The sequence below is a fragment of the Hordeum vulgare genome, chromosome 7H (genome assembly GCF_904849725.1).
Source record: "Hordeum vulgare subsp. vulgare chromosome 7H, MorexV3_pseudomolecules_assembly, whole genome shotgun sequence".
NCBI classification, from domain to species: domain Eukaryota; kingdom Viridiplantae; phylum Streptophyta; class Magnoliopsida; order Poales; family Poaceae; genus Hordeum; species Hordeum vulgare.
In genome coordinates, this window is record NC_058524.1 from 445,342,736 (window position 1) to 445,414,824 (window position 72,089).

The 72,089-nt window shown below is 43.4% G+C and overlaps 1 protein-coding gene across 1 annotated transcript; it reads right to left on the reverse strand.

Moving 5' to 3' along the window:
* Positions 1–33,658: 33,658 nt before the first annotated feature.
* LOC123408694 (probable serine/threonine-protein kinase BSK3) lies at positions 33,659–40,631 on the reverse strand. Its single transcript, XM_045101751.1, has 11 exons — positions 40,260–40,631; positions 39,962–40,185; positions 39,457–39,592; positions 38,866–38,999; positions 38,662–38,767; positions 36,102–36,187; positions 35,584–35,772; positions 35,302–35,466; positions 34,988–35,101; positions 34,468–34,731; positions 33,659–34,272 (listed from the first exon to the last, which is right to left on the reverse strand). Exons 1-10 carry the CDS (start codon positions 40,354–40,356, stop codon positions 34,489–34,491), a joined length of 1,494 nt encoding a protein of 497 aa, XP_044957686.1. The 5' UTR covers positions 40,357–40,631; the 3' UTR covers positions 33,659–34,272; positions 34,468–34,488.
* Positions 40,632–72,089: the final 31,458 nt, after the last annotated feature.

Genomic DNA, 72,089 nt, shown 5'->3' on the forward strand with positions numbered 1-72,089 from the left:
GGATGTTCCGAGAACTTTCATTTCTGCACAAAAACAACACTGTGGCAATTCTGCTGAAAACAGCGTCACTCCGGGTTAGTTCCATTCAAATCATGCAAATTAGAGTCCAAAACAAGGGCAAAAGAGTTTGGAAAAGTAGATACGATGGAGACGTATCAATCCTCATGTGTGCTTGTTTGCTTTATCATTAAGTAATTTTTACTTTCTATTCTAATTTGTTTTCTATCTTTAGTTATGGGTAGTAAACGCAAAATACCAAAAAAATGTACTTGCTAACCTAGTGGTTGAGGAACCACCCAAAATGTATCGTATTATTGAAGCTTATTACTTGGATCATCTTTGATCCCTTTGTGCTTCTTGCTAAAAACCTAACTAGCTTAGTTGAGGGAAAACCATTAAATGAGCATGATTATTATGTGAGACATCGCTCATCTGAAAAAGGGAAACTTTCGTGGCATCAAATTAATATTTTGTGATGCTATGCTTGGAATTTATGAGAAATACATGATTTTACTTGTTGATATGAAGAAAAAAAAAACTTCCCTACCAATGGGTGTTTAATGATAATTAAATATTATCTTCTTATGCCAAGGAGGCATGTTGTTATTATGATGTTGAACAAATTGAAGACTTTGTTGCTTTTAAAGGTGCTTATGAAATTGCTACTTTGGTTGAAATGTATGATGCTACTCTTTACAAATCTGAAATTTTTCCTGTACTTAAATATTGCTATGAAAACTACGCTTCTAATGATTATTTTAAAGAATTTATTGAAAGAATGACTTCTTCCTTGCAAGAGATTAATATTTTACAGGAATCTATGGAAGAAGAAATTGTTGAAACTGTGAGATCGTTAGATGAAAAAGATGAGGAGGAGAGAGAAGAACAAAACAAGGAAGAGCGGATTAGCTACCCGTGCCCACCTTATAATGAGAGTAACTCTTCAACTCATACATTGTTTAATTTCCCTTCGCACATACCGAAGGATGAATGATATGATGAATGCTATGATCCCTTGGATTCGTTTGAAATATTCCTTTTTGATGAAGTTGATGCTTGTGGCCATGATGCCAATATGAATTATGATTATGGATATTAACTTGCTATAGTTTCTTATGCTAAGCATGAAATTGTTGCTATTGCACCCACATATGATAGTACCATTATCTTTTTGAATTTTCCCAACTACACCATATCGAAGAAGTTTGCACTTATTAAGGATTATATTAACAGGTTGCGTTTTACCACTACACATGATGATTTTTATGAATATAATATGCATGTGCTTCCTGCTCCTACTTGCAATTATTATGAGAGAGGAACCAAATCTTCACCTCTCTATGTTTCTTGTACGATAAAATTCAAGAAACTACTTATGCTACGTATTGGCCTTCACTTTGTGTGAATGAATTTCTTTTATGACATGCCAATGCATAGGAAGAGAGATAGACTTCATTGCTACATGATATATATCACTTTGTGCTCACTACTAAATTACAAATCATTGTTATTTTAAATTGGCTTTGATATACCATGGGATCCGGGTGGATCCATTACTTGAGCACTATATGTCTAGCTTAATGGCTTTAAAGAAAGCGCTACCAAGGAGACAACCCAGAAGTTTTAGGGGTTCATTTTATTATGTTGTGTTCTTTTAAAATAATTAAAAACAAAAAAATAAAGTGGGGAACCTAAAACTTTTAAAAAAACAAAAGTGAAAGTGAGAAGCACGAGCACCGTTGAAGTGGGGGCTAGCATTGAACTTTGTTCATGCCCATGAAAACTTTATGAATCTTGATTATAGAATTTTTTTAACAAAAATAATTATCCCCTTGTAAAATCCATTGTATTATAAAAATAATGTGCCAAGATTGATCTTTAGGATGTTTAAATTGCTTGTTTGCTTTGTGCTGTGCAAAAACAGAACCTTTGGTTGTAGTGCTTGATTTTTCATATTTTACTGGAACGTAAAAAAATCCTAAATTTTTACATGGTACTTTTATAAAAATGTTTTACCACGTCCTATTTTTTTGGAATTTTCTAAGGTACAGAAGTATACGTTCCATTTGCATTTTTTCAGGCTGTCGTGTTTTTCACAAATTGTTGTTGTAGTTGATTTTTGTGCTTATGTTTGAATTCTTGTTGAGCCCCCATTGACTTGGTAGCCATAGAATTATGATATAATATAGTAGGTAATATCGGGTTATAATTATAAAATAATGTGATGGCAGGACATGATGAGATTTGATCCTATATGAACTAACCTCTCTAATGAAAGTTATGTTAAGTTTTGTGTGGATGAAGTGTTTGAAGATCGAGGAGGTATCGATATGTGAAGAATAAGGAGAGACAAGAGTTCAAGCTTCGAGATGCCCAATGCTCCCCAAGTAAATATTCAAGGAGACTCAAGCGTCTAAGCTTGGCGATGCCTCGGAAGACATCCCATCTTTCTTCTTCAACAATTATCAGTATGTCTCGGTTTTTGTTTTGTTCACATGATATGCGTAAATTCTTTGAGCGTCATGTGCCTTTTATTTTCCTTTTAGATATGCACCATGCTGTTATGGGAAATTCCATGGTTGATTTACAGAATGCTCTTTGCACTTCACTTATATCTTTCGAGTATGGCTTTATACAATGCTCCATGTGCTTCACTTATATCATTTGAAGTTGGATGTTTGTTTCTCTACATATAGAAAAACTGTTATTTGTGGAATTCTCTTTTGCTTCACTTATATGTATCAGAGCATGGACTTTTATAGAAATAATTAAACCCTCATGCTCCAATTATACCTATTTAGAGAGTCAACGGGAATTGGTCATTTACATGGTTAGTCATAAAATCCTACATAAAACTTGTAGATCACAGAATGTGATATGTTTGACTCCTTGCAATAGTTTTGAGATATTAAGATAGTAATATGCGGTGAACTAGTGGATGATTGTGGATTAGTAAGAATATTGATGTTAAGGTTTGTGATTCCCGAAGCATGCACTTATAGTCTCTGGTTATGCGATGACATTGGAGCATAATTTATCCTTGATTGAAATCCTTTGTGTTATTATAATCGGGGGGCGTGATCGTTAACTCCTACCAACCTCCTCCCTAGGGGCATGCGAGTAGTGCTTTGCTTCAATAGAGCTAATAAAATCTTGCAATAAGTTGTTGGGGGTAACGTAGCATAAATTCAAAATTTTCCTACGCTGTATTCAGATCTTCCTATGGAGAGACCAGCAACGAGAGAGGGGTGAGTGCATCTTCATACCTTTGAACATCGCTAAGCGGAAGCGTTGCTAGAACGCGGTTGATGGAGTCGTACTCGCGGCGATTCAGATCGCGGTGTGAATCCGATCTAGTGCTGAACCACGGCACCTCCGCGTTCAACACACGTGCAGCCCGGTGACGTCTCCCGCACCTTGATCCAGCAAGGAGGAGGGAGAGATTGGGGAAGATCTCCGGCAGCACGACGACATGGTGTCGATGGAGAGACGAGGTCTCCCGGCAGGACTTCGCCAAGCACCGTGGGAGAGGAGGAAGAAGAAGAGGAGGGCTGCGCCGAGAGAGAGATGGAAAACCGTATCTCCAAAGGCCAAAAACCCCACTATATATAGGGGGAAGGGAGGGGTGGCGCCCCCTTTAGGGTTTCCCCCTTGGGGGCTGATACGTCCATTTTGCATCATGTTTTCATGTTGATATTTATCGCTTCTTTGCCTGTTATTTCAGTTCACGGTACAATTCTTATGCCTTTTCTCTGTTATTTTGCAAGGTTTACATGAAGAGGGAGAATGTCGGTAACTGGAATTCTGGCCTGAAAGTGGAGCAAAGTTGAGAGACCTATTCTGCGCAACTCCAAACAACGTAAAAATCAACGAGGATTTTTTTCTGGATTTATAAAAAATACTGGGCCGAAGAAGTGCCAAAGGGGCGCGTGTAGGTGGCCACAAGCCTGCACGGCGCGGCCACCCCCCAGGTCGCGCCATGAGGGCTTGTGGGCAGCCTGCTGGCCCACTGGCCCCCCTCTTCTACTATATGAAGGGTTTCGTCTAGAAAAAAATCAGGGAGGAGCTTTTTCGTGGTTTCGCCGCCGCCACGAGGCGGAACTTGAGCAGAACCAATCTAGAGCTTCGGCAGGACGATCCTGCCGGGGAAACTTCTCTCCCGGAGGGGGAAATCATCGCCATCGTCAACACCAACACTCCTCTCATCGGAGGGGACTCGTCACCATCAACATCTTCATCAGCACCATCTCATCTCCAAACCCTAGTTCATCACTTGTAACCAATCTCCGTCTCGCGACTCCGATTGGTACTTGTAAGGTTGCTAGTAGTGTTGATTACTCTTTGTAGTTGATGCTAGTTGGATTATTTGGTGGAAGAATTTATGTTCAGATCCTTGATGTTACTCATTACCTCTCTGGTCATGAATATGATTATGCTTTGTGAGTAGTTACTTTTGTTCCTGAGGACATGGGATAAGTCATGCTAATAGTAGTCATGTGAATTTGGTATTCGTTCGGTAATTTGATGTGTTGTATGTTGTTTTTCCTCTAGTGGTGTTATGTGAACGTCGACTACATAACACTTCACCATTATTTGGGCCTAGAGGAAGGCATTGGGAAGTAGTAAGTAGATGATGGGTTGCTAGAGTGACAGAACCTTAAACCCTAGTTTATGCGTTGCTTCGTAAGGGGATTATTTGGATCCACTAGTTTAATGCTATGGTTAGACTTTGTCTTAATTCTTCTTTCGTAGTTGCGAATGCTTTCGAGAGGGGTTAATAATAAGTGGGATGCTTGTCCAAGTAAGGGCAGTACCAAAGCCCGGTCCACCCACATATCAAACTATCAAAGTAACGAATATGAACATGATGAAACTAGCATGACAGAAATTCACGTGTGTCCTCGGGAGTGCTTTTCCTCCTATAAGACTTTGTCCAGGCTTGTCCCTTGCTACAAAATGGATTGGGCCACTTTGCTGCACCATTGCTACTTTTTTTACTTGTTGCTTGCTACGAATCATCTCACCACACAATCACTTGTTACCGACAATTTCAGTGCCTGCAAATTTTTCCTTGTTGAAAACCACTTGTCAGATCCTTCTGCTCCTCGTTGGGTTCGACACTCTTACTTATCGAAAGGACTAAGATTGATCCCCTACACTTGTGGGTCATCAAGACTCTTTTCTGGCGCCTTTGCCGAGGAGTGAAGCGCCTTTGGTAAGTGGAACTTGGTAAGGAAACATTCATATAGTGTGCTGAAATTTATTGTCACTTGTCACTATGGATACTAATCCTTTGAGGGGCTTGTTCGGGGTATCTTCACCTCGAACGGAAGCACAAAGAGTTGCTCCTCAACCTGCTGCACCTACTGAAAATATTTTCTTTGAATTTCCTTCGGGTATGCTTGAGAAACTGTTGGCTAATCCTTTTACACGAAATGGAACATCGCATCCAGACTTGCATCTAATCTATGTAGATGAAGTTTGTGGTTTATTTAAGCTTGCAGGTTTGCCCGAGGATGAGGTCAAGAAGAAGGTCTTTCCTTTATCTTTGAAGGATAAGGCGTTGACATGGTATAGGCTATGTGATGATACTGGATCATGGGACTACAATCGGTTGAAATTGGAATTTCATCAAAAGTTTTATCCTATGCATTTAGTACAGCGTGATCGGAATTATATTTACAATTTTTGGCCTCGTGATGGAGAAAGCATCGCTCAAGCTTGGGGGAGGCTTAAATCAATGTTATATTCATGCCCCAATCATGAGCTCTCGAGAGAAATTATCATTCAGAACTTCTATGCTCGGCTTTCTCATGATGATCGCACCATGCTTGACACTTGTACTGGTTCTTTTATGAAGAGAGATATTGACTTCAAGTGGAATTTATTGCAGAGAATTAAACGCAACTCTGAATATTGGGAGCTTGAAGAAGGTAAGGAGTCAGGTATGAATTTCACGTTTGATTGCGTTAAATCCTTTGTTGAGACAAATACCTTTAGTGATTTTAGCACTAAGTATGGACTTGACTCTGAGATAGTAGCTTCATTTTGTGAATCATTTGCTGCTCATATTGATCTCCCCAAAGAGAAGTGGTTTAAATATCCTCCTCCTTTAGAAGGCAATGTAGTTAAACCCACTCCAGTTGAAGAGAAAGTCATTGCATATAATGATCCTGTTGTTCCTAGTGCTTACATTGAGAAACCACCTTTCCCTCTTAGGATAAACGATCATTCTAAAGCTTCAACTGTGATATGTAGAGGCTATATTAGAACACCTACACCCCCTGAGCAAATTAGAGTTGAACCTAGCATTGCTATTATCAAAGATCTTCTATCTGACGATGTTGAGGGACATAATATTCACTTCAGTGAAGATGTTGCTAGAATTGCTAAACTTCACGTTAGAGACAAACATAGGCCTGTTGTTGGCATGCCTGTGGTTTCTGTTAAGATAGGAGATCATTGTTATGATGGCCTATGTGACGTGGGTTCTAGTCTTAGTGCAATACCTCAATCCTTATATGATGAAATCAAAGATGAGATTGCACCTGTTGAGATAGAGCCTATTGATGTCACTATTCATCTTGCCAATAGAGATACTATCTTCCCTGTGGGAATTGTTAGGGATGCTGAAGTCTTGTGTGGTAAAACGAAGTATCCTGCTGATTTCCTCGTTCTTGCTACCGCACAAGATAGCTTTTGTCCCATCATATTTGGTAGACCCTTTCTCAATACCGTCAATGCTCATATTGATTGTGAGAAGCAAACTGTCACTATTGGCTTTGAAGGTGTGTCACACGAGTTCAATTTCTCTAAGTTTGGTAGACAACCTCATGAAAAGGAGTTGCCTAGTAGGGATGAAACTATTGCCTTAGCCTCTATTGTCGTGCCTCCTACTGATCCCTTAGAGCAATACTTGCTTGAGCATGAAAATGATATGCATATGGATGAAAGGGATGAGATAGATAGAGTTGTCTTAGAACAATATCCTATCCTTAAGAATAACTTGCATGTTGAACTGCTTGGGGATCCACCCCCACCGAAGGGTGATCCTGTGTTCGAGCTTGAACAGTTGCCTGATACTCTTAAGTATGCCTATCTTGATGAAAAAGAGATATATCATGTTATAATTAGTGCTAGCCTCTCAGAGCATGAAGAAAAGAAGTTACTAAAAACTCTAAGGAAGCACCGTATTGCTATTGGATATACTCTTGATGATCTTAAGGGCATCAGTCCTACCCTATGCCAGCACAAGATTAAAACTGATCCTAACTTCAAACCAGTTGTTGATCATCAAAGGAGATTGAATCCTAAGATGAAAGAGGTAGTAAGAAAAGAAATACTAAAGCTCCTGGAAGCAGGTATTATCTATCATGTTGCTCATAGCGATTGGGTGAGTCCGGTGCATTGCGTCCCTAAGAAGGGATGCATTGCCGTTGTCCCTAATGATAAGGATGAATTGATTCCACAGAGGATTATTACTGGCTATAGGATAGTGATCGATTTTAGGAAATTGAATAAAGCCACTAGGAAAGATCATTACCCTTTGCCTTTTATCGACCAAATGCTAGAAAGGTTGTCTAAACACACACACTTTTGCTTTCTAGACGGTTATTCTGGTTTCTCCCAAATACTAGTTGCACAATCTGATCAGGAGAAAACCACTTTCACCTGCCCTTTCGGTACCTTTGCTTATAGACGTATGCCTTTTGGCTTATGTAATGCACCTGCCACCTTTCAAAGATGTATGATGGCTATATTCTCTGACTTTTGTGAAAAGATTGTTGAGTTTTCATGGATGACTTCTCCGTTTATGGGTCTTCCTTTGATGATTGCCTCAGCAACCTTGATCGAGTCTTGCAGAGATGTAAAGACACCGATCTTGTCTTGAATTGGGAAAAGTGCCACTTTGTGGTTAATGAAGGCATCGTCCTAGGACATAAAATTTCCGAAAGAGGTATTGAAGTCGATAAGGCTAAGGTTGATGCAATCGAGAAAATGCCATACCCCATAGATATCAAAGGTATAAGAAGTTTCCTTGGTCATGCTGGTTTCTATAGAAGGTTCATTAAAGACTTCTCTAAGATTTCTAGGCCTCTTAACAATCTCTTGCAAAAGGATATTCCTTTTTTCTTTGATGATGATTGTGAGGAAGCCTTCGAAATACTTAAGAGGGCTTTGATAACTGCACCTATTGTTCAACCACCTGATTGGAACTTACCTTTTGAGATCATGTGTGACGCTAGTGATTATGCCGTTGGTGCTGTTCTAGGGCAACGAGTCGATAAGAAGTTGAATGTTATTCACTAAGCTAGTAAAACTCTAGACAGTGCCCAGAGAAACTATGCTACTACGGAGAAGGAGTTTTTAGCAGTCGTGTTTGCATGTGAAAAGTTCAGGTCTTACATAGTTGATTCTAAAGTCACTATTCACACTGATCATGCTGCTATTAAGTACCTCATGGAGAAGAAAGACGCTAAACCTAGACTTATCTGATGGGTTCTCTTGCTACAAGAATTTGATTTGCACGTTGTCGATAGAAAGGGTGCTGATAACCCCGTAGCAGATAACTTGTCTAGGTTGGAGAACGTTCTTGATGACCCACAACCTATTGATGATAGCTTTACCGTTGAGAAATTGAAAGTCATCAATGCTTCACGTAGTGCACCGTGGTATGCTAATTATGCAAACTATATCATTGCCAAATACATACCACCTAGTTTCACGTACCAGCAAAAGAAGAAGTTCTTCTTTGACTTGAGGCATTACTTTTGGGATGATCCTCACCTTTATAAGGAAGGAGTAGATGGTGTTATTAAACGTTGTGTACCTGAACATGAACAGGGACATATCCTATAGAAGTGTCACTCCGAGGCCTACGGAGGACACCATGCGGGAGATAGAACTGCACACAAGGTATTGCAATCAAGTTTCTATTGGCCCACTCTCTTCAAGGATGTCCGTAAGTTTGTCTTGTCTTGTGATGTATGTCAAAGAATAGGTAATATTAGCAAACGTCGGGAAATGCCTATGAACTATTCACTTGTCATTGAACCATTTGATGTCTGGGGCTTTGATTATATGGGACCTTTTCCAAAATCCAACGGGTATACTCATATCCTAGTTGCTGTTGATTACGTCACTAAGTGGGTAGAAGCTATCCCCACTAGTAGTGTTGATCACAACACCTCTATCAGGATGCTGAAAGAAGTTATCTTCCCTAGATTTGGAGTCCCTAGATATCTAATGACCGACGGTGGTTCACACTTTATTCATGGTGCTTTCCGTAAAACGCTTGCTAAGTACGATCTCAACCATAGAATTGTGTCTCCCTATCACCCTCAGTCAAGTGGTCAAGTAGAGCTAAGTAATAGAGAGATTAAACTGATTCTTTAAAAGACTTTCAATAGGTCTAGAAAGAATTGGTCTAAGAAGCTCGATGATGCACTGTGGGCTTATAGAATTGCCTATAAGAATCCCATGGGCATGTCTCCGTACAAAATGGTGTACGGTAAAGCATGTCATTTACCTCTTGAGCTAGAGCATAAAGCTTATTGGGTAATAAAAGAGCTCAACTTTGATATCAAATTTTCCGGTGAGAAGAGGTTATTTGATATTAGCTCGCTTGATGAATGGAGAACTCGGGCATATGAGAATGCCAAGCTGTTCAAAGAGAAGGTTAAGAGGTGGCATGATCAGAGGATACAAAAGCGTGAGTTCAATGTAGGTGATTATGTCTTGCTATATAACTCTCATTTAAGATTCTTTGCAGGCAAGCTTCTCTCTAAATGGGAAGGTCCCTATGTTATTCCGGAACTATACCGTTCCGGTGCTATCAAGATCAACTACACGGAAGGTAATTGTCCGAGAGTTGTAAATGGGCAGAGAATCAAGCATTATATCTCAGGTACTCCCATAAATGTTGAAAGCAATATTATCAATACCATAACTCCGGAAGAATACCTAAGGGATATTTATCAGCCTGTTTCAGACTCCGAAAACAAAGAGGTATGTGATTCGGTAAGAAAACAGAGTCCAAAACTTTTCCAGTAGGAAATTTTCTCCGTTTTGGAATATTTGAAAAAATACAAAAATTGGAAGTAGTCTGGAAAGTGCGCGAGGAGGCGACAAGCCTGCACGACACGGGCCCACCCCCTGGTCGCGCCGTGAGGGCTTGTGGCCACCTCGTGCGCCTCCCGGACTCCCTTTTCATGCAGGGTACTCCTTATGGTGTGAAAAAATCATTATATATACTCTCGTTTGGTCTGACCCCTGCATCATGCAGATTACCTCTATTTTTCGTTTCGAGCTTGTTTTCTGCCGCAGATCTAGGTCAAGATGTCGTCCCAGGAATCTGTGGGGGAGAACAATCTCCATCAAATCTATGGAGAAGTTCATGCTGATCTAAAAAGGATGGAGGTCATGGAGGCTAAGGAAAGGCTACCTAAAGAAACCAAGGGCAAAGCTAAGGAGAAGGATCAGGCATGGGACGAAGTGCAATCTGTGCTCAACAAGAAAGAAGTTGAAGAAGTGGATTTCCTCCAACCCTACCTCCACCTACTGTCTCCATCTTTGATTGAACTCTTGAGGTTTTGTGAAACAGCTCGTGCTCGCAGTACTTGTCTCACTCGTGAAGTTGTTTTGCTGGAAAAACATATCGCAGATATCCAAGGTATAAATCAAAGATTAATGTCCCTCTTGGAGTCAAAGATTGCAACAGCTCCACCACCTTCACCACCAAAGGAAGACAACTAAGCATTGGTATGGGCAATCCCCTTGGCTTGTGCCAAGCTTGGGGGAGTTGCCCCGGTATCGTATCACCGTCACATCTTTTGCCTTTACCTTTGTTCTAGTTTTCCTTTTCAGTTTTCTCTTTCTCTAATAGATTATAATTATTAGTGTTTTAGTCTTGAGTTTTGCTTTGTGTCACCCCCGATGTATTCGAGCTCGTGAGCCATACAATAAAGAGTGTCTTAGTTGAAGGGCTTTGCCTCTTGCCATGATCAAAAGAGTGAGAAAAGAACAAAAGCATGAAAGATCATGTAATGATCTTATGGGAAGTGATGGCTTCACATATAAAAATAGTGTTGATTGAAACTTGTTGAGGGTAGACAAACGTAGACCTTAGTCATTGTTGCAATTAATAGGAAGTGATAAGGAAGAAGAGGTTCACATATAAATATATCATCTCTGACACCATCTATGATAGTGAACACTCACTAAACTATTGCATGCCTAGAAGTAGATGTTGGACAAGGAAGACAACATAATGAATTGTGTTTGCTTGGTTCCGAACAATGTTATATGACTAGAGATCCCTTAGCATGTGACGATTGCTTCCACCTCATATTAGCCAAACCTCCCGCACCAAGTAGAGATACTACTTGTGCATCCATAAACCTTCAACCCAGTTTTGCCTTGTGAGTCCACCATACCTACCTATGTATTGAATAAGATCCCTCAAGTAAGTTGTCATTGATGCAAGCAATAAAAATTGCTCTCTAATATGTATGATCTATTAGTGTGTGGAAAATAAGCTTTGTACAAACCTATGATGAGGAAGACATAAAAGTGACAGACTGCATAATAAAGTTCTTTGTCACAGGAGGCAATATAAAGTGACGTTTCTCCGCACTAAGAGGACACGCATCCAAACCTCAAAAGCGCATGACAACCTTTGCTTCCCTCTGCGAAGGGCCTATCTTGTACCTTTACTTTTTGCCCTTGAAAGAGTCATGGTGATCTTCACCAATTCCTTATTTCGCCTTTATCTTGGCTAACGTCATATGCTTGGGAAAGATCTATATTCATATGTCAACTTGGAGGTAGGCATTCATGAATTATTATTGTTGACATTACCCTTGAGGTAAGCAGTTGGGAGGCAAAACTGTAAGCCCCTATCTTTCTCTGTGTCCAGTTGAAACTTTGATCTCATGAGTACCACGTGAGTTGTAGCAATTGTAGAGAACGAAAGAATGATTGAGTATATGGATTTGCTTTACAAGCTCTTATTTGACTCTTTCTGATGTTGTGATGAATTGCAATTTCTTCAATGACTAAAGGCTATCGGTTGTTACTTCTCGGTAAGGTTCTTGATCCATGCTTTACTTTGTGAAGGAATTATCACTTTAGCATGAGAGATTATATGTTGGTATTGTTGTTCTGATCTTGATCATGATGCATGCATGTTCGTATCTTGTTTTGTCGACACCTCTCTCCCTAAACATGTGGACATATTTATTGAGCTAGGCTTTCGCTTGAGGACAAGCGAGGTCTACGCTTGGGGGAGTTGATACGTCCATTTTGCATCATGTTTTCATGTTGATATTTATCGCTTCTTTGGCTGTTATTTCACTTCATGGTACAATTCTTATGCCGTTTTTCTCTTATTTTGCAAGGTTTACATGAAGAGGGAGAATGCCGGTAACTAATTCTGGCCTGAAAGTGGAGCAAATTTGAGATACCTATTCTGCGCAACTCCAAACGCCGTAAAAAGCAACGAGGATTTTTTTCCGGATTTATAAAAAATACTGGGCCGAAGAAGTGCCAAAGGGGCGCGTGCAGGTGGCCACAAGCCTGCATGGCACAGCCACCCCCCATGTCGCGCCATGAGGGCTTGTGGGCAGCCTGCTGGCCCACTGCCCCCCCCCCCTCTTCTGCTATATGAAGGGTTTCGTCCAGAAAAAAATTAGGGCGAAGCTTTTTCGTGGTTTTGCCACCAGCACGAGGCGGAACTTGAGCAGAACCAATCTAGAGCTCCGGCAGGACGATCCTGCCGGGGAAACTTCACTCCCGGAGGGGGAAATCGACGCCATCGTCAACACCAACACTCCTCTCATCGGAGGGGACTCTTCACCATCAACATCTTCATCAGCACCATCTCATCTCCAAACCCTAGTTCATCACTTGTAACCAATCTCCGTCTCTTGACTCCGATTGGTACTTGTAAGGTTGCTAGTAGTGTTGATTACTCTTTGTAGTTGATGCTAGTTGGATTATTTGGTGGAGAAGTTTATGTTCATATCCTTGATGCTACTCATTACCTCTCTGGTCATGAATATGATTATGCTTTGTGAGTAGTTACTTTTGTTCCTGAGGACATGGGATAAGTCATGCTAATAGTAGTCATGTGAATTTGGTATTCGTTCGGTAATTTGATGTGTTGTATGTTGCTTTTCCTCTAGTGGTGTTATGTGAACGTCGACTACATAACACTTCACCATTATTTGGGCCTAGAGGAAGGCATTGGGAAGTAGTAAGTAGATGATGGGTTGCTAGACTGACAGAAGCTTAAACCCTAGTTTATGTGTTGCTTCGTAAGGGGCTGAGTTGGATCCACTAGTTTAATGCTATGGTTAGACTTTGTCTTAATTCTTCTTTCGTAGTTGTGGATGCTTGCGAGAGGGGTTAATCATAAGTGGGATGCTTGTCCAAGTAAGGGCAGTACCCAAGCGCCGGTCCACCCACATATCAAACTATCAAAGTAACGAACGCGAATCATATGAACATGATGAAACTAGCATGACAGAAATTCCCTTGTGTCCTCGGGAGCGTTTTTCCTCCTATATGACTTTGTCCAGGCTTTTCCCTTGCTACAAAAGGGATTGAGCCACTTTGCTGCACCGTTGCTACTTTTGTTACTTGTTGCTTGCTACAAATCATCTCACCACACAATCACTTGCTACCGACAATTTCAGTGCCTGCAGATTTTTCCTTGTTGAAAACCACTTGTCAGATCCTTCTGCTCCTCGTTGGGTTTGACACTCTTACTTATCGAAAGGACTACGATTGATCCTCTATACTTGTGGGTCATCAGGGGGTGGAATCCCTAGATGGGAGAGGGGGGCGGCGGCCAGGGAGGAGATGGGGTGGCGCACCCCTAGGTGGGCCTTAGGCCCACCAGCGCCTAGGGTTTCCCCTCCCTCCCTCTCTGGTGCGCCTGGGCTGAGTGTGGGTGGCGCACCAGCCCACCTAGGTGATGATTCCCTCCCGCACTTGGCCCATGTAGCCTTCCAGGGCTTGTGGCCCCTCCCGGTAGGCCTCCGGAACCCTTCCGGTGGTCCCGACACTTTGCCGGTGGTGCCCGAAACATTTCCTGCGTCCAAACCCATCCATCCTATATATCAATATTTACCTCCGGACCATTTCGGAGCTCCTCGTGACGTCCGGGATCTCATCCGGGACTCCGAACATCCTTCAATAACCTCGTATAACAATTTCCTATAACCCTAGCGTCATCGAACCTTAAGTGTGTAGACCCTACAGGTTCGGGAATCATGCAGACATGACCGAGACACTCTCCGGCCTATAACCATCAGTGGGATCTGGATACCCATGGTGGCTCCCACATGTTCCACGATGATCTCATCGGATGAACCACGATGTCAAGGATTCAATCGATCCCGTATACAATTCCCTTTGTCTGTCGGTATAGAACTTGCCCGAGATTCGATCGTCGGTATACCTATACCTTGTTCAATCTCGTTACCGGTAAGTCTCTTTACTCGTTCCGTAGCACATCATCCTGTGACTAACTCCTTAGTCACATTGAGATCATGAGATGTTCTACCGAGTGGGCCCAGAGATACCTCTCCATCACACGGAGTGACAAATCCAGATATCGATTCGTACCAACCCAACAGACACTTTCGGAGTTACCCGTAGTGCACCTTTATAGCCACCCAGTTACGTTGTGACGTTTGATACACCCAAAGCACTCCTACGGTATCTGGGAGTTTCACAATCTCACGGTCGAAAGGAAAAGACACTTGACACTAGAAAAGCTTTAGCATACGAACAACACGATCTAGTGTTATGCTTAGGATTGGGTCTTGTCCATCACATCATTCTCCCAATGATGTGATCCCTTTATCAATAACATCTAATGTCCATGATCAGGAAACCATGATCATTTATTGATCAACGAGCTATCCAACTAGAGGCTTGCTAGGGACACATTGTGATCTATTTATTCACACATGTATTACTGTTTCCTGTTAATACAATTATAGCATGAACAATAGACGATTATCATGAACAAGGAAATATGATAATAACCATTTTATTATTGCCTCTAGGGCATATTTCCAACAGTCTCCCACTTGCACTAGAGTCAATAATCTAGTTACATTGTGATGTATCGAACACCCATAGCATTGTGGTGTTTATCATGTTTTTCTCGAGGAAGAGGTTTAGTCAACGGGTGTGCAATATTCAGATCCATGTGCACTTTACAAATATCTATTACTCCACTCTAGACATGGTCCTGGATGGAGTTGTAGTGGCGTTTGATGTGCTTGGTCTTCCGGTGACACCTGGGCTCCTTGGCTATGGCAATGGCCCCAGTGTTATCGCAGAAGAGTGTCATCGGACCCGACGCGCTTGGGACCACTCCAAGGTCGGTGATGAGCTCCTTCATCCAAATTCCTTCATGAGCCGCTTCTGAAGCAGCTATGTACTCCGCTTCACATGTACATGCTGCCACGACTTCATGCTTGCTGCTGCACCAGCTCACTGCCCCGTCATTCAAAACATACACGTATCCGGTCTGTGACTTAGAGTCATCCGGATCTGTGTCGAAGCTAGCATCGACGTAACCCTTTACGACGAGCTCTTCGTCACCTCCATAAACGAGAAACATCTCCTTAGTCCTCTTCAGGTACTTAAGGATATTCTTGACCGTTGTCCAGTGTTCCACGCATGGATCACTTTGGTACCTCCCTACCAAACTTATGGCAAGGTTTATATCAGGTCTGGTACACAGCATGGCATACATTAGAGAGCCTACGTTTGAAGCGTAGGGGACAGTACTCATCTTCTCTCTATCTGCTGCCGTGGTCGGTGACTGAGTCTTACTCAATCTCATTCCTTGCAAAACTGGCAAGAACCCCTTATTTGAGTTTTCCATATTGAACTTCTTCAATATCTTGTCAAGGTATGTACTTTGCGAAAGACCTATGAGGCATCTCGATCTATCTCTATAGATCTTGATGCCTAATATGTATGCACCTTCTCCAAGGTCCTTCATTGAAAAACTCTTGTTCAAATAGGCCTTTATGCTCTCCAACAACTCTATATTATTCCCCATCAATAATATGTCATCCACATATAGTATGAGGAAATCTAGAGAGCTCCCACTCACTTTCTTGTACAGACAAGCTTCTCCATAAACCTATATGAACCCAAACGCTTTAATCACCTCATTATAGCGAATGTTCCAACTCCGAGATGCTTGCACCAACCCATAGATGGAGCGTTGGAGCTTCCATACCTTGTTAGCACTCTTAGGATCGACAAAACCTTCTGGTTGCATCATATACAACTCTTCCTTAAGATACCCGTTAAGGAATGCTGTTTTGACGTCCATTTGCCAAATTTCGTAATCATGAAAAGCGGCAATTGCTAACATGATTCAGACTGACTTCAGCTTCACTATGGGAGAGAAAGTCTTGTCGTAGTCAACTCCTTGAATTTGTCGAAAACCCTTTGCGACAAGTCGAGCTTTGTAAATGGTCACATTACCGTTTGTGTCAGTCTTCTTCTTGAAGATCCATTTATTTTCTATGGCTCGCTGATCATCGGCAAGTCCACCAAAGCCCATACTTTGTTCTGATACATGGATCCTATCTCGGATTTCATAGCCTCAAGCCATTTGTTGGAATTTGGGCCCGCCATTGCTTCTTTATAGTTCGAAGGTTCACCATTGTCTAACAACATGATTTCCATCACAGGTTTGTCGAACCACTCCGGTGCGGAGCGTACCCTTGTGCACCTTCGTGGTTCAGTAGCAACTTGGTCCAAAGCTTCATGATAATCATCATTAACTTCCTCTTCAGTTGGCGTAGGCGCCACAGGAACAATTTCCCGCGCTGCGCTACTCTCTGGTTCGAGAGGGGGTGTAATTACCTCATCAAGTTCTACTTTCCTCCCACTTACTTCTTTCGAGAGAAATCTTTCTCTAGAAAGGATCCGTTCTTGGCAACAAAGGTTTTACCTTCGGATCTAAGATAGAAGGTATACCCAATAGTTTCCTTAGGGTATCCTATGAATACCCATTTCTCCGCGTTGGGTTCGAGCTTTTCTGGTTGAAGTTTCTTCACATAAGCATCGCAGCCCCAAACTTTTAGAAACGACAGCTTAGGTTTCTTGCCAAACCATAGTTCATACGGTGTCGTCTCAACGGATTTAGACGGTGCCCTATTTAAAGTGAATGCTGCAGTTTCTAATGCGTATCCCCAAAATGATAGCGGTAAGTCGTTAAGAGACATCATAGATCGTACCATATCTAATAAAGTGCAATTACGATGTTCAGACACTCCATTGCGTTGCGGTGTGCCAGGCGGCGTGAGTTGTGAAACAATTCCACACTTCCTTAGGTGTGTGCCAAACTAGTGACTCAAATATTCTCCTCCACGATCAGATCGTAGACACTTAATTTTTCTGTCACGTTGATTCTCAACCTCACTCTGAAATTCCTTGAACTTTTCAAACGTCTCAGATTTGTGCTTCATCAAGTAGATATACCCATACCTACTCAAATCATCAGTGAGAGTGAGAACATAACGGTAGCCACCGCGAGCTTCAACGTTCATTGGACCACACACATCAGTATGTATTATTTCCAATAAGTCGGTCGCTCTCTCCATTATTCCTGAGAATGGAGTCTTAGTCATCTTGCCCATGAGGCACGGTTCGCATGTGCCAAATGATTCAAAGTCAAGAGACTCTAATAGTCCATCACTATGGAGCTTCTTCATGCGCTTAACATCGATATGACCAAGGCGGCAGTGCCACAAGTATGTGGGACTATCATTATCAACTTTACATCTTTTGGTACTCACACTATGAATATGTGTAACATCATAATCGAGATTCATCAAGAATAAACCATTCACCAGCGGAGCATGACCATAAAACATATCACTCATATAAATAGAACAACCATTATTCTCTGACTTAAATGAGTAGCCGTCTTGCATTAAGCAAGACCCTGATACAATATTCATGCTCAAAGCTGGTACTAGATAACAATTATTAAGGTTTAAAACTAATCCCGATGGTAGATGTAGAGGCAGCGTGCCGACGGCGATCACATCGACCTTGGAGGCATTCCCGACGCGCATCGTCACCTCGTCCTTGGCCAGTCTCCGCTTATTCGCAGTTCCTGCTTTGAGTTGCAAATGTGAGCAACAACACCGGTATCAAATACCCAGGAGCTACTACGAGCGCTGGTAAGGTACACATCAATAACATGTATACCATATATACCTTTAACGTTGTCGGTCTTCTTGTACGCTAAGTACTTGGGATAGTTCCGCTTCCAGTGACCTTTTCCCTTGCAATAGAAGCACTCAGTCTCAGGCTTGGGTCCATTCTTTTTCTTCTCCCTGGTATCTGGCTTACCGGGCGCGGCAACGGATTTTTTGTCTTTCTTGAAGTTCTTCTTACCCTTGCCCTTCTTAAAACTGGTGGTCTTATTGACCATCAACACTTGATGCTCTTTCTTGATTTCTACTTCTGCAGATTTCAGCATCGAGTACAACTCGGGAATGGTCTTTTCCATCCCTTGCATGTTGTAGTTCAGCACAAAACCCTTGTAGCTTGGTGGGAGAGACTGGAGGATTCTGTCAATTGTAGCGTCATCCGAAAGTTCGACTCCAAGTGAAGTCAGACGACCGTGTAACCCAGACATTTTGAGTATATGCTCACTGACAAAACTGTTCTCCTCCATCTTACAGCTAAAGAACTTGTCGGAGACTTCATATCTCTCGACACGGGCATGAGCTTGAAAAACTAGTTTCAGCTCTTGGAACATCTCATATGCACCGTGTTGCTCAAAACGACTTTGGAGCCCCGTTTCCAAACTGTATAACATGCCACACCTAATCAGAGAGTAGTCATCACTCCGCGTTTGCCAGACGTTAAGAATGTCCTGGGCTGCTGCAGGAGCAGGAGGGTCACCTAGCGGCGCATCAAGGACACAAGCCTTTTTAGCTGCTTCGAGGATGAGCTTCAAGTTGCGGACCCAGTCCGCATAGTTGTTGCCATCATCTTTCAGCTTGTTTTTCTCTAGGAATGCGTTGAAATTGAGGTTGACGTTGGCCATCTACAATATTTATAAAGACAACCTTTAGACTAAGTTCATGAATTAAGTTCATTTAATCAAATTAAGCATGAACTCCCACTTAAATCAATATCCCTCTAGTCATCTAAGTGATACATGATCCATGTCGACTAACCCGTGTCCGATCATCACGTGAGATGGACTAGTCGTCATGGTGAGCAACTTCATGCTGATCGTATTCAACCATACGACTCATGTTCGACCTTTCAGTCTCTTGTATTCAAGGTCATGTATGTACATGTTAAGCTCGTCGAGTCAACCTAAGTGTTTCGTGTGTGTAAATCTGGCTTACACCCGTTGTATGCGAACGTTAGAATCTATCACACCCGATCATCACGTGGTGCTTCGAGACAACGATCCTTCGCAATGGTGCACACTTAGGGGAATACATTCTCGATTTTTTTAAGAGGGGTCATCTTATTATGCTACCGTCGTTCTAAGCAATAAGATGAAAAACATGATAAACATCACATGCAATCATATAGTGACATGATATGACCATTATCATCTTTCCTCTTTCGATCTCCATCTTCGGGCATCGCATGATCATCATTGTCACCGGCGTGACACCATGATTTCCATCATCATGTCTCCGTGAATTCGTCACGCCAACTACTACTACTACTATAGCTAACCGTTAGCAGTGAAGTAAAAGTAGTAAACACATGGCGTTGCATCTCATACAATAAATTAAGACAACTCCTATGGCTCCTGTCGGTTGTCATACTCATCGACATGCAAGTCGTGAATCCTATTACAATAACATGATCATCTCATACATCACACATGTAACATCACAACTTAGGCCATATCACATCACATGTCAAACCCTGCAAAAAAGTGTTAGACGTCCTCTAATTGTTGTTGCAAGTTTTTCGTGGCTGATTTGGGTTTCTAGCAAGAACGCCTTCTTACCTACGTGACAGCCACAACGATGATATGCCAAAGCTATTTACCCTTCGTAAGGACCCTTTTCATCAAAACCAATCCGACTAGAGTGGGAGAGACAGACACCCGCTAGCCACCTTTATGCACGGTGTGCATGTCTGCCGGTGGAACCTGTCTCGCGTAAGCATACGTGTAAGGTCGGTCCGGGCCGCTTCATCCCACAATACCGGCGGAAAAGAATAAGACTAGTAGTGGCAAGCAATTGGCAAATCAGTGCCCACAACCTTTTGTGTTCTACTCGTGCATAGAATCTACACATAGAAAACTTGGCTCTGATACCACTGTTGGGGTAACGTAGCATAAATTCAAAATTTTCCTAAGACATATTCAGATCTTCCTATGGAGAGACCAGCAACGAGAGAGGGGTGAGTGCATCTTCATACCTTTGAAGATCGCTAAGCGGAAGCGTTGCTAGAACGCAGTTGATGGAGTCGTACTCGCGGCGATTCAGATCGCGGTGTGATTCCGATCTAGTGCCGAACCACGGCACCTCCGCGTTCCACACACGTGCAGCCCGATGACGTCTCCCGCACCTTGATCCAGCAAGGAGGAGGGAGAGGTTGGGGAAGATCTCCGGTAGCACGACGGTGTGGTGTCGATGGAGAGACGAGGTCTCCCTTCAGGGGTTCGCCAAGCACTGTGGGAGAGGAGGAAGAAGAAGAGCAGGGTTGCGCCGAGAGAGAGATGGAAAACCGTATCTCCAAAGGCCAAAAACCCCACTATATATAGGGGGAAGGGAGGGGTGGCGGCCCCTTTAGGGTTTCCCCCTTGGGGGGCGGCCCCAGATGGGACAGGGGGCAGCGGCCAGGGAGGAGAGGGGGTGGCGCACCCCTAGGTGGGCCTTAGGCCCACCAGCGCCTAGGGGTTCCCCTCCCTCCCTCTCTGGTGCGCCTGGGCTAAGTGAGGAGGGGCGCACCAGCCCACCTAGTGGCTGGTTCCCTCCCGCACTTGGCCCATGTAGCCTTCCGGGGCTTGTGGCCCCTCCCGGTGGCCCCTCCCGGTGGGCCTCCGGAACCCTTCCGGTGGTCCCGGCACTTTGCCGGTGGTGCCCGAAACATTTCAGGCGTCCAAACCCATCCATCCTATATATCAATCTTTACCTCCGGACCATTCCGGAGCTCCTCGTGATGTCCGAGATCTCATCCGGGACTCCAAACATCCTTTGGTAACCTCGTATAACAATTCCCTATAACCCTAGCATCATCGAACCTTAAGTGTGTAGACCCTACGGGTTCGGGAATCATGTAGACATGACCGAGACACTCTCCGGCCAATAACCATCAGCGGGATCTGGATACCCATGGTGGCTCCCACATGTTCCATGATGATCTCATCGGATGAACCACGATGTCAAGGATTCAATCAATCCCGTATACAATTCCCTTTGTTTGTCGGTATAGAACTTGCCCGAGATTCGATTGTCGGTATACCTATACCTTGTTCAATCTCGTTACCGGTAAGTCTCTTTACTCGTTCCGTAGCACGTCATCCTATGACTAACTCCTTAGTAACATTGAGCTCATGATGATGTTCTAACGAGTGGGCCCAGAGATACTTCTCAGTCACACGGAGTGACAAATCCCGATCTCGATTCGTACCAACCCAACAGACACTTTCGGAGGTACCCGTAGTGCACCTTTATAGCACCCAGTTACGTTGTGACGTTTGATACACCCAAAGCACTCCTATGGTAACCGGGAGTTGCGCAATCTCACGGTCGAAGAAAAAGACACTTGACATTAGAAAAGCTTTAGCATACGAACAACACGATCTAGTGTTATGCTTAGGATTGGGTCTTGTCCATCACATCATTCTCCCAATGATGTGATCCCGTTATCAATAACATCTAATGTCCATGATCAGGAAACCATGATCATGTATTGATCAACGAGCTAGCCAACTAGAGGCTTGCTAGGGACACATTGTGATCTATTTATTCACACATGTATTACTGCTTCATGTTAATACAATTATAGCATGAACAATATACGATTATCATGAACAAGGAAATATGATAATAACCATTTTATTATTGCCCCTAGGGCATATTTCCAACATAAGTATGTGAGTTCTTTATTACTAATGTGAATCCATGGATATATGCACTCTCATCTCCACATATTTGCTAGCCTCTTCGATACCGTGCATTGCCCATTCTCACCTCAGGGATCGATGCAAACTTCACCGATGCATCCAAACCCCGCGACATGATACGCTCTGTTGCACATAAGCCACCTTATATCTTCCTCAAAACATCCACCACACCTACCTATCATGGCATTTCCATATCCATTCTGAGATATATAGCCATGCAACTTCCATCGTCATCATATACATGGATTGAGCATTCATTGTCATATTGCTTTGCATGATTGTAAGATAGCTAGCATGATATTTTCATGGCTTGTCCATTTTTTGATATATGTGCTATGCTAGATCATTGCACATCATGGTACACTGCCAGAGGCATTCATATTGAGTCATGTTGTTTCATAGGTGTTCATATCAAGTTGTAAGTAAATAAAAGTGTGATGATCATCATTATTTGAGCATTGTCCCAATGAGGAAAGCATGATGGATACTATGATTCCCCCACAAGTAAGGATGAGACTCCGGACGAAAAATGAAAAAATGGGGGAGGCCACATGAGCCCACCAAAAAAATGGGGGAGGCAGAAAAAAGAAGAGCCCATCATGAAAAAAACAAATAAAAAATGAGAGAAAAAGAGATAAGGCACTTTGCTACTATCCTTCAACACACTTGTGCCTCAAAGTGGCACAGTGTTCTTCATATAGAGAATCTCCTGTTTTTTCACTTTCATATGCTAGTGGGAATTTTTCATTATAGAACTTGCCTTGTATATTCTGATGATGGGCTTCCTGAAATGTCCGAGGTCTCCATGAGAAAGCAAGTTGGATGAACACCCACTTAGCTTCAGTTGAGCTTTCATACACTTATAGCTCTAGTGCATCCGTTGCATGGCAATCCCTACTCCTCGCATTGATATCTATTGATGGGCATTTACATAGCCCGTTGATACGCCTAGTTGATGCGAGACTTTCTTCTCCACTTTTACCCCTTTGAAACCTACCACCATATTATATTCCACCTTTGTTAGAGCATATATCTCCATATGTAGTTTTGGTAATTGATGACAATTCATATGGACTAATGGTTGCCTTAAGTTATATTTATAGGATTTGTCCATAGGCACTTCTTGAAGTCCATCTGTTGGGTTCAAGGAGTTTATATGATGACCAAGATGGTATTCAAGGTATTATCCAAAGAATGGTCATAGAGATACAAGGTTGATCAAGATCTCAGACAAAGAGTAAATCAAGATGATCAACACACAAAGCGTACAAGATGTACCGAGAGGGATCAAGTTATCCCATGGTATGGTAAGCATTGTCCATTACGTGTTTGTGTACTAACCCATGGTCTTCGTGAGAGTTCTATGTGTGGGTTAGGTGTGTTTCCATGGGCTTGCGTCAAAAGGAAGATCTCATACAACCCATGAAGGATGACGTCAAGTGGTGATCGTCATCAAGATTGCGGTGTGCAAGTTCAAGAGGATCAGCACGAATATATCGTGCTTAAAGCTTGTCGTCCATTGTGGTGGCAATGGACTTGTGAAGATATGCTAAAGAGTGGCTCACCCATAGTGAGTATGGGGGAGCAATCAACTAGTCTTCATCAAGCTAACGCAATCAAGAAAGGTGGTCCATCTTGAGGCAACCAAGATCATCATCATCTAGCTCAAGAGGACGAGGTGCAAGGTATAGGTTTGCCCTTGATAGGTTTTCTGTACTATCAAGGGGGGCTCTCAAGTGAGTAGCTTGATCGTATCATTCGTTGAGAGCTCAAACCATTTGCATCCTTGCATCATACTTCTTGGTTCTTGTTTGGTGTTTCTCTTTGTGAGTTTTAGAGCTTATGGTCATCTTCGTGACAAGCTCGAGTTCATCGAAAACGGAGTCCATATGCATCTACTATGATGTTTTCGATGTTGGAGTTTTTGCCGGTTCTTCATTCATAGAGGACTCACATCTCTATATCATTGGCATTTTCATATCTGCATGGTCTTAAGAGTTGTTTGGATAGCTCTTGTCGTCCTGAATCCAACAAGCTTGGGTTTGCTCGATTCGGAGCTCGTATGCGAAAGTTATGGATGTTTCAATGGCGAGCGGTAGTACCGCTGGACCTAGCGGTAGTACCGCTAGAGTTGGCTGTAGTACCGCTGGCCCTAGCGGTAGTACCGCTAGAGCTGGCGGTAGTACCGCTGTCCCAGCGGTAGTACCGCCCCTGGTCAGCGGTAGTACCGCTCCAAGATTTTAGTACCGTCATCTTTGCGGTTGTACTGTGTCGGACATTTTTGCGAAGACTTTCTTGGCGGTGGTTGGCACGGTAGTATCTTTGCGCTACCATGGGCTCAGCGGTAGTACCCCTGCAGCCAGCGGTAGTACCGCTGGAGGGTCAGCGGTAGTACCGCCGGAGGGTCAGCGGTAGTACCGCCGGAGGGTTAGCGGTAGTACCGCTGGGCTCGGGCTGTAAGTGGGGGTAACGGTGTGATTCCTTCCCCCACTATATAAAGGGGGTCTTCTTCCCCCTTGGTATTATCCATCCGTTGAGCTCTTGTTCTACCTCCATTGTTGACATTCTTAGAGCTTGCTAACTCTCAATCCCTCCAATGATTCTTGCTTGTTCTTGAGGGAAAAGAGAGAGGAGATCTAGATCCACATCTCCACCAATCACTTTCTCCTCTATGTGAGGGGAACACCTTGGATCTAGATCTTGGAGTTCTTTGTGAGCTCCTTGTTCTTCCTCTCATATTTCTCCATAGCTTTTGTTGTTGTGGAGGGATTTGAGTGTGAGGGACATGACCACTTCGTGTGTTCTTGCCATTGCATTAGTTGCATCGGTTTGAGTTCTCCACGGTGATACGTGGAAGTGAGAAGTTGAGAAGCTTACTACCTTTGGTACTTAGTACCCTAGATATTGTTCTTCGTGGATGTTTTGGCATCCTAGAAGCTTGGTGGTGTCTCGGAGCTCAATCATTGTGGTGTGAAGCTCCGGGCAAGCGTCGGGGTCTCCAATTAGGTTGTGGAGATTGCCCCGAGCAATTTGTACGGGTACAGGTAACCGCCCCCAAGGGTTGCCACGTGTACGGGTTCGGTGACCGCCCCCAAGGTTTGCCATTTGTACGGGTTCGGTGACCGCCCTCAAGGGTCCCTTAGTGGAATCACAGCATCTTGCATTGTGCGAGGGCGTGAGGAGATTACGGTGGCCTTAGTGGCATCTTGGGGAGAATTGTGCCTCCACACCGCTCCAACGGAGATTAGCATCCGCAAGGGTGTGAACTTCGGGATACATCATCGTCTCCTCGTGCCTCGGTTATCTCTTACCCGAACCCTTTACTTATGCACTTTACTTTGTGAGATACATATTGTTTATTGTAATATATCTTGCTATCACTTAGTTGTTTATCTTGCTTAGCATAAGTTGTTGGTGCACATAGGTGAGCCTAGTTGTTTGTAGGTTTTGTGCTTGACATGTTAAACGTTAGTTTTATTCCGCATTTGTTCAAGCCTAAACCTTAATTATTTTAAAGCGCCTATTCACCCCCCCCCTCTAGGCGACATCCACGTCCTTTTAACCTTTATGCTATATCCATGGTTCACGCTCCTGTATTGTGTGGATAATAAAAATATGAAGCACGTTAAAAAGTACGATCCAATTGCTTGGTTTGCCACCAGGGTGCTCATGATTTATACTTTATGCTAGGAAGACCAAGTATGACGGGCTATATGATTTTGTAGTGATAACATTCTTCGACATTGTTATTTTGAAAGGACATAATTGTTTGCTAGTAAACCTGAGTATGGATGTCTTTTTATCAAATGATAGACTATTGCCTTCAATCACTTGTATCTTAATATTCATGCCATGATTAGACATTTGTTCAAGACTATGTTAGGTAGCATTCCACATCAAAAATTATCTTTTTATCATTTACCTACTCGAGGACGAGTAGGAATTAAGTTGTCGATGTTGATAGGTCTCTGTTGTATCTATAACTATTGTTTCATGCCAATGTTCTACAACTTTCATACACTTTTGACAACATTTTATATTATTTTTGGGCCTAACTTACTTACCGAGTGCCTAGTGTCATTTCCTTTTTTTAGGTTTTTTTGTTTCACATAAATTCCATATCAAATGGAGTCAAAACGCGATAAACATTTCCGGAGATGTTTTTTGGAATATATGTGAATTTTGGGAAGAAGAATAAACATCACACGATGCCCGAGGCGCCCACAAGGCAACAGGACGCGACCAGGGGTGGCCTCACCCTGATGCCTTCTGGCCACCCCTTAAGTCGGTTGGAGATCTAGTTTGGCCACAAGAAAGATATTTCCGTGTTAAAAATCCCTTCAAAATTTTAGCCCGATCGGAGTTATGGATCTTCAGAGATTTACGAAACGGTGAAGGGACATAAAACAAGAGCAAAAAGAGAAGAGAAACAGAGAGATAGATCCAATCTCGGAGGGGCTCCTGCCCTCCAGGAGACATTGTGACCATGGACCAGAGGGGAAACCCTCCTCCCACCTAGGGAGGAGGCCAAGTAAGAAGAATAAGGAGGGGCTCTCTCCCCTCTCTCTCGATGGCGTAGGTGCGCCGCCGGGGCAATCATCGTGACGACGATCTACACCAACAACTTTGCCACCGTCACCACCAAATCTCTCTCCCTCTATGCAGCGGTGTAAACCCCGTTCTATTCTCTACTTAAACATGGTGCTTAATGTTATATATTATTACCCTATTATGTGTGGCCATTTTATGATGTTTGAGTAGATCCCTTATGTCCTATAGATTAATTGTGGTATGATGTTATTGATATGAGTTGTATGTTGACATGGTGTTGTCCTAAGGTGCCTTCCGTGAGGCGCACACATGAAGGATTCACGCTGGATGATTTGCAATATTTTCATGATTCACTTATAGTGGGTGGCTAGAGTGACATAAGCTTACACCCGAGTAAGGGAGTTGTTTGCGTATGGGAGTAAAGAGGACATGATGTTTAATGCTATGGTTGGGTTTTACCTTAATGATATTTAGTAGTTACGGATGCTTTCTAGAGTTCTAATCATAAGTGCGTATGATCCATGTACGGAAAGTGTGTTAGCATATGCCTATCCCTCAGTACATATGATAAGTATCTATCATGTTATATTCAATTTCCTATGGACAATCTTTCTCTTGCATTACAAAAAACTTTCTACTAAAAACTAACTAAATCAATATTTATTAAAACAATACCTAACTTTTATTTCCACATTCTTTATTACCTTGCAAGCCTACCTATTACACCTACTAAGTACTTCTAGTTTTATTCCCGCAAAGTAGTTTCATATTTGTTCTAGGTAAAGTAAGCATTAGCATGCGTAGAGTTGTATCAGTGGTCAATAGAACTTGAGAGAATATTAATTCTACCTTTAGATATTTGTTGGGTTTGATACTCTTACTTATCGAAAAAGTCTACAATAGACCCCCTACACTTGTGGGTTATCAGTCGTGGGCCAAAAGAAGCTAGACCGGAAAGCCTTGCTTACGAGGGCTCGAGCTGCTGCATGGTGAATGCCCATGCGTGCATGTATTTCAACCAAGAGATGTTTCCCCTTCTTCGGATATGCACCACTGGAGGAGTCTGGTAGTACTTTTCTTATATAGCTCCCCCTCATGAACCTTGTAGGCCTTGGATCGCCGAACTATTCGTCTTGCCTCTCTTTGGTCATCGAGGAGCTCTTGGCGGAGAAGATAGTGCGAGAAAAGGCTTAGTCCATGGCACGATTACTGTCATGGTTTCTTGAGCCGGAAGCATTTCCTCAAACGTTGAGCCAACAAGAAGAGTCCATTAGATTAGGCAAACTAAAAAATTTAGGTTATGGTTTCCGCCTTATGCGTCTCGGAGTCACCGAGAGGAAACAAATCAGTGTCACCGATTCGGGTTTTAGGGTTCTGGGAACATTCTTAGTGAGACCGGGTCACTATTTTTGGTGAAACCAAAAATGGTGACCAAGTCTCTATCAAGGAGAATGTATGTCTTGGAGCCTCCAAAAACTAAAACTAGGTGGAACCAAAACCCATATAGCAGAAGTCCGAAACTAAGGTTTTAAGTACAAATTTTGTAACAATAGATGTATTTTGTGATGCTCATCTATTCCACTCATCCCCAACTATTCACAGGGACAAATTGTCAGTGGATCGTGTCGGGATGCGAGGATAGTCAGAATGACTACAAAGAGCAGGGTTTTGAGCTTGATGATTTGCCTAAGGCAGCCACCAGGACTAGGAGGAAACTGAACTCAGATGAGGAAGATGTAGGCTTTATTCCTAAGGAGATGGCCTCCACAAGGAATATTATAAGAAAAGAGTGTGCCATCCCACATGCTATGAGAGCTCCTAAATCTGCAAAGGGAGGAGCAAAATCTATAGAAGCTCCCACTTCCTCCAAGCAGACAAAATTGCTGGCTAAGAAGATTGGGAAGAAAAGGCAGAGAAGCATGTTTGTAAAAGTGGGTGTGCACCCTTAAACACCTAAGAACCCTGATGTTGATGAGGAAGAGGAAGAGGAGGTTCCTGCAGCTAACCCACCTCCTTCCAAGCAAAGAAAGCTAATGAAGGATGACATGCCAAGCAAGCCATCTTCAAAGGCTAAGTCAACTGCTCCGAAGGCCAAGCCTAAGGCACCTAAGCCTGTAGCCTCCAAGCCAAAGAGGACTACCAAAGATATTCCAACACCTGAGAAGAACAAGGGTTTTGCCTCAAGGGATGTTGCTGAGGAAGAATAAGAAAATGCAGTTTTGAGGAAGCTGTGACCTCATCTGCATGAACACAATGATGAACATCTAGTTGCAGAGGATATGAAGAAGAGGAAGGATCAAGGGCTCAAGAAGTGGAGAGCTGCTGATCCATATGCAATCAGGATAAGAACTGTTGTTGATGCTAGCTTCCACACGAAGGAGCGGCATGATTTCTATGAGACTGTCTTATTAGACAAGAGTCCAATAGTTAGTGACATGAGATTTGTTGACTGGAACTACATCAAGGAGAATGAAGATTACTTTCTCCATGTACAATAGAACTTCAGGGCCGTTGACATTGAGAACCTTGTTGGCAGAGAGATGACAACTTGGAATGACAAGATGATCATGCAATTCTATTCCATGGCTCATTTCTATCTAGATGGGAAGATAATTTGGATGACTAAAGGCACCAGGTACCAATATTCTATTTATGAGTGGGCCACCATGTTAAGAGGCCCAGAGGTGCAGGATGGAGATCTTGATGTGTATGCTGAGGCCAAGATGAACCACAATTCCATGGCCAATATGTATAATCGTGTTCCCAAGGAATATCTGAAGTCACACAAGTTAGGCTATGTCTAGTTCTTGCAAGCATGACTACCCACCACCAACACCATTATTAGGTACACCCTAATGCCTAAATCAGGAGATGACAAGATGATCAGGGGGTATTCCATCAATATGCTGCATCATGTAGACACCCACACCAGGATAAGGGTGATGGACATAATTGTAGAGAGAATCAAGAGGATTGATGCTGACCAGAAGAGGTCATGTGGATATGCTCCATATATTCAGATCATGATCAACCCCAAGGTTGGTAAGAGCATGTATCTACTTGATCGTCAACTATTGCCACTTTAACCACATGTCGAGGATAATTTAGTGGTGATGGAACCAAATCATCCCACTTCAGCTATAGCACAGGCTCAGGTTGAGGCCGAGGCCCGGGCAGAGGCAGCTAGAGCCACTAGTGCTCCAGTGCTCAAGACAAGAGTGGCCAAATGGCATTTCTCAACAGCACCATCCAAGGGATGGAGAAGAAGATGAGTGACATTCTCTTGAATCAAAAGATCCTTGAGAGGATTGTGGAAACTAAGTTTCATGACCTCGACGTCAAGGTGACTGAGCTGACCACCCCAGTCAACCAGTTGAAGCACAAGGTAGATGCAGTGCATGCTCCCAGCTCTAGTGATGAGGATGACAGTCCACTCCAGACTCACACTCAGTTCATCACACATGCCAGATCTTCCGTCGTGCCAGTTTCAGAGACGAGACCATGTTCATCAGCACGTGCATCAACTCCATCAGCACATCCAGTGTCTACACCACCACCTTAGAGGACATCAGCTGAAACATTCGCGGACATTGTTCTTTTGACTCTTCCACGGACAACAGAGGACACCATGCCTAAAGCGACGCTTAGCTCTATTCCTTCGACCTTTTTGGTAAATTGTTGCCAAAGGGGGGAAGAGTATAGATCACAGGGCTAAGAGAGAGAGAGTGTGTGTGTTGCATTTTGTTTGCTCTCTTCGTTTTAAAAACATTTGGTTTATCGTGTGGAGGTTCTTAAACTTTGTGGTGTTTGATCAACTCTTTAAGTTTGACGCTACTATTTCCTATCATTGAATTATCTATGTCATGATCATTCATTCATTCTTTTTTGGCGTTATGTGCATTGTGATTCTTCTATATCATTTATGATCACCACCAAGATGTATGTGAAATGGAAGAGTGACCCATGATCCCAATCGATTGTGCATTTGCATTCAAACACAAATTTAAAAATAGTGCACAAATAGGGAGAGCTTTTTCTTATCACATACTTCTCAAAGCGACAATGATATTCATTGCTTTTATCCCTATCGAAGCTTTGATCTATATGTTGTCATTAGTTACCAAAAAGGGGGAGATTGAAAGCACAAATTCTCCCTAGGTGGTTTTGGTAATTAATAACAACATATATTTCATTAGACCAATGATTCTACCAAGTATATTTCAGGAAAAGTTCAATGAATGGATTGGCAAAGGATTGTGAGGAGATTCCCTATATGCAAGGAACAGCAGTTGGCAACAAGCTTCAAGACTCTACATTTTTCTTTTATGTGAGAAATCACAATTGAGTCCATAGGAAAGCCAATACTATTAAAAGGGGATGAGGTATCTGTGATGATCTGGTTGCTCAAGTGCTTAGAGTTAGACACCAAAAATCCTCATGAAATTCTCCCACAAATATTCTATCCAAAGCCTAAATACTCAAATTCGGTGCCACCAATATTTCCAAATCGGCCCTACCGAGTTCTACCCTAGACAGAATCCAGAGCCAGCCCAACAATCTTGGTACCACCAAGTCTTGATTTCGGTGCAACTGAAAAACAGTGACCAACTCCCCTGGTTACCATCTGCTGAAAATCAAAGTTTCTGATTTTTGCAAATCGGTGCCACCGAGTGTGGATAACTGCCTAGGTCGGCCAAATCAGACCCACCGAGATTTATATATCTGTCTCGCCGAAACGCAAAAAGTTGCCACATTTTGCACTTGTCGCTGCAACCGAGTTTTTTGCTTCGGTTTCACTGAGTTGGGCAATAATGTTGTAACAGTTGGATTTTTGGAGATGCCTATATATACCCCTCCACCTACCTCTCATTCGCAGAGGAAGCACTCACAACAAACCAACACTTGCCCCATCTATTTTCTAAAAGAGAACCACCTACTCATGTGTTGAGATCAAGATATTCCACTCCAACCATATGAATCTTGATTTCTAGCCTCCCCAAGTTGATTTACACCCAATCAATCTCTTCTACCCAAGCCAAATATGTGAGAGAGTGATTAAGTGTTGAGGAGACTATCTTTTGAAACACAAGAGTAAGGAGTTCATCATACTTACCACATCTATTATCTTTTGGAGAGTGGTGTCTTCTAGATTGGTTAGGTGTCGCTTGGAAGCCTCCGACTTCATGTGGAGCTGAACCAAGAAGTTTGTAAGGGCAAGGAGATCGCCTAGTTTGTGAAGATCTACCACGAGTGAGGCTAGTCCTTCGTGGACATAAGTCATGATGGAATAGACAAGGTTGCTTCTCCGTGGATCCTTAGTGGATGGAACCCTTCGTGGACTCTCGCGGTCGTTACCCTCCATGGGTTGAAGTCTCCATCAACGTGAAAGTACGATAGCACCACCTATCGAAACCACGCTTCGTGTCAACTTGCATGTGTGCATGTCTACCCTCTACTTGTGTGTGCGTGTCTTTACTTTCCGCTGCTATACTCTTAGACTTGCATGTGTAGGATGTGCTTGACTCGATATAATTGATAAAATTTGCCAACTATTAAAATTGGGAAAATGCTAAGTTTTTATTTGATCAGGTAGTCTAATCACCCCCCCCCCCCCCTCTAGACATACTTCGGATCCTATAGTTTACTATATAGGTTCTCATAAAGGTTTTTAATGAGATAATATCAACAAGAGATAATATGTCATAGTTTCTGTTTTCCCCACCGGGGTTTTTAGGAAAGTATATACGACATAATTATTATCCTCAAAATTCTACGAGTTCCTCGTATTGAGTTAAAAGAGACAATAAGAATTACATGTTGCATCATTTCTTCCTTATTTTTCCCACACGGTTTGAAGGAGTGGAGTTTTAGCAACATATCAAACACCTATCTCCTCATATTTTTTCCACAGGGTTTTGGAGGAGCCTTTTCAAGATGATGATATTTACACAAACAGGCATGGATTAGGGGGGGGGGGTGTTCGGATTAATTAATTATGTTAATCCCTGCTTTTTTTAATTACCAAGGCAATTACTTTTGACGTGTCGGTTGCTCATGTCCCTTTGTACAAACACCCATTGGGGGCACCCTGTGTAATCCTATATAAGACATCACCATCAATGAAGAGTATGCATAGTTGAATCATTTGTTGTCTCACTTGATTGTTTCTTGATTCCTTTCAACAAAAGCAAAAGAAAATCTTAGTCAAGTTTTCTCTCTTCGACTACGAGCTCGGAAGCACCACCACACGTGAGTAAGCACACCTCGCCACATTTTGTTACGATCGTGAGGTGAGTAGCCGTCGACATGTCATGTGGATAACACCATGACAATAGCGAGGCCGGGGAAGAATGCTTTACTCAAGTGGTTAGGGTTGTGACATTGAGTCAAATGAGGGTATAGATTGCGTCGCTATAAATGCTAAACATCAAAGAAGAACCAAGATCACTCTCCTTATAGGCTTCCTTGTAATTTTCAAGATTTAAACTTAACAATAAATCAAAAAATTGAGAGAAATTTTTAGTAAAACATAGGGACTAAATTAGTAAAACAGAAAACATATCACACAGAAGTAGTGCAGAAATGATAAAAATTCATGTATGACGAAATTCTCAAATTTGTTGATTTAGCTATTGGTCAAGTTTATGTCTTGAAATCCATGAGTAATATGTGTAAAACTATGAACCATTAGTCGAGTATAAAAAGGACAAAACAACTTAGAGGAGTCAAACAACTTAGGAGTAGTATTTATGTAATTTAAAATTATCCTGAAAAAAAATCATGGAACGGTATCTCTGGTATTTACAACGTCTAGGTGAACGTATTATTTAGGAAACACAACACATAGGTTCGAGTAAACCTTGGATGTTGTCTATTATACTAGAACAAGAGAGAATAGAAAGATACCCTAACCGATCACAACATACCAGGAAACGCACTGTATGCCACCAACCATTTCATGGCTTATGCCTTATGGGACCAACAAAGTAGCAGCACATGATCTGTTCCGAATAGAGTCTTCTCACAAATATACAAAGCCCACACTGTACCCAAAGATTGAATCATTACAGGAGAACTCATCGATCTTCTCTCAACTACACTCCTAACAATACCAAATCATTACTAATATATGACCCAAATCACAGTGCCCGGCTGAGCTGAGAACGAAGACAAGAGCAAAAAGACCAAACACCACTTGCTCTACAAACCCTACAATCTATTACCAACACTAACATGATCTGATGGGTGATAATGATGTTTGACAGAACAGATGGCCACCTTTTCTTCCTTTCTATATCTCCTCTTTTATGTGGCAGGGTGACCTGGATGAACAGGCTCACCTCCTTTCCCCTTGTTAGCTCCATGTGGGATGTACATTTATTAACCGCTGGTATCTCCTGTCTTTCCCTCTCTCGGGTCAATTCTATCTATGCGTGTTTTTCGTATATACACCACCAATTGTATATGTATCACAAGGCTAACTGACAGTCCCCATGCGCCTAAGCCAGATTAACAACTGCTGTTGTCTCCAACAAATTATGTCCAAATGAGAGCACCTGAGCAAAAACATGTAAGATTCTCACTAGAATAAGATGACGACACTTCAATATCCAAATGATGCTACCATTTTCAATTTTTCTTCTTCCAGAACTTAAGCACTTGTAGCAAATGTTGTTTGGCAGTTTATAGTAACTAGGTTACCAGGCTATGAACACGTCCTTGTGTTTCAAAAGAGGGGAGGGATTATATACCTGATGTTCAGCTATCCATCTTCAATGCCCCTTGCTCCTTGTCTCCACAGCCGAACCATCCTTGAGTGCTTCTCGAGCTTCGTTTTCTTTTCCTAACGAAAATAAGGCCGCAGCCTGAAGATAAAATGCAGTTGGCCATGTAGGAAATATCGCCAGAGCCTGCACTGCATCATCCAGAGCTTGTTGTGGCATGTCATTCATGAGATATGACAAGCAACGCCTCGCATAAATTGTTGGTGAAACCATGGTACCAACATCAATGAACTGCATGACAATTAAGAAGATGATAAAAAATGAACTCCAGGAACAGAGATTTGTGATCAAATAAACCAGCTTAAAGCTACATTTTTCCAAAAGAAAGATATATGGCCAAGCAACTTAATCGTGGTTGTTACAAAAGATGGAGCACACCAAATTCAAGCCATATTATAAAAATCATACATGGTGTCATGGATTAAGTATGACCCAATGATAACAAATGACAACTTAAGAGAAACCAGATAGGCAAATGAGCGGCAACCTGAGAGTAGCAATCAATGGCCATGCTAAAATCCTTTTGTCGAAATGCAGTGTCACCCATCTTCTTTGAGTCAATAGTAGCTTGCATTTGATTAGTCCACATCTGAAATGAGAGCTGCAACCAAAAAGAAACAAGTTAGGTGAAATACTCCTAACAGAAATATTAAAAATCCACTAAACCCTAATACATTGTTATTCATTTATTTAAAACCCAAATAAATTATCATTCGTATAAAATATAAAGAATAAACCTGGACATCTCACCATTAAGTACACATCAAGTAGACAGTGAATCAAAGGGGGAAAAACACTTGCCTCATTTGCTGTTCCCTCATCATCTTTATAGCCAGCTGTTTCTAGGTGTTCATGTATTGCAGTAAGATCCTTTCTGGAGCAAGCTTCAGCAAGAGGAGAAAGATGAATTGATTGAAGAGTAAATGCACCACCACGGGGCTTATCCATCATATCGTAAGATGGGGACTGCAAAACATATCAATAGTATCACAATCTTGACTTCAAAACATTTAAGTAGACAAATTAAGGAACAGGGACATGCTTTAATGCATACTGGAGGTGCATGGCAAGATATATATTCACCTCAACATCCTTCTGAAGAGAAGCCAGTGCAAGAACCAAAGATCTTACATTAGGCCGCTCTCGTGGTTCATAATGCAGGCACCTTGAAGCTAAACGCATCAGTTCTGTTCCTTCTTCATTTGAAAATTGGCCCTCTAAACAGGAGTCTATGAGCATACTGAAGTTTCGATCACGAATCAGGTCAAGAGCCTGGACATATGTGCAGTAAATCAGTAACGTTACAACCAAACATTATTCTGATTATCCTTCTTAAGTTTTATCCAGTTATTAAATATTTTGCACTCCATCGAACTGTCACTTTTCCAAATTATGCAAGTCGAGGCATGTACAGGTGCAGTAAAGTTCAAAGTAAAATACTGGTCTGTTCATTTATCCCACATAGATCCATCATTACAGCGCCCTTCAACATGCTTTCAAGTTTAAACTATGTAAATGATCATGGTCATGACAGAACTACGATGAAAATGATCAGAGTAACATAGATATACTGATAAAGAAATCAAGCCAAGAATATTTACATGGCTAGGAGGAATATGCTTCCCACTAAGAACATCCAACAACAATGTACCAAAGCTGTATATGACACTTTCCGGAGTTATTCTTCCTGCAGGTAAAACTCAACCGTTAGAGGCAAAAAATAGCTTTAAAAGCTCAATGACTAAAATGTATGCTCACATGTGCACTAGGCCAAGGCAATACAAGTTACAAAATGAAAACTCCATTTATTGCAACTAAAAAAATTCAATTCATAATGCCTCCTGCTAACTGCTATTCACATCCAGCACCCACATCTTGGTGAATGGCCAGCCAGTTTCATCACCGTGGTGTTCATTAGGCCTTGCTTCCCATGATCTTTGTGGTTGGGATGGACGTTCCGCATCGCCTGGTCACTGCACCTGAACAGCATGGTTTGCTGGCTGAGGCGAGAGGAGACGAGGTGAGTGTCACACGTCCTTGTATGCTGACCACGTCATTGTAATCCTCGAGCCAGATCACCAGAACTGCAACATCATTCTGCGCCTCCTGGTGTTCTTTGGCATGGCTACAGGTATGCACATGAAAAGCTGACAAGATAGCGGTCATCACCCAGCACCTGACCTGTCCGATCCAAGAATCTCCCATCGAGTATCTTGGAGTGTCCCTCTCAATCTGGAAAGCCAGGAGACTACTAGCCTCTTCTGGATAAGATCGACAGCAAGTTTGCCAGTTGATGGAATGACATGCTGAAAAAAGGAGGGGGCTTAGCCGTGATGCAGTCCGTGATGTCTGTTCCATCTACACTATGCTTGCTGTCGAGATGCTGAATTGTCTTAGGGAAGCCAACGATAAGAAGCAGTGAAACTTCTTCTGGCGTGCTCACCGGGATGCTAATGGCTGCAATTGCACAGTAGCTTGGCGCGAGGTTTGCCGTTCGGTAGAGCTTGGCGGTCTCAGTATCGAAGACACCAGGAAGATAGGATGGCTGCTGCGCGCGCATAGGCCTGACCTCCAAACCTTAGGCAAAATTCCCATTCAAGGTCAACCACCACATCTGTGGTTAAGTGCATGCTGCTTCCAAGGTGGTTGTCAGCGAAAGCAACCGAGCGCTATTCTGGACAGGCCGCTGGATTGAGGGGCAAATCTATCACAGAGCTGGTCCCTATGGTCTTGGCAGTGGTTGGGACTTGTCTGGTCAAGGGGCGGCCGGGTAGTGCTGGGTGGCAGACATCTCAAGGGCGCTCAACATGCAAGGAATTCTTGAATTCCTCCACTTGGTTGAGATCATCGATGCTATGGTTCTGCCCCCCTCAGAAGACCAGTTCATCTGGTGCTTCTCGACATCTGGGCAGTACACGTCAAAGTCTGTACACGCCGAGTTGTTCACCGGTTTGGTCGAATCACCTCTCTGGCATTCAATCTGGTGAGGCTGGGCACCTGGGCTGCTCTCAAGTGCAAATATTTTGCCAGGCTCACCACTAAGAAGGGGTGCAGGAATTCAGATCTCCTGGAGCGTGCCGGCCTGCAGCACCAGGATGCTTGCCCTCTTTGCGACCAGGAAGACAAAACCATCTCTCATCTCTCTCAGGCTGTGCGTTCGCCAGACAAGTCTGTTGAGGGGCTTCGTGTCTTTCATCTTCAGGCCATTGCATCTCAACCTGATGACAACTTCAACACCTGGTTAGAGAATGCGGCAACCCGGGCTGGACCAGACAAGACAAAAGGAGCGTGTTCACTCATCATCCTAAATTAACAATGTGGTGGCTCTGGAACATGCGCAAGGACTGCATGTTCCAAGGTGCTTCACCAGATTGCCCGGCACTGGTTGATCACATCATTAGCGAAATAGTGGATGAACGCTGGAGCTAAAGTGCGCAGGAGACTGCCTCTGCACGCTCGGCTTTCCGACTTAGCTTAGGCTCCTGTCCCTGTACAGTTCCTGTTTTTGTTTTAGCTTTTCTTTTTAGTAGCCTAGGTAGTTTTTTTCTTAGTCGCTTCTTTCTGTTTTCTCTGGTTGTATGGTTTGCGTCATTTCGATGCTCCTCTTCTTAATACAAAAAGACACACAGTCTTCTGCGTGTTCGGTACTAGAATGGTCAAAGAGCAAACTGGTATTGTATTAATTGAAAACATGCATCAATCCCGTGACTAAAAGAAAAGGTTATTACAATATTAATCCCTCCGTAACTTAATATAATATGTTTTCTGGCACAGTCATAGTGTCAAAAACGCTTATATTACGTTATAGAGGGAGTAGAATTTATCTCCTCCCTTCTATGTAACTGCAGAAGGCTATAGTTTGCTATGCAAATACATCAAAATATCACATAACGGTGTAAGCTAATTTCATACACTCACCAGATATACGAGCCACCTTCAGTGAATAGACAAATTAAGTTGCAAAAACACCAAGTTTCTGATAATACTGACAGCATTTTTTGATGGTATTGTAACAAAAATGCCAGACATAAGTCACATAACTAGTGGCCAGTGATATCTGCATAGCAACAAAACCTGACACAAGGCTCTTTCTCTAAACAATCACACTAAAGGTAGCTATTATAAGCTATTTTTAGCACATTCTTGGAATTAAGGGCTCACCAGTCCTCATATATTCAGGAGGAGTGAATGCCAAATTTGTGCTGTAACTTTTGCCATCTCGACTGTTCTTCATTAGGCCGAAACATGAAAGCCTAGGGTTGCAGTCCTGCAGGGTGTCAAATATTAACAATCTCGAAAGTTGCAAACATAGTGATATTGGCAGGGTGATGTCTACATTTGAATACCAGTACACATGATACTCACATCATCAAACAGAACTCTATATGCATTAAGATCATGATAGAGAGCCCGCTCCTTGCTTACGCAGTAGTCTAAAGCCTCGGCAAGATACAGAACAACCCGTAATCTCATGGGCCATACCATTGCCTGTGACTCCCCTGTGAAATGGAAAATGTGATGTGAAATAAGAATCACATCTTGATGAACATAAAAGGAATAACTGAGCAGGGCATAAGTAGTAGTACTGTATAACAGCCATTATACTGTGAATGTGATCGGATTAACAGTGCGAAAATGCTTCTCTTTATGGGTATATCGTTAGCATGAGAAAGATTTCACAAATACGCAAAATAACAGACAACATAGTCTCTTTTCTTTGCTGCAATCAAGCATCCAATTTTATTATGCACATGTTCATTTAAGTACATTTTCAGCACATGACTATGTGCAAACTGCTAAATACTCATCGTGCAAACTACACATCAAAAATCATAATTGCAGCCTCCTACAGAAACATTCTCAACCACGGCTTTGGTGGAACTAAAAGGGGAAATAGATGAAATTAACAAGATTTCTTCACAAAGACATAGCTACAACATCAAGAGATCAACTCACAATGGAACAGATGCTTCGCCAGTGTGTCATTGGGCATGTACTCAGCAACAAGCAATCTTTCATCGGCTTCACAGCAACAACCAAGCAAATTTACGATTCTTTTGTTCCGGAGCTGGCCAACAGACTTAGCTTCTTCCTGAAAGCATAACACCATTTCCTAAGGGTCACTCCTCAGGGTTCTGAATTTTGTACTGGGCCAGTTGCAAAATTTGAAGAAAGATTCTAGTCCAGACAAAAGGACACAATTTGCATTATTAACTCCCTTTTGGGTTGAAGCTAGCAGATGCAGAGTAAGAGTAAATCGGTAAGCTAAATGTAGCAGCTGGTGCATGTAAAATATTTTGGCAGCAAAACATAAATACAGGTGATATCCAAGAAAAGCAACAGGTACCGTCCGAAAACCACCAAAATGCGTGTGGATGACTCTATTTTCAGGATGGAGTGGACTAGAAAACTAGCGAAACGATTAAAGGTGGAGTCTTGTGGATACGCAAGGGATTCCCACCATGAACTGGCGTGGGTCGGGCCAGGCAGAGCGGCTGAAGCGCTTGACGGCGATCCGGCGCTGGGCGTCGAGCTTGCCCTTGTAGACGACGTTAGGCGCCTTGTCGCCGCTTTCGGAGATGATGTTCTCGGCGGCGAAGCCCGAGGTGGCGAGGCGCAGCTGCTGGAAGGTGAACTCCTGGAATGGCGGGAGGTCGTACCAGTCCCCCGCCGCCACCTCCCCATCTGAAATATCCTCAATCAGCACACAGGGCAAGAAGGATGCTCCAGATCAAAATCGAAACCGATAGGGGACGCACCGGCGGCGTCGGGCTTGAGCTTGAGGTCGTCCACCCCATTGTGATCGGACTCGCGGCAGCAGCAGCAGCACAGCAGCCTCCACGGCGGCGCCCCCATTTCCAAGAAACCGAAAGCGGGGGGTGGGGAGATGGGTCTTGGCGGATCTGGGGAAGCGAACAGCGCGAGGGGATGCGGAGTGGGCGGCAGGTAAGGTGGGTTGACGACGAAGCGGCGGGCGCGGGTAGGCGGGCACCGGCACGCGCGGACTTGTTCGTCTTCAACCTCCCTTTTTCGGTTGATTCGGCTCGAGATTTTCGCTTTCCCGCACGCCTAACGAGACTTTTGAGTTGGAGCTGGCGAGTATGAACTCTTCCTCGTTTTTGTTTTCGCTCGCGGGATCCACGCGGAGAGGACCCAGGACGGCATCGCCAGCCATGGCGTAGCGACGGGAGCACCTTTGTGACGGCAGTGGGGCCGGACTTTGACAGCGGTAGTTACAGATACTCCGTATTTGTTTACTGTACTGTACTGGAGAGAATAATTTAGTTCTCATTATGATTGTGACGGTAGAAAAATCTTTAAATTCAGGGTCATGATATTCACCGCGGTATATTAGACTACTCACAATGGGGAGTAATATAGAGTAATAACGTACATATGTTATTAGTCTAAGTTACTATCTTCATAATGAATAGTAACATAGGGGTAGTAATATTGAGTCTATCATTTACTTTCTCCGTTCCTAAATATAAGTCTTTTTAGAGATTTCACTAGAGAGCTACATACGGAGCAAAATGAATGAATCTATACTTAAAATTATGTCTATATACATCCGTATGTAGTCCTTTTAATGAAACCTCTTAAAAGACTTATATTTAGGAACCCCGAGTATTAGGCTATAGACTCATCTTACCTTGCTATCCGTTATGTTACTCATAGAGATAGTAACATGCTAAGTTACTCAATTTCACTTTCTTCTCATTTATTAGTTGACAGATCATACTTTTTGCTTAGGTGGCACTTATGTTATTATCTATGTTACTTCCATTGTGGATAGCCTTAGACATCCGTTCGCACATCGTGTATGTTGTACACAGAAGGCAACACATACGGATTGTGTGTGGGTGAACAATAGAGCTGCCCATATGTGTGGGCGCACCTGCTTCGTGCCACACACACAACAAATACTACCCATTCCCACCCATGTGTGTGGCACGAAGCAAATCTATCCACACGTCCTGCCGTAGCTACGCCAGTTACCCACGGGTTGACACTTTAGTTACCAGCAGGGTGTCACTTTAGTTATCCACGGGATGGCAACTCTAGTTATCTAGGATGACAAATGTAGTTGTAAAAGCATGGCAATTCTCAATGGTTTGGTTAACTATAGTTACCCGCGGGGTGACACTTTAGTTACCCGAAGATAGTTGTTATGTGTGTTTACCTAGTTGTCGCGTGTTGTCCAATCATAGTTGTCATGTATGATTAATCGTAGTTGTCATGTGTGTTTACGTGTTTATCACGAACGTGCAAATGCAGTTGTCATCTAGCAACGAATCATAGTTGTCATGTGTGTTTACGTAGTTGGCACATACACGCAACTGTAGTTGTCATCTAGCAACGTACGAGCGTCATGTGGACGAAGAGAAGTTTGCCGACACACGCGTGGACTAGGTGGTGACTGCGTGGGCAGAAACCGGTTCGCCCACACGGCATAGCTGGCAACCGCGTGTTGTGGATCGTGTAGGCGAACTCTCTAACGCCCACACACACGATGATACCTACGTGGCACTATAATTCCAATGGATTTTTTTAAGATTCATGCAAAATAAAGATCAACATGAATAAATGCGTGTGGGTGAAGTACAAACGCATGCGGACGTTATCATTTGGGTAAATTCACTATATGTTTCTAAAAACAACTCCAACACGACGCAAACATACACCCGTGGTTTGCTCTTTTATTCGTTTGAATCGGTTATGCGTTTTTCAACCAATGCATCCAAAGCAATATAAGCTTTAAAAAAAGTCAACGGTCATGCCAGCGTCCATAGTTCTTGTCGGCCGCAATGCTAGTGGGTGGCATACATGCCGACGCATATGCCAGCGGTCGACACAATTGTCGGTGTGCATGTTATCGGCCGGCACACACAAAAGATGATAGTTCAACCACGCCATACATCTTGGTCATGGTCATGCCGGCACATTACCCGGCATCGACGTGCTATCGGTCATAGATCAATCATCAAGCTTCAGAATCTCCTTTTACATCTTCTCGAATCAAGGCCTTGTTTCTGGAAAACCGTGCTTAAATCCAAAGTCATGATCTCGAACTCCTTCATCATGCAAGCGAATGCCACTTATTTTTGCTTTGGTTTTGGCATTAGTCGTCTCTATCTCGAGCTTCTTCGCTTGCATGTCTGCCTCCATCTCTAGCTTATTTGCTTGCATTTTCGCCTCCATCTTTAGCTCCTCTTTATCTTGTCAACGTTTTCATCTCTTGCTTACTTTTGGGTCATCATGCCTTTGCAAGGCAAATGTTACTGCATTGCGCTTCTCCTCCTTCTTGGAGTTGGTCTTTCCCAGGGCCGCTTCTCTCCCTCAACACGGCCCTTGATGGCCTGTGGCCCTTTATTCTTCTTAAGGACGACATATTTCTCCTTGAAATTCTCATCACGTTGTGAAGGACTAAGCGCAATGCAATGGAAGTTGCGCGACTGCTTCACGGCGGACCACGACCTATAATATGGAGCTTCATCTAAGGTGAGCACATATTTAACATTCATAAATCTCTCTTTTGTGCCCAGGAATGATACATGCAAGCATCCACTAGTGGAGAGACGTCATATACAAAAAGTTTTTAACCCCTTTTAGTGACGCATCTTCAAACCGTTACCTTGCCATTGTGTGTGATGGGGGGTCCATCGCACACGCTACCAAAATTTGTTTGTGATTGGGGATACATCCTACACAATTTAACACAAAACAGTGTGCAATTTGAATTAGCATCACACATAGTTATTTCATAAAAATTGTATGTAATGTGCGAGTCATTACAGACGATTAAAAATACAAAAAATGTGTGTCATGTAAATGCCATCACACACAATTGTATCCAGAAAACTTGTGTGATCTTAACAGCGTGTTAATTAGTCCTAAAATCAGCTAGACAATAATAAATTTACTATGATCATCTTTTGACAAACAAACATAACGTAAAACACGTACATTCAAAATTCATTATATGATTTCTTTTCAAGTTTTGCCATACAATATACAAAAGTACAAACATACCATCTCCAATCACACGACAGCCAACACATACAACTAACAATCATATCTAATATGTCGTAAAGCTTTATCAGTCTCTTGTTTATCAATTACATCATCTGTCAGACCTTCTCGGATTTGTTTTTGTATCTCATTGTGAAAAACAAGAGAAAAGGGTGTCAAGGTCAAAAAAGTACACAACTACGCAAAAGCAACGCTTTGGTGCCAAGGCTCATTTGCACATTCGATGCATAAAAAATTCAAACAAATAGTAAATTTTTTTTAAAAAAACTATTTTTTACATGGTAGAGAATTTGGTGTGCTTCAAATTTCAGATCATTTGAACATTTGAGTAGCCCTCAGCAAAAAGACAAATTTTGGGTTTGTAAAAACTTTACAATTCATGTATTGTTTTGACACAATTTCTCTTTTTAGCTATCAGCTACTCATATTTTCAAATGAGCTAAAATTTGAAGTGTACCTCACGCACTAAATTATCTAACATTAAAAAAATGGATTTTGTATCTATTTTTTATGATTTTTTATATTAGATACTCATGTATCCTACTTGAAGTTAGTTCTTACACTAGTTATGCATACTTTTTTTTCTCAAAAAGTATCGAAAGAGAAAGTTCACGACTTCACAAGAAAGCATTTTGTAATTAGTTTGACGTCTTGGGAAATCTCGATGGATAAGGAGAATTAATAATATATTGAATGGCTAGAGACATCATACTTAGACATATAAAAAACAAGATTATATTAGTACTATCCGGAAAGCTAGCTAGCAGCTAGGCTGATGGATGGATTCTTGGAAAGAAACACACAAGAAGCTAGCTTACATAAGCACGAACTGCGCCTCCATTACATTGCCTCTGGGGTGCAAAACTTGTTGAAGCAGTTGTGCCACCGGACACAGCTCCCGGAGTTGGACGACCGCTTCCTGTTCAATCTCTTCATCAATAAGAATTCAGTACATATGTGTGTGTTTTCTTGCCATTTGATTTGTGTCCTTATATATTAAAAAATTATGAAAACATTTTCAAATTTTTACTACAATATAGTGAGGTCATATATTGATACCATGCCAAGTTTCATATTTATTACATATCATCAACATTTTTCAGAATTAAAATACAAATAAACTTCATGTTCATGATTGATTCTTATCACATAGACATTTGAACTTTATATTTATTTCTTGTATGAGGCATATACATATACGCAATACCCTAAATATGATTTTTAAATAATTTTTGTGTATTGTTTTTTGTACTCGTAGTTCAAACTTGAATGTATCAGTTAAATGACTCGAAATATAGTTAATGACTCGAACATAGCAAATGAGCTTCGAAAAAGTCAAATTTTAATATGAAGGATTCTATGATGTATCTTAATTACAGAAAAGTAAACAAGGACAAATGACAAAGGAAATATTAGTTTGTCATGAACTTGGTGCATTCACTCTCGAAATCATGACCGTTCCTCGGATGTTGATGTACATAAGAAATGTAAAACCTTCTCAAATTTGTACCACTTCATAGTGAGGTCATATCATGACACTATGTCAAGTTTTATATTTTTCAGACTGCATTTATAATTTTTATAATTTAAATACCAATAAACGTCATGTTCGCGGTTGATTACTGCCATATATATATACTACCATACGGGAGTATATATAGTAATTTATTATTTTAATTATGTTCATATACTATATATAAGATTTTTTAAAGTGAGTTACATGAAAAAATTATAAGTTGGCCCATAATTTTTATTATATTTATAAATACGTACATGTTTGTATATAAAAAACACACAAAATATGATACATACTACAAAAAAGTATATATATACTACTTAAACATTATTACATATTATATATTACGCATACATACTCTTCGATTTGATAGATAATATATACAACATACAAAATGCAAGTGCTGGTGTATATATATATAGATATACTTAATACCCTAAATATGATTTTTCAAATCATTTTTGTGTACTATTTCATGCACTCATAATTTAAATTTGAATTATATCCATTAAATGACTAGAAATGTAATTAATGACTCAAATATAGTAAACGAGCTCCGAAAAGTGGTGAATTTTAATATAAAATATTATATGGTGCATGTTAAGTGTAAAGAAAAATTTAAAGTCAAATGCCGAAGGAAAATGTCAGTTCGCCTTCAAACTTATCGCAAAAACCATTATTCTTGAGAAAATAATAATTTCAGACATCACACATGGTTTCATTTAGAAAAGTGTGTACGATGATAGACTACGTCACACACATTATATGCAAGTGTGTAAGACATTACACGCGTTTACGTTTTTAATACCATATGCAATGTTATGCTATATCACACACATACTTTTTGTAAAAACTGTGTGCATCACATCACGGTTGTATTATAATAAATGTGTCTAATGTCAGACTATATCACACACATATTATTTGTAAAAACCGTGTGCGAAGCATCACACACATTTACGTTTTTAAATTGTGTGCAATAATAGGCAACATCACATATGCAATTTTTGCAAAAAAATGTTTGTGCGGCATAAAATTATGTTTTCGAAATGTGTGTGATATTATGACATCGCACACGCATTTTTTTCAAGGACACCGACATCATCGGCACGCCACCATTCTTCTATATTGGCCGTCCACAACGAGTGGAGAACGTCCCCGTAACTACGAAGCCTTGAGGTCTACATCGACGATCTCGTACTGTCGCCATCTTCAAGCAACGCCGCCACATGGTGTCACCCAAGTCTACTCTGACTTATACATCAACACGCTTCCACAACATCGTCCAAGATTCGACGAGGAGAAGCCACTTCACTGACATGTCTTTCTCCAATGAAGCTATCCATATCTTGCCGGGCACCGTCGAGGCGAAGGCAAGACATCCAGTTCGATACCGACGAGGCAGACACCACGAGGCTGAGCACCGACAAGGCGAAAGCAAAACATCTAGTCTGACACCTACGAGGCGGACACCATGAGGCCGGGTGCTGACGAGGCGAAGGCAAGACATCCAGTCCAAACCGACAAGGCGGACACCACAAGGCCTGATACGTCTTCAACGTATCGATAATTTATGAAGCATTCATGCCCTATTTACCCAAGTTTTATATAGTTTTGAGACACTTTTAAATTATTTGGTGGAACTAATCCGGACTGGCCCTATTTTCCGCAGAATTATCATGGTGTTGTTTTTGTGCAGAAAATAAAAGTTCTCGGAATTGAACGAAACTTTTGGCGATTTTTTTTATGGATCAGAAGAGGCCCACGGAGCACCTGAGATGTGCGAGGGGGTGGCCGAGGAGGCCACAAGCCCAAGGGCGCGCCTTCCGAGCTTGTGGGCGCCTCGGGCGCCTCCGAGACTTAAAGCCTACGCCCAAAAATCCTATAAATCCTGGAAACCCCCAAAACAGAAGAAGAACTTACGCTCTGACCGCAAGCCTCTGTTCCGAAGCGATATCATCTGGAGCCTTTTCTAGCACCCTGTCGTAGGGGGAAATCATCACCGGAAGCCATCTTCGTTATCCCGACAGTCTCTGATACGTCTGCGTCGTATCTATAATTTCTGATATTTTCATGCCAATATTCTACAACTTTCATATACTTTTGACAACACTTTATATTATTTTTTGGGACTAACTTACTTATCCAGTGCCTAGTGCCAGTTTCTGTTTTTTGTTTCGTAGAAATTCCATATCAAACAAAGTCCAAACGCGTATTTTTTTTGAAGATTTTGTTTGCAATATATGCGAATTTTGGGAAGAAAAATCAAAGCAACATAGTGCCCGAGGGAGGCACAAGGTAAGAGAGCGCGACTAGGGGGGTGGTTGCGCCCTGGTAGCTTGTGCCTCCCCCTTAAGTCGGTTGGGGCCCTACTTGCTCCGCAAGAAAGATGACTTAGCAAGGGGATTATTGCGTATTGGAGTAAAGAGGACTTGATGTTTAATGCTATGGTTGAGTTTTACCTTAATGATCTTTAGTAATTGATGATGCTTGCGAGAGTTCCAATCATAAGTGCATATGATCCAAGTACGAAAAGTGTGTTAGCGTATGCCTCTCCCTCATTGCATATGATAAATATCTACCGTGTTATATTCAATTGCCTAGGGACAAACCTTTCTCTTGCGCTACAAAAAGCTTTCTACTAAACAACTAACTTAATTAATATTTTTCTACACGACCCCTAAATTTTATTTACTTGTTCTTTATTTCCTTGCAAAACCAATTATTACACCTACTAAGTACTTCTAGTTTCCTTCCCACAAAATAGTTCATACTTGTACTAGGTAGTAAGCGTTAGCGTGCATCGAGTTCTATCGGTGGTCGGTAGAACTTGAGAAATTATTAATTCTACCTTTAGCTCCTCGTTGGGTTTGACACTTGAGGGATTCCGGGACTAAGGGGTCGGACTCATGGGCTGCCCTATGATTATCATTGGAGGCTGAATTACAAGATGACGCGTTATCCAGAAAGGATTGTTCCGAAGCCTTGGTGTACACTCCAAGTCAAGATGATAATATCAGCATGGTTACTCCTTAATGTAACCGACATTGTGTAACCCTAGTACCCCCGGTATCTATACAAACTCCTAGGGTTTTAGACCACAACATACGATCTCGAGGTAGATCAACTATGTATTCGATACTCCATCATCAATATAAACAAGAGTAGGACGTAGGGTTTTACCTCCATCAAGAGGGCCCGAACCTAGATAAACATCGTCTCCCTTGTCTCCTATTATCCATCGATCCAAGATCCACACTTCATGAACCCTATCAGAGATTCACCGGTTTTTACACCGACATTGGTGCTTTCATTGAGATTTTCGCTGAAGGATCGATGGCTCGCTTGATAACCAACGATGGCATCAACACCGGGGACATCTTCGTCCCCGGCCAGCTCCCCGCATTCAACAACGTTGTTTCGCGCATCGAGGCGGTTGGTCTCCCCGTCCGGATCGTCGGGTTTGCCCCGGATCAGGGAATAAAGTTTGGTGACCTAGATTATATCACCAATGCCCGAGGTGATTTGGTTCTCACTGGGCTCTGGACTTCATCTGATGAGCCCATAAACCCCGAAGCCTTGACTTCGGGTCTCCTCCCCGACCTCATCTCCGGGACGGCACCCACCTCGTATCTAGCCTTGAGCACGGATCCAACCATGGCGTTCGAAGATCAGGGGTTAACTATGGCCGAACACACTCCCTGTACCGACGCATCGGAGATCAACTCCGCCAAAACCCCGAAGACTAGTCTAGCCAACCTCTCGCTATCAGACGAGATGCTGCCCTGGATCCAAACTATGGAAACTTTGGATGACTTGGGCTCGACCTACGTTTAGTTCAGCCTCGACCCAGTCGCATGGAATTTTGTTTCCCACCCACCACCCACTTGATTGCCAGTATCGAAGACTTAACCCATATGCTGGACTTCTCCTCAGATGAGGCCGAAAATACGTATATGAATGTCGACGCACATGCTCCTCCCACAACTGGACAATGGACAACCACCTCCACCTACGATGTGTACATGGTGGACACCCCTGGCAATAAGGACAATGGTGCCACAAGGAAGAGGAGAGACGACACCCCGATGGAAAACAGTGGCGACAAGCCACCCAAGCGCCATTGTGAATGCAAAAAATCCAAGGCACGCAAGGACAAGGAAAGCAATACGGGCACGGAAGAAAATGCTACCCCGGACAACCCAGCAAACCCCATTGACCCCGCTGCTCCTGAACAAAAGCTCGATGGTTCGGAGGGGCGTACGAATCTGGAAGAACCCGAGGACCTCAACAATTCTGATGACAACAACTACCTTCCTCGTTCCGAAGAGGAGGATAGTCTCGGAGGCGAGGAATTCATTATCCCCGAAGACCCGCTGGATCAAGAATAGTTCAAGCGGCAACTCATAGCCACCGCGTGGAGCCTCAAGATGAAACAGAAGCAAATCAAAGCCGAACAAGACACCCTCAACGACAGATGGATGCAAGTCCTAGCCGTCGAATAAGGGTACAACCATGAATGGCATGGACAAAACAAAAGTTACCCGCATCACCGGATCCTGCCAAAATTTGACGTTGACACCTTTGATCCCGCACTCCTGAGACAGACTCAGGGCGATTAGCCAAATCGGCCTCTCGAAGATGGATTAGGACAGCTCGAGAAGCCGGAGACCAACCCAAATACCCTCGCAGAAGAAGGAAAGAGCCAACACAGCCCAAACACCCATCCGACCTGCAACACAACTTGAATGCTAAAGCAGGATAAACAAGATCCATCTATGGATCCAGAGGGAGCACTCCCGCTAGACGGGACGAGTACCAAACTCGGCTCGATCAGAACAATAGATTTCGGGAACCACATTGGGCCAGGATTCCATCCGACCTCCAGCATGACGTAGCTCGGGTTAGGGGCGCCGCTCACCCAATATGATTTACAGACGAGGTGATGCAACACCAGTTCCCTGAAGGGCTTAAACCCGTAAATATAGAACAATACGACGAGACAACATACCCAACAGTGTAGATCGAAGACATTCTTCTCCACAATCATATGGCCCGAGGAGATGACCTCCATGCCATAAAATACTTACCATTGAATCCAAAGGGACCAACACGACATTGGCTGAGCAGCCTCCCCGAAAAGTCCAATGGGAGTTGGGAAGAGGTCAAAGATACTTTCCGAGCTAACTTTCAAGGTGTTAGAGCATATATCTCCATATGTGATTTTGGTAATTGATGACAATTCCTATGGACTAATGGTTGCCTTAAGTTATATTTATAGGATTTGTCCATAGGCACTTCTTGAAGTCCATCTGTTGGGTTCAAGGAGTTTATATGATGACCAAGATGGTATTCAAGGTATTATCCAAAGAATGGTCATAGAGACACAAGGTTGATCAAGATCTCAGACAAAGAGTAAATCAAGATGATCAACACACAAAGCGTACAAGATGTACCAAGAGGGATCAAGTGATCCCATGGTATGTTAAGCATTGTCCATTACGTGTTTGTGTACTAACCCATGGTCTTCGTGAGAGTTCTATGTGGGGGTTAGGTGTGTTTCCATGGGCTTGCGTCAAAAGGAAGATATCATACAACCCATGAAGGATGACGTAAAGTGGTGATCGTCATCAAGATTGCGGTGTGCAAGTTCAAGTGGATCAGCATGAATATATCATGCTTGAAGCTTGCCGTCCATTGTGGTGGCAATGGACTTGTGAAGATATGCTGAAGAGCGGCTCATCCATAGTGAGTATGGGGGAGCAATCAACTAGTCTTCATCAAGCCAACGCAATCAACAAAGGTGGTCCATCTTGAGGAAGCCAAGATCATCATCATCTATCTCAAGAGGTCGAGGTGCAAGGTATAGGTTTGCCCTTGCTAGGTTTTCTGTTTTAGGATAGATTGTTGTACTGTCAAGGGGGGGGGGGCTCTCGAGTTAGTAGCTTGATCGTATTGTTCGTTGAGAGCTCAAACCATTTGCATCCTTGCATCATACTTCTTGGTTCTTATTTGGTGTTTCTCTTTGTGAGTTTTAGAGCTTATGGTCATCTTCATGACAAGCTAGAGCTCATTGAAAACGGAGTTCATATGCATCTACTATGATGTTTCCGATGTTGGAGTTTTTGCCGGTTCTTCATTCATAAGAGGTGTCACATCTCTATATCATTGGCATTTTCATATCTGCATGGTCTTAAGATTCGGAGCTCTTGTCGTCCTGAATCCAACAAGCTTGGGTTTGCTCGATTCGGAGCTCGTATGCGAAAGTTATGGCTATTTCAGTGGCGAGCAGTAGTACCGCTGGACCTAGCGGTAGTACCGCTAGAGCTGGTGGTAGTACCACTGGCCCTAGCAGTAGTACAACTAGAGCTGGCGGTAGTACCGCTGTCCCAGTGGTAGTACCGCCCCTGGTCAGCGGTAGTACCGCTCCAGGACTTAAGTACCGTCATCCTTGCGGCTGTACTACGTCAGACTTTTTGTGAAGACTTTCTTGGTGGTGGTTGGCCCGGTAGTATCTTTGCGCTACCATGGGCTCAACGGTAGTACCGCTGGAGGGTCAGCGGTAGTACCGCTGCAGGGTCAACGGTAGTACCACTGCAGCCAGCGGTAGTACCGCTCGGCTCGGGCTGTAAGTGGGGGTAACGGTCTGATTCCTTCCCCCACTATATAATGGGGGTCCTCTTCCCCCTTGGCCTGATCCATCTATAGAGCTCATGTTCTTCCCCCATTGTCGACCTTATTAGAGCTTGCTAACTCTCAATCCCTCCAATGATTCTTGCTTGTTCTTGAGGGAAAAGAGACAGGAGATCTAGATCCACATCTCCACCAATCACTTTCTCCTCTATGTGAGGGGAACCCCTTGGATCTAGATCTTGGAGTTCTTTGTGAGCTACTTGTTCTTCCTCTCATATTTATCCATAGCTTTTGTTGTTGTGGAGGGAGTTGAGTGTGAGGGACTTGACCACTTTGTGTGTTCTTGCCATTGCATTAGTTGCATTGGTTTGAGTTTTCCACGGTGATACGTGGAAGTGAGAAGTTGTGAAGCTTATTACCCTTTGGTACTTAGTACCCTAGAGATTGTTCTTTGTGGATGCTTTGGTGTCCTAGAAGCTTGGTGGTGTCTTGGAGCTCAATCATTGTGGTGTAAAACTCCGGGCAAGCATCGGGGTCTCCAATTGGGTTGTGGAGATTGCCCCGAGCAATTTGTACGGGTACCGGTAACCGCCCCCAAGGGTTGCCATTTGTACGGGTTCGGTGACCACCCTCAAGGTTCCCTTAGTGGAATCACGACATCTTGCATTGTGCGAGAGTGTGAGGAGATTATGGTGGCCTTAGTGGCATCTTGGGGAGCATTGTGCCTCCACACCACTCCAACGGAGATTAGCATCCGCAAGGGTGTGACCTTCGGGATACAACATCGTCTCCGCGTGCCTCGGTTATCTCTTACCCGAACCTTTTACTTATGCACTTTACTTTGTGATAGCCATATTGTTTATTGTCATATATCTTGCTATCACTTAGTTGTTTATCTTGATTAGCATAAGTTGTTGGTGCACATAGGTGAGCCTAGTTGTTGTAGGTTTTTTGCTTGACAAATTAAACATTAGTTTTATTCCGCATTTGTTCAAGCCTAAACCGTAATTATTTTAAAGCGCCTATTCACCCCCTCTAGGCGACATCCACGTCCTTTCACAAGGCACCTATGTCTGCCCCCGGTTTCTGATGACTTGAGCCACATCGTCCAACAGGCCAGTGAGTCACCCCGACAATTGTGGATCCAATTCCTGAGCAAGAAAAATCAAATCATCGGCTGTTCGGACGCTGAGGCACTAGCCTCCTTCAAGAACAATATCCAGGACGAATGGCTAGCACGAACGTTGGGGCAGGATAGGCCGAGAACAATGTCAGCGCTTACCTCGCTTATGACCCGCTTTTGCGCAGGCAAGGACAGTTGGCTAGCTCGTCAAAACAACCCTACCTAAAACCCCATCACTTCTGAAGTTGGGGACAGTGACGGGAAGCCATGATGCAACAAGTATAAGCATCAACACAATGGTGGTGACATCGAATACACGACATTCAATGCATGATTTAGCAACTCAAGGTGTGGATTATGGAAGAAGCCCTCTAAGGGGAATTAGGATGGACCCACCGCACTAGACAAAATACAGGACATGCCCTGCCAGATCCATGGCACGTCAAACAAACCTGCTACCCACACCAACCGTAACTGCTGGGTGATCAAACAGGCAAGCAAACCTACAACCGTGGACCAGGGCAAGATTCCCCACATCAAGGACGATTACGAACCGCATAGGCCAAACAATGGAGGCTTAAAGCAATTCCCTCCCAAGGTCAGAACTGTGAACATGATCTACGTCACACATATACCAAAGAAGGAGAGGAAGCATGCGCTTCGGGATGTCTATGCCATAGAGCATGTGGCCCCGAAGTTGAACCCATGGTCGACATGCCCGATCACCTTTGACCGCACGGACCACCCGACCAGTATTCATCATGGGGCTTCGGCAGCCCTGGTACTTGACCCCATTATCAATGGGTACCACCTGACTAGAGTCCTCATGGACGGAGACAGTAGCCTCAATCTGATTTACGCAGCTACAGTGAGGAAAATTGGCATCGATCCATAAAGGATCAAACCCAGTAACACCAACTTTAAAGGAATAATCCACAACATTAAAGCCCGCTGCTCGGGCACCATAACTTTGGAAGTAGTGTTCGACTCGCCCGATAACTTCTGCAATGAAGACTTGATCTTCGAGATTGTCCCTTTTGACAGCAGCTATCATGCACTTCTCGGTCGTACAATGTTCGCTCGCCTTAACACTATTCCCCACTATGCATACCTAAAGGTTAAGATGCAGGGACCCAAGGGTGTTATCATTGTCAATGGTAACACTAAGCGACCACTCTGAACCGAGAAACATGTAGTGGCTCTGGCAGCCGAAGTCCACATCGTCAATACAACTCCAAAGCTCCAGCTCGTCGTCAAGGAGAGAGGGGTGAATAAGCGAGCCCGAGTCCCATCATAATTCCTGGATTCTTCCCATGCTAAAAACAATTAGGGATACACTCCCCACATCAGTGCCTTGCTAGCCGTAAAATACGTGCCCCGGAGGCACAATTTCGCGCTCAAAATACCATGGGCCAATGTGGGGACCACATACATAAGGACCAAGTATCTGGCTTAACTGAGGTATGGTCAAAACATGTCTTCAGACAATACCAAGTACCTTAAAGGACCTACTCAAGATCATGCTCAACACACTTCGGCGGCTTCTCAAGACCTTCTCTCGCAAAGGCCCGCTCGCTGACAACTACCTCCTCTAATGGGGCACTTCCTCGAGAGCAAAGGTGCATATGTGCATCACAGCGGGGTAAAGGACATCAAGCCATCCACAAAAGATCCGGTGTAAACCTTTCCTTTGTAAATTTATTTTTATAGTATCGATAACAGTTTCTTGGGTAGATCAGATTGTATGGATAGACGTCGCGAGTTCATCAGAAATAAACACCATTTTTTCACGGTCCCATGGCAGTCATTTATATTGCATAGCCTTTTTCCTTTTTTCTCCTTTTCCGCTCTTCGACACCAATACAAGCCAGTTTGATACATATTTTTGATACGATCAGCTAATTGGTCGGGGGCTTGACCATAAAGCTCTCCCCAAGCATCACCCCGACACCATTTTTCTACCATGTTTGTTCGGTGTCTTGGATATTGCGTTATATACATTGGTTCTGAATTATATTTTGGGTCAATAGTTGGGTTGCCCGACTCCTGTGCTTACCCTTTTATGTTCCTCATGTCTGGCTAAAGGGATAAAGGGAGAACCACTGTGATTGTACTTCTAGCTCGCGTACTTAAGTACCTCAGTGGATAAAGCCGAAAAATGACCATCATAATAAGCATGACCAGGTCTGCGATCCAATGACAAGTGTTAAACTAAGAATCAATGGAGGTTCACCGTGTTATACGAAGGGTTTGAAGTTACACAAACCAAGTGCTAAATGTTTTTAACCTTGGTATATCCGAACATCACAAAATACAGGGGGCTAGTAACTAGTCCCCATAGTCAAGCTCCTACGATTAAGTGAAAGAATTAAAGTTGCATAGTCTAATTGCCTTGTTTCCTTCTGCACTACCGCCTCCAGGCACCAAGACGTTGGCTAAGGGTAAGACTGCGGAAGTCTCAAATACAACCCTGATAGCATCTACCAGGGAGCTCGAGCCGATGACTGGAAACTTTCAGGTTAAAACGGCTACACAAGAGTCAAAATTAAACAAAGCAAGGCATGGTATACCATGCAAAGCAACATCATTATATTGCACTAAAAGTTTAACTATCAATACATGATAGTATTTTTACTCAAGAATTACATCCTTCGAGTACTAGGTTTCTATCGCCCGAGCACCATCCATAACGGTGGAGAAGTACAGCTGAGGGCGCCTATGCTCCTTTCTGGGTGGCGGAGGTCTCGTGGGCATTTCGGTTGGCTTTAACTTCGGCCAATGCACCATGGTCTTCGTGAACGCGATTCAAGCTCCCTCGGTGCATACGGAGCGCTTCAAGACGTCAATCCGGGACATGATGGCGATCAACTTTTGCACTAGAATGAGGTAGTTGCTCGGCAGCGGCTCAATAGGCCATAGCCTGATGCAGAGGTTCTTCATGGATGGCTCCGCCATCCGATGCAACTCCATCAGTTGTTTTAGCTGATCGGAGACAAGGAGAGGTTGCTCAGGGGTTTGAAATTGCGCCCAGAACAGCCTCAGCTCAGCATCCCCTTCTTGGGATGCATAGTGGCTTGTCGCATCCGCCGCACTCTTCGGGAGGTCCACAAACGCACTTGGAGAATGTCATACTCGAGTGAGCAACACGAACCTCTTCCCACCAAAAACACATTACAGTAAGTATCTCTTACCTTCCGCAATTCGTTTGATTTGGTGGATCTCCTTCTGGTGGCCTTGCGCCTCCATCCGTGCCTCCTGGATCACTGCGGTCAAATAGGACAGCTCGGAACCTTGGTACTTATTCTTCTTCTCAAGGACCTCACATTTAGGGAAGGAGTCCTTGAGCTCTTGCTGCACTTTAGCAACTCTAGCCTCGTGCTTGTCACGTGCACACTATATTGTCAATAGTTCAACAACTGCTCGTTTGGCAGCTGCCTTTTGTTCGACAGCCTCCTGCTTCGCCTTGTTTAGCTCGTCCTTGGGGTTCTCGACCTCCATAGTGACAACTACAGTTGTCATAAAAAACTCCGCACTTAAGGATACAAGTAAAAATACCTCGTTTTGATGGGGAAACTATTGATAGTAGCCCAGTTTGGACTTACCTTGTGCGTCGTCGAACCACTTTTTGAGAAGGTCAAGCTCTTCCTCAGAGCTCTTAAGCTTCCAGTTCATTTTCGCTAACTCCACAATGTTGGGGGCTGATACTAAAGAAGAGTCTTGCATAAGCAATTCATACGTGTCAGACTCCCAAGTTATCAGATTTTTGAATCCTGTGCGAGGTTTTTCTATCATCCTACGAGAGCCTTGGGGGCTACGACTCATTTTAAATATCATATGTGTGTTTTCCGCACTACTATGCCCCCCACATGAGTTTTTCAAACTCACACAGGGCACAGGGGCTACTTAATATGGGTATTGCATATAAACCCATAAATTAAAATTACTTTCTAAAAGATATTGTGTAAATTACCTTGAAGCCCGTCACAGGTCGTCGAAAGCTTCCTTCAATCCCGTGTCAACGGATTGAATGCATTGCAGAACCGCACCCAGAAGAGTGTGGCGTTCTTCAACAATGGAGGAGTCATTCAAACTCACCTCCATCATGGTCAGCCACCCGATTTGGGGCCGCCTTGTTATGGGCGGCTCCGGGTGCAGCATTGCAGTTTCTCTTCTCGGAGAAGCCAGTGTAGATGATTCCGGAGGCTTGGACGTCTCTAAAACTGTCTTCGGAGAGAGCTCAGGCTGTCCGAGATCTCTCTCCTTGCTTGTCAGGAGGGATACAACCTCGTGGTCTTTGACGACCGAGGTGTTAGCCTCAGCCATGATATCATCAACCCCGTCCCTAGTATCCAGCTTGAGGGGGGAGGTCTTTCGGGATACCACCTCCCTGACATCCTCGGCAACTATGGGAGGTATGTTGCGCGAGGCGGTCCCACTCTCCACCAGATTGGCTGGCAAGGAGTCCCCCTTTGAAGCCTGATCGGTGGGGAAATCACGCGGTGGGCTACAATACGAAAAGTATGCCTATAGTCAATAAGAAAACCTCAATGCAGAAAGATGTTATGATCTTCGAATTCACACCTTTGTGTTGGTGGCTTGACCATGGGGTCCTTTGAGGGATGATACGTCTCCGTCGTATCTATAATTTTTTATTGTTCCATGCCAATATTCTACAATTTTCATATACTTTTGGCAACTTTTTATACTATTTTTGCGACTAACATATTGATCCAGTGCCCAGTGCCAGTTCCTGTTTGTTGCATGTTTTTTGTTTCGCTGATTATCCATACCAAACGAAGTCCAAATGCAATAAAAAACCTACGGGGATTTTTTGGAATATTTATGGTTTTTGGGAAGAAGAATCAACGCGAAACGATGCCCGAGGGGGTCACAAGCCCAGGAGGCACGACCCCCCTAGGCCGCGGCTCACAGGCTTGTGGCCAATCCCTAAGGTGGTTGGTGCCCTTATTTCGCCGCAGGAAAGATAATATCCGGAAGAAAATCGTGTTAAAATTTCAGCCAAATCGGAGTTACAGATCTCCGGGAATTTAAGAAACGGTGAAAGCCAGAATTTGGGAGTGCAGAAACACAAGGACACAGAGAGAGAGATCCAATCTCGGAGGGGCTCCCGCCCCTCGCCTCCATGGAAACGATAGACCACAGGGGAAACCCTTCTCCCATCTAGGGAGGAGGTCAAGGAAGAAGAAGAAGAAGAAGGGGGGGGGGGCTCTCTCCCCCTCTCTCCCGGCGGCGCCGGAACACCGCCCGGGACATCATCGTGTGATGGCGATCTACACCAACACCTCCGTCATCTTCACCAACACCTCCATCACCTTCCCCCATCTATATTTAGCGGTCCACTCTCCCGCAACCCGATGTACCCTCTACTTGAACATGGTGCTTTATGCTTCATATTATTATCCAATGATGTGTTGCCATCCTATGATGTCTGAGTAGATTTTTGTTGTCCTATCGGTGATTGATGAATTGTTATGATTGGTTTAATTTGCTTGTGGTTATGTTGCTGCTCTTTGGTGCCCATCATATGAGCGCCCACGTGGATCACACCATAGGGTTAGTAGTATGTTCATAGGACTATGTATTGGAGGGCAAGGGTGACAGAAGCTTCAGCCTAGCATAGAAATTGATGCATACGGGATTGAAGGGGGACCAATATATTTTATTGCTATGGTTGGGTTTTACCTTAATGAATGTTAGTAGTTGCGGATGCTTGCTAATAGTTCCAATCATAAGTGCATAGAATTCCAAGTAAGGGATGACATGCTAGCAGTGGCCTCTCCCACATAAAACTTGCTATCGGTCTAGTAACGTAGTCAATTGCTTAGGGAGAATTCCGCAATTCCTACCACCACTTTTCCACACTCGTTAAACTAACGTAATTGTTGCTTTATCTAACCAGCTGAAAAGGATCGAGATGGACCTAGGGGGGTGAATAGGTACAGTTCCAAATTTTAATAGTTACTTAGCAATTTTAGGCAATGGTGCGGAATATGAGAGTGAGCCTAATAATTGCAAAGCCAAGAAGTAAGCTATTTAGAGTAAAGTAAGGCAACCGGTAAACTATAATCAAATGCAAGTACGTAATAAGGGTTAACACAAGTAGAGAGTTAGGGTTAGGGATAACCAAAACTCCAAGAGAGACGAGGATGTATCCCGGTGTTCACTTCCTTGGAGGGAAGCTACGTCACCGTTAGAGGGGCGGATGTTACCACGAAGGTACACCAACGCCACGAAGGCTCACCCTATTCTCCCTTTGAGACAACACCACAAAGGCGTTTCTCAACCACTAGTGGTAAGCCTTGAGGTGGCTTCCAAACCTTCACAAACTTTTCGGGGGTAATCACAAAGGTTTGATTCCTCTCCGAAGACTCCTACCGCCTAGGAGTCTCCAACCTCCAAGAGTAACAAGATCACGGGGATTGCTCAAAACTTGCTCAAATCAGAAATCACTTTGGTAGAGAGGAGGAGAAGGAGACGATCTATCTTTTGATTGGAACAACACTCAAAGGGGCTCACAAATGCTCTTGGGATCTAAGATTGGGTGTGGGAAAGAGTGAGTGAGGAAGAAGGTGTATTTGTAAGTGTTCTTCCTGTGTTGGTCAACTTCTCACGAAGTGGGAGGGGTATATATATAGTGGGGAGTCTAAAGTAACCGTTGGGGTCACTGATGTCTGACAGTGGTCGGACATCCGGCAGTTCTCGGATGTCCGGATGCCCACAAGGGGTCGGACGTCCGACAGTGGTCGGTCGTCCGAGGGATGTATATATATCAGGAACCACTGTGTAGTCGAATAGGGACCGGACGTCCGGAGGAAGCCGGATGTCCAAGACTTTGGCTCTGTTCAAGGGCACCGGATTTCTGAAAGCGGTCGGACGTCCGGCCCTCGGACGACAGGGAGAGGCCGGAAGTCCGAGTTATTTGACTCTGGATTTCTCTAGTGCAAGGTTCCGTTTTTCCGAAGTGGTCGGGCGTCCGGCCCTCGGACGTCTGGAGGGAGCCGGATGTCCGAGACTTTGGCTCTGGTATAAGGTTCCGGATTTCCGAAGTGATCCGGCGTCCGGCCCTCGGACGTCCGGAGGAAGCCGGATGTCCGAGGCATTGGTTCTGTTTTGAGATCAAAGTAGAGCAGTGGAGGTGTGGTATGAGCAGAAAAGTAGAGATGTAGTTTGAGCAAATTCATCGCAAAACCTGTGATCCCCTCTTAATAGTGCGGGATCCCTATACTCAGGAATAGTAAATTAAAGGATAGGCTACATCATCTTTTCTCAATCCCAAGCCTTCTTGACATATAAGTCCCGATCTTCTCAAGCCACCTTGACACATAATTCTTGATCCACTAAGAGTACTTTAAAAGCCATCCTGAGATATACTCAACAAATAAGATTAGTTTCTTATGTATGCGTTGTCATTAACACCAAAACTCGATTAAGGGCATGATTGCACTTTCAATCTCCCCCTTTTTGGTAGTTGATGACAACATATACATAGCTCTCAAAAGATTTAACATACATTTTAGCTTTGGAGAGGTTTAGTACGGAGATCCCCCTTAGTATGTGCACAGTAAAAATAACGGAGCTCCCCCTTAATGTGTGTATCGAAGATATCATGTGACTTAGTAGAGATAATAGATCATCATATGAAGAAATAGAGCAAAACATAATAACATACGATGATATCATAGCAATCACGACGTTCATAGGTAACCATACATAGTGCATCACAGTCGTTTATCCATTACATTATTCAAACATGCAAATTGAGTTTAAAAACTAAATCTCCAAAGACTAAAAACTAGGATACATTACTCCCCCTTTGGCATCAAGTACCGTAAAGGGAGGCACCAAAAGCATCAACCATGCTTAGAGATCATCAACACCATCATCCTCATCATCCTCATTCTCAGGCAAGCCACTGCCACCAGCCTCGTCAAGAAAATCAGCCCACTCACGACCAGATGGGAAGCCAAAATCAGAAGGAGGAATAGGAGGAATAGCCTCATCGTCACTGACATCAAGAGTGCCCGAGTCTCTCAGACGAGCCTTGAGGGCATTCTTGGAGGAGATCAAGCGCGAAACCACATCGTGGTTCTGAGCGCACTGGAAGGAGAACACCTTCATCAGGGCAGAATGTGCCTTGCCAATGAATTTGGCAAAGCGACCGAAAGTAGCTGAGCTGGATGAAGGGGTTGCTGACCGGGCACCAGTGCGGCGAGTGGAGGTGGATGAGGTTTTCTTAGGAGCATAGTCATCCGCCATGTGATTGGGAATGGCCCACTTGTGATGCGTGTGAGTGGGAGCAACAGTGAATTCAGCAACATGGTGAATAAAGGCCTGGATGAAGGGGGCATGAGGGAAGGCTCGCTTGTATTGAAGACTAGCGAGCCGAATCTCATGCCAGAGAAAGTGAGGCACATTAATCTTGCGCTTGGGGAACTCGTGTAAATGTGACATGATATCAATACAGTAGCCGCTGCAGGTTCCCCTGTCACCCATCTTGGGATAGATGGTGCAGATAAGACACTGAAATATGATAAAGAAGGGAGAGCGCCAGATGGATACTTGGTTAAGATCCTTCATCCGTTCGTCTGCATCAAGTTCACGAAGTGGTTTGAGGAGAAGGCCACACGCCACAATGGGCTTAGGTGCATGGTTAGGATCACTCTTATGGATTTTGGTGCCGGAGTCGGGGAAACCGAGTGCGGCAACAAACTCAGCATAAGAGGTTGTGAACTCAACATTAGAAGTCATCCAGCTAACAGTGTTGTTTGAGCCAAAGAAACACATGGCATAAAATTGATGAATAGCAGCACTGTTAAAATCGCACCGAAAAGCAAAGGGGGCAGCGAGCCCCGATGACTCAATGAGCTCAATGGCACCCGGGTATTTCGCCGGGTGAGTGCAAATATGCTCAAGATCAATATAATGATGTACTGAGAGACCCTTAGGAATGATGATAGTAGAAAAGATGTCCGCTTGGACGTGTGTGTGGAAACGTGAGTCCATAGAGTCACGTTCAACAGAAAATTGGTTAACATCGCGGCGGAATGTAAAGTAGGAAGACTTAGGAACCTTGGTGAAGTCCTTGACTTCACGACCTAAAGCAGGAGGATGTTCAAGGGAGATGCGACGAGCATCACCTTCGGGCTGTTCAGGAGGAGGCAGTGGAATATATGAGGGCCTGCGATTCCCCGGCTTCGGCATAGTCTTCCGAACGGCAACGTATTCAACACGTTCCTCAGCTGCAAGCTCATCCTCGAAGTCAGAGCCATCAGACGAGGAGCGGGGCTGTGGAGGAGTACGCCGGGCGAGCCGTTTGAAGGGACGGCGTGGTACATCGGAGTCATCTGACCCCGTGCCAGGAGTGGCACGAGCGGATGAGCCAGCAGAGTTCTTCCGGGCAGTGTGCTTAATCTTGGGCATGATGAAAAAATGCCTACACGATTGGAAACCCAATGGGGAACGGTCACGGTCAAAACACATGAACGAACACATGAATTAGTGAGAAGGGGAACCAATCACGAGAGAAATCGAGAGGATACCTACAGATCGAGAGAGGAGAGGAATGGAAGAAGGATCCCACGGAGGAGAACAGCGAGATCGCGGGGCAGGGCCCCTATGGCGGCGAGGTCACAGGGCCGAGCTCCTCAGGCAGCTGGTGGCGGCTGTGGAGGCGGCTGTGAGAAAGGGGGGTGCGTGGGGGCTAGGGCAAGGCCCAGCCCGCGCCCCTCTATTTATAGAGGCTCCCGATGTGTCGGACGTCCGACGGGCGTCGGACGTCCGGAGAGCATCAGCCATCGGACGAGCGACATGTGCCGGACGTCCGGAGTTGTCAGTCGTCGGACGACCGAGAGAGAAGTAGGCAGAGGCAATTTCTAGGATCTCGATGATGAGGTGATTTGACATGATTTATCACAAGGGACACCCAACAGTGTTGCCTATAAGAATTATATATTCTACTTGTGGAAGGTAGTTGATTTATGCATATTATAGGGTTAAAACAAAAATTATGACGTGAGTGCTAGTGTCTCCCACTAAATGCATGCCGACATCAAGACAAGAACATAATGTGAGTGTGTGCATGTGTACAGGATTTCAAGTGATGTTATCAAGCTCCAAGATACCAAGTTCACGCCTAAGTTGACAGAATTTTGCTACGCATAGTGGCTTGGTGAAGATGTCAGCGAGCTGCATGTCGGTACCCACATGAGCAATATCAATGTCACCTTTTTACACATGGTCTCTCAAGAAATGATACCTAATATCAATGTGTTTTGTGCGAGGGTGATCAATGGGGTTCTCGGAGATCTTGATGGCACTTTCATTATCACAGAGAAGATGCACGTGTCGATAAGTGATGCCATAATCCTTTAGGGTTTGCTTCATCCATAGCAGTTGGGTTGCACAGCTTGCGGCTGCAATATATTCGGCCTCGGTCGTGGAGAGAGAAACACAATTCTGCTTTTTCGAGGACCAACTTACCAAGGAACGTCCAAGAAACTGACATGCACCGGAAGTGAATTTCCGTCCCACTTTGTCACCAGCCCAATCCGCATCCGAGTACCCAATGAGATCGAACTTTGCATCCTTAGGGTACCATAAGTCTAACTTTGGAGTGTGAACAAGCTATCTAAGAATATGCTTAACCGTCGTATGATGGCTTTCCCTAGGGGAAGCTTGAAATCTAGCACATATGCATACACTTAACATGATGTCCGGTCTAGATGCAGAAAGATAAAGCAACGAACCAATCATAGAGCGGTAAGTAGATGGGTCAAAAGGAATACTGTAGGTGTCTTCATTTAGAACAACATCTGTGGCCATGGGTGTCTTCATTGTTTTAGCATTTGTCATATCAATTTTTTCTAGAATGTCCTTGAGGTATTTAGTTTGAGACAAGAAAATTCCTTCTTGAAATTGTTGTATTTGAAACCCAAGAAAGAACTTCAAGTCCGTGTTGAGTGACATCTCAAAGGTCTTGGTCATGGAGGCCGCAAACTTCTTGCATAAATGGATGTTAGGAGAACCAAAAATGATGTCATCCACATAGATTTGGCATAAGATCAAATCACCGTTTTCCCTCTTAGTAAAAAGAGTGGGATCGATCACCCCTCTCACAAAGCCATCATTGAGTAAGAACTTCTTAAGATGATCGTACCAAGCACCGAGTGCTTGTTTGAGGCCATACAGGGCCTTGTGAAGTTTGTACACATGGTCTTTGTGATGGGGGTCAGCAAACCCAGGTGGTTGTGATACATATCATCTTCTTGTAGAGGACCGTTAAGGAAAGCACTTTTCACATCCATTTGATGCAAAGTAAAACCATTGAAAGCAACATAGGCCAATAGAATGCGAATGGATTCAAGACGAGCAACAGGGGCGAAAGTCTCACCAAAGTCCAAACCTTCAACTTGGGAGTACCCCTGTGCTACTAACATTGCCTTGTTGCGGAGGACAGTCCCATTCTCATCTTCCTTGTTCTTGAAGATCCATTTAGTTCCAGTGACATTGTGTTCCTCAGTTGGTCGTTCTACCAATGACCATACTTCATTGCGTGTAAAACTGTTTAACTCTTCTTGCATAGCAAGGAGCCAGTCGTTGTCACATAATGCATCCTGAACCCTGTGTGGCACAGTACTAGAGACAAACAAAAAGTGAGCACAAAAGTTTGTTAATTGTTTACGAGTCACTCTACCTTCTGACACACCGATGAGGATTTGATCAATATCAACATGACCGGCCACACGTGGCATGATGGAGGTCAGGGTTTCACGAGGTTCGACTTCGTTTCCATCATCAACGTCCTCAACATATGGATCATTAACGTGCGGTGGAAGATATTCCTCTTCGTGTTGCACCTTTTGAGGTTCATCATCAACCATATCCATACTTTGGTCTAGCTCTTGAAAGTCAACTTGTTCTTGAGTGTGATCAGGGTGAGAGACATGTTCTCCCACTTGATCCTGAACAACTCGCATGATGTGTGTGCTAGTATCTTGTGGAGGTACGGGTAGTGAACTGTCTTGAGGATGAGAAATACTCTCATCATCTTCATCATCATCATGGGGTTTTTGTTCCATGGGAAGAAGTGCACCTACACCCATGTTCAAGATATCTTGCGAGGAATCTTATTCACCTACATCACTTAGATCAACTTGCTCCCCATGGGAGCGGTTAAATTCATCAAACGTCACGTCACAGGTTTCTATAACACATCCATTGAATTTGTTGTAGACTCTGTTGGCGTGAGAGTTCGATCCATAGCCAACAAAAATCCCTTCAGTTGTTTTGGATTGAAATTTTCCTAACCGGTCCCGTTTGTTGAGGATGAAACACTTGCGTCCAAATAAACGAAAGTACTTGACATTGGGCTTGTTCCCGGTTAGGAGCTCATATGGAGTCTTTTCCAATATTGGTCGAAGGAAAAGCCGGTTTGATGCATGACATGCTGTGTTGACAGCCTCAGCCCAAAAACTATGTGGTGACTTGTATTCGTCTAACATGGACCTTGCCATTTCCACAAGTGTCCGGTTCTTCCTCTCTGCTACACCATTTTGCTGAGGGCTGTAAGGTGCGGAGTACTGATATTCAATTCCCTCATCACTAAGAAATTCTTCTAGGGTGTAATTCTTGAACTCGGAGCTATTATCACTTCTTATTGCCTTGATGGCCTTGTCAAACTTGCACTGGACTTGTTTGGAAAAATCAATGAAGGTGATCTTCATCTCGTCCTTGGACTTGAGAAATAATACCCATGTGTATCTTGAGTAATCATCAACAATGACTAGTCCATATTTTTTCCCACCAAGACTTGCCCATGAAGGAGGCCCAAACAAATCCACATGAAGGATCTCTAAAGGCCTTGAGGTGGATACAATATTCTTGGGTGGGTGTTTTGATTGATGTTGCTTCCCAGCTGTGCATGCACTGCACACACGATCTTTCTTAAAAGATACATTAGTTAGTCCAAGGATGTGATTGCCTTTTTAGAGATTTTGAAGATTTCTCATGCCGACATGGGCGAGCCGGCGATGCCACAGCCATCCCATGTCAGCCTTGCCCATCAGACAAGTTGTATGGAAAGTGCTCTCTTTCGAGAAATCAACCGTGTAAAGGTTGCCATCCAACTGTCCAACAAAGGCCACTTCGAGAGTGTCTCTCTTAAAGACTTTCACATCGTTAGTCCGAATAGTGTGTCATAACCAATAGAAGCCAATTGGCAAACTGAAAGCAAATGATATTGAAGAGATTGGACAAGCATGACATTTGCAAGAGACATGTCATTAGTGATTGCCACCTTGCCCAACCCAATTACCTGCCCTTTCGACCCTCCTCCGAATACAATGCTCATGTATGGTCGAATGGCTTGCATGAAGTCATAGAGCAAGTTACTATCTCCGGTCATATGATTGGTGCATCCACTGTCGATCACCCATTTGACTCCTCCGGAGAAAATAGCCTGTACACGAATTAAGACTTGGTTTGAGGTGCCCATTTTGTCATGGGGCCTCTCACATTAGTTACAAGAGTCTTAGGGACACAAATAGCATAAAACCAGAATGCATTACGGGGACCAACGAATTTAGCATAAACCTCTCCTTCCTTTGACTTGCGAAGTACATAGGATGGAGGCAAGAACTCAGTTGTCTTGTTGAGAGTGGGCAAACCCCTAGTGGCCGACCCACTCACAACCTTACCTTTCTCCTTGTGTCCCTCTCGTACAAATGTTTCTTTAAGCGGGGTGGTGCACTTGAGAGGAGATACACTTTTCTTGGCGGTGCTTGGATTAAACCCAAGCCCTTCCCTGGCAAAGACCTCATTGTGTTGACTTAAGATCTCATTGAGAGTCTTTTGTCCTTGTGCGCATGTCACGAGACCTCTATCTAGCGTGCCTTTAGCAAACAGTTTTCCTCAAGAATAGATGCCAGTTCACTACTAGAGTTAGCAGTGCAGGTATCAACATTAATAATAGGTGAGGAGTAAGCCTTAGCTAGAGTGTCAAGGTAAGTAGCCTTGAGTGCCTCAAAGCTCTTTGTAAGAACAGTGAGTTTCTCTTCCTTGTCCTTGAGAGACAAGGATAGGCGCTCACAGTCCTTAGAAAGAGAAGCATGCGAATTCACAAGTCTGTTTTTATCATTTAATAACTCTTTGCACACAGGTTCAGCCTTTTTCAAAGAGGCAAGATCGTTAGCATGTTTATTAAGGTTTTCACCAACTTTTGAGCATAATGCATCATTTTGTGCTTCCTCATACAAGACTTTCTGCTCAAGGATTTCATTCCTTTCCTTCTCCTCAGTGACAAGGGTTTCGAGTTCCTTGATGGTATTGGTGTGCTTACTCACCATTTCCATAAGTATGCGAAACATAGTGAGCTTCTTTCCTTTAAGAGAGCACATAAATTTGTTTATTTTGGCAAACATAGGATGATCTAAGTCATTGTCCTCATAGTGATCCTCCGCATCAAGGTACTCATCAGATGAGGTAGACACTAGACTGAAAGAGTTTAACCGTGGAGTTACCTTAACCTTATCATGGGAGCTTTGGTCTTCCTCATCTTCTATGGCAGTCTTTGCCATCAAACACTTGTGGGCGTTTCCCTTGTAGTCTTTCATATAGTTGTAGTGAACAACATCGCCACTTTTGTTGACGAGCCTCAAGGTGTTTTGTGTATCCTGAGCAACTCCGGCAACCCCACCAACTTCTTCTGGATCTGATTCTTCTTGTGCAACCATTGCTCTTCCATCTCTCCTCTTGAGCTTGGAGTTCATAGGGTTTGGCAATTTCTTATTTACAAAGGTCTTCGGAAACCTTGGTTTATCTTCTCTCTTCTCATAAGGGCAGTCATTTGAGAAGTGGTTGGTTTCCTCACAGTTATAGCATTTTCTTACTTTCTTCTTTGGGAATCTTCCCTTGAATTTTCCTGCACTGAACTTCTTTACAAAGAGAGCAATGTCCTCATAAGATGGGCTTTCATCAGAGTCAGCATCATCACCATCTTTGCAGTCTTCATCACCCTCTTCTTCTTCACTTTCTTCTTCATCACATTCATGCTTGGCTTTCAAAGCAAGATTGATCTTTGATGTTGAAGTACCATGCATGGCAAGGTGCTTTGTTGCATTTGCCTTTGACTCTTCAAATAATTGGAAAGTGGATATGATGTCATCTGGGGTCATTTCTTTGAACCCATGGTGGTGCCTTATGTCCCATACCATTTGATGGTGGTACGGAGCAAGGGCATGAAGTAACTTGTCCACGAGAAATCTCTTGGTCGGGTTGAAACCATCTTGCGTCTTGTCATAGTCATAGGACTCAATGTCCGCGGTGAGAGTCATGAGCCGTTCTAGCAGTTGCTTGGGAGATTCACCCTTTTCCATACAGAAGTTCTGTAATTGCCCCTTGGCAATTTCATATTGAGCAAGCCGAAGAGTGGAGGTACCGGTCTTGGTCCTTATAATGCTATCCCACAGTTCCTTGGCGCTTGTGATGTGTATGTAAGGTCTCCGTTGCTTGTCATTCATCCCTTTTCTTATGCACATGATCGCAGTGTCGTTGAGATGCTTGTCGTAAGTTTCTCTGGGAGTGAGGCACCGTGGATCTACAGGGTGGTAGCCATGCTCGAGGATGTCCAACATCTCATCATTGGCGTACCTAAGATGATCCTGCATACCAACTCTCCATAAAGCAAAATCGGAATTGTCATCAAGCAAAGGAGGTTTTCCTCCAGGATTGTACTTAGGTTTCTCAACTTGAGATCTAGCATAAAGCCATGGAACACTAGTTTAGTTATTGCTTGGAATTTGTTGGCCAAATGAAGAACCGGGCACATTTTGCCCTGAGGCCCTCGGAGACGTGGTTGTCCCCGTGGTTAATGAGGCCAGTCTCATTTGGACCAAGGCCTCAAGAGAGGCATCATGCTCCTCTTTTTGCTTGGCAAGGGCCTGTTCCAGGTCCTCAGAGGTGAAGGACCTGACTTCCATGGAAGTCCCGTCCCTCTCCACTGGAGCTACAGTAATGGGAGTCCCGTCCATCTCGCTCTAAGGCGGTTAAGCCACAAGAATAGAGCACGAGGCTCTGATACCAATTGAAAAGGATCGAGATGGACCTAGAGGGGGGGGGGTGAATAGGTATAGTTCCAAATTTTAATAGTTACTTAGCAATTTTAGGCAATGGTGCGGAATATGAGAGTGAGCCTAATAATTGCAAAGCCAAGAAGTAAGCTATTTAGAGTAAAGTAAGGCAATCAGTAAACTATAATCAAATGCAAGTACGTAATAAGGGTTAACACAAGTAGAGAGTTAGGGTTAGGGATAACCAAAACTCCAAGAGAGACGAGGATGTATCCCGGTGTTCACTTCCTTGGAGGGAAGCTACGTCACCGTTAGAGGGGCGGATGTTACCACGAAGGTACACCAACGCCACGAAGGCTCACCCTATTCTCCCTTTGAGACAACACCACAAAGGCGTTTCTCAACCACTAGTGGTAAGCCTTGAGGTGGCTTCCAAACCTTCACAAACTTTTTAGGGGTAATCACAAATGTTTGATTCCTCTCCGAAGACTCCTACCGCCTAGGAGTCTCCAACCTCCAAGAGTAACAAGATCACGGGGATTGATCAAAACTTGCTCAAATCACAAATCGCTTTGGTAGAGAGGAGGAGAAGGAGACGATCTATCTTTTGATTGGAACAACACACAAAGGGGCTCACAAATGCTCTTGGGATCTAAGATTGGGTGTGGGCAAGAGTGAGTGAGGAAGAAGGTGTATTTGTAAGTGTTCTTGCTATGTTGGTCAACTTCTCACGAAGTGGGAGGGGGTATATATATAGTGGGGAGTCTAAAGTAACCGTTGGGTCACTTAAGTCTGACAGTGGTCGGACATCCGGCAGTTCTCGGATGTCCGGATGTCCACAAGGGGTCGGACGTCTGACAGTGGTCAGTCGTCCGAGGGATGTATATATATATCAGGAACCACTGTGTAGTCGAACAGGGACCGGACGTCCGGAGGAAGCCGGATGTCCGAGACTTTGGCTCTGTTCAAGGGCACCGGATTTCCGAAAACGGTCGGACGTCCGGCCCTCGAACGACAGGGGGAGGCCGGAAGTCCGATTTATTTGACTTTGGATTTCTCTGGTGCAAGGTTCTTGTTTTCCGAAGTGGTCGCGTGTCCGGCCCTCGGACGTCCGAAGGGAGCCGGATGTCTGAGACTTTGGCTCTGGTATAAGGTTCCGGATTTCCGAAGTGATCCGGCGTCCGACCCTCGGACGTCCGAGGCATTGGTTCTGTTTTGATATCAAAGCAGAGCAGTGGAGGTGTGGTATGAGCAGAAAAGTAGAGATGTAGTTTGAGCAAATTCATCGCAAAACCCGTGATCCCCTCTTAATAGTGCGGGATCCCTATACTCAAGAATAGTAAATTAAAGGATAGGCTACATCATCTTTTCTCAATCCCGAGCCTTCTTGACATATAAGTCCCGATCTTCTCAAGCCACCTTGACACATAATTCTTGATCTACAAAGAGTACTTTAAAAGCCATCCTGAGATATACTCAACAAATAAGATTAGTTTCCTATGTATGTGTTGTCATTAACACCAAAACTCGATTATGGGCATGACTGCACTTTCACGAGCGCCTAGTTTTTATTTGCATGTTATTTCTTTTCTTGCAAACCTTTCCTATCACTCCTACAAAGTACTTCTAGTTTCATACTTGTTCTAGGTAAAGCGAACGTAAAGTGTGCATAGAGTTGTATCGGTGGTCGATATAACTTGCGGGAATATTTGTCCTACCTTTAGCTCCTCGTTGGGTTCGACACTCTTACTTATCGAGAAAGGCTACAATTGATCCCGTATACTTGTGGGTTATCAAGACCTTTTTCTAGCACCGTTGCCGGGGAGCAATAGCGTGGGGTGAATATTCTCGTGTGTGCTTGTTTGCTTTATCACTAAGTAGATTTATTTGTTGTTCTAAGTTGTTCTCTATCTTTAGTGATGGATATGGAACACGAAATACCAAAAGAATTAGGTGTACTTGCTACTCATGGAGATAGGGAACCTCCTAAAACCCTCGATGCTTGTTATGTGGAAAATATTATGCACTTCTTTAATAATCCTAAGAAAACCCCATTAAATTATATAATGGTATACACGTTGTATCAACGTGAATACTTTAGGGATTATCGACTCAAAAAGGGAAACTATTATGGGATCAAATTCATATGTTGAAATGGTATGCTTGGGAACTATGCTCGAGATATGATATTACTTGTTGCTCTAGGATGAAGGCTAAACACCTTCCCTTTTCTTGTAAATTTAATGCTAATGAAACCTTGGCTTCTTATGCTAATGGTATATATGATTACTATGATGTGGAACAAATAGAAGAGTTTGTTGCTTATATGGGTGCTTATGAAATTGAAGCTCTGTTTAAAAGGTGTGATGATAATGATGATGCTGCTTACCGATCTGAAAATTTGGTTATACTTCATTATTGTTATACTAATTATGAATATAATGCCCATATTTATCGATTTATGGAGAAATTCTACGCTGCCCAAGAAGAGACTAATATTTTACAGGAAACTATGGAAGAAGAAAATGCTGAAACTGTGAGCTCATTAGATGAAAAAGATGACGAGGAGAGCGCAGAACAAAAGGAGGAAGAGCGGACTAGCTACCCGTGCCCACCTTCTAATGAGAGTAACTATTCAACTCATACATTGTTTAATTCCCCTTGTTCTTACCGAAGGATGAATGCTATGTTGATTGCTATGATCCCTTGGATTCGTTTGAAATATCCCTTTGTGATGAACTTGATGCTTGCTATGCTTGTGTCCATGATGCCAATATGAATGATGCTTATGAATATGAACTTGCTATAGTTCCTTATGTTAAACATGAAACTGTTGCTATCGCACCCACTTATGATAGTCCTATTATCTTTTTGAACTCTCCCAACTACACTATATCGGATAAGTTTGCTCTTATTAGGGATTACATAGATGGGCTGCCTTCTACTATTACACATGATGATTTTGATGAATATAATATGCATGTGCTTGCTTCTCCTACTTGCAATTATTATGAGAGAGAAACTACATCTCCACCTCTCTATGTTTCTAATACGATAAAATTGCAAGAAACTGCTTATGCTATGCATTGGCCTTTACTTGATGTGCATGAATTCTTCTTTTATGACATGCCAATGCATAGGAAGAGAGTTAGACTTCATCATTGCATGATATATGTTACCTTGTGCTCACTACTAAATT

Bases quoted from the DNA above. Each gene is read 5' to 3' on its own strand.
- LOC123408694 (XM_045101751.1), bottom strand. From the start codon at position 40,356: ATGGGGGCGCCGCCGTGGAGGCTGCTGTGCTGCTGCTGCTGCCGCGAG. The intron at 35,773-36,101 runs GTAAATATTCTT...ACATATGTCCAG, and splicing joins AGCATATTCCTCCTAGCCAT to GCTCTTGACCTGATTCGTGA. The intron at 34,732-34,987 runs GTTGCCGCTCAT...ATTGTCATGCAG, and splicing joins CCATTGATTGCTACTCTCAG to TTCATTGATGTTGGTACCAT.